This window comes from Tursiops truncatus, chromosome 13 (assembly GCF_011762595.2).
Source record: "Tursiops truncatus isolate mTurTru1 chromosome 13, mTurTru1.mat.Y, whole genome shotgun sequence".
Taxonomy (NCBI): Eukaryota; Metazoa; Chordata; class Mammalia; order Artiodactyla; family Delphinidae; genus Tursiops; species Tursiops truncatus.
In genome coordinates, this window is record NC_047046.1 from 3893977 (window position 1) to 3966065 (window position 72089).

Below are 72089 nucleotides of genomic sequence, written 5' to 3' on the forward strand. Positions count from 1 at the left end.
CCCATTTTTGTGTCTTTGTGTCTATTTTTAGCAATACATCAAACTGATTTCATTAAAAATTATGAAAAAAAATTTTAATCTGGGTCACTTTTAACAGCTGAAAAAAGAAAGGCAGTTCTAAAAAATGAGTAAGATCTATTCCTTCTTCTCAGAGAATTTTCATTCCAGCTTGGGAGACAAAGATAACCCACATTAACGAAGCAGAGACTAACCGCAAACAATTGTATTTGATTTAGAACAGTTATGCTGAGCATAGAAACATATGCCAAAAACAGTAAGTACTACGCCTACCATGGCCAAACTAACTGACAACCTCATTAGCAATTACACGTAAAATTCACTAGGAAAGCTGAAATGAAAATACATCTACAAGCAACTTAATTTCACTCCTATAACTTTGGTAATAGGGCACATTTGCATATTTTAAACACCATTGTGACTTTTATATAAATATAGAAGGGTACTGTCTGGACTCATCATTTTGGTGGAAGTGGGTTTGTTTTAGAAATCTCAATTGCACATGCTTTATGTGATCCTGGAATAACTTCAAGGAATTAATTTCATGGTTTTGATGTAAATATCTTTGCTGGGTCCACCCTTACCCAGGATTTCCAACGCTTGGCCCTTGGGGAGGGGACCAGCCTCTAAGATGCCCTCAGAAATCCCCATCCCCTGGCATCCACACCCACGTATGACCCCCTCCCCTTTAGTATGAGCTGGATTTAGTGAATCTCTTCCAATGAACAGAATACGCCAAAGTGATGAGATAGATCTTCTGAGATTAGGTTATACAAAAGACTGCGGCTGTAATTTGAGGTGTACCCTCTTGCCTTCTCTGAAGGAAACCAGCTGTAATGAGGCAGACAGTGGAGAAGCTTCAATGGCAGAGAACCAAGACTTGGCCAGGGCCATGTGCGTTAGCGCGTAATTTGAGTTTGGGATAACTACAGCTCTGTATGACACTTTGATTGCAACCTCAAAAGATTCCTTGAGCCTGAACCACCCAGGAAAAAGCCTCTCCCAGACTCCCAGACAGAAACGATGAGATAATATGTGTGTTGCTTTCAGCTACCAAGTTTGGGGATTATTTTTGTTACACTACAATAAATCACTAATATATTGAGATATCTGCTGGGAGCTTTATTTACAGGGATTTATAATTTGTTTGGACTAGAAGGTTGACTTTGATGTCATCAGGAAAGATTTTTGGAAGGCTGAAATTTCACAAGTGCCAAGATACACTGGAAAAGAAAAAATACCAACCTCTGTGCAGAAAAGACACTCCGTTATAATCTCAGTCACTGGTTCACAACCCTGGCTGAGCAGCCAAAGTATCTGAGAAGGATGTGTAAGGTACACATTTACGTGTGATTCACATTCATTAGATTTCAGGTGGGACTCTAGAATCTACATTTCCCCGGATCATGGTTTCAATCAGTCAGCTAGGGAGCCCCTTGACTGACAACAATGAGTTCATTGACCAGGTAATTACACCCTATGGTTTTGTCCCCAGATTTCTTGATATGTGATAACTATAATATACGCTCAAATCTATAGTGAGAGATAGACCCTGAAACTCTCAGTAAAGAAAGATTTATTTCTTTCATATTAGAGGATGCTCTTGCATTTACTTCACTTATAACTTATATACTATTTGGAGAAAACACATTAATTGCCTTCAATTAATGATAGTTTTAGATACTTGTGAGATCACCTGACATTATTAATTAAAGATGAAATAAGAGAAGAAGAGGATAGAGGGGGAAAAAAAGATAACGTTTAAGAAGACACAAAAGCCAAGAGGGGAGGAGAAGGGAGAAGAGGAAAGAAACAATAATGGGACATTTAACAAAGATTTAGCAACTGTTTCTTAGGGTATGACTCTAAAATCAAGAACATGAAATACTGTTATAAATATTGCTTAACAAAGCAATGTGGGAGTTATTGGATTGTGATTCTGCAATACTCACTGGACAAGGGAACGACATAAGTGTCCTAAGTTTAAACAAATGTGCACTAATCGCTTGGGATGAAATTTCTAGCCAAAACATCAAACACACATTCCACATGTGCTTTATTTCAAGCAACTTAGAAGGTGGAAAACTGTGTTAGCCAGTGATTCTAGATTAATAAAGTTGTTGCTGTCAAATGTATATATGATGTATTTAAATAAATTGCTTTAGGAAATACAAGAATGAGAAAAGCAGTCTTTCTAACATCCTATATAACACCCGATTTTAAATAGGATTAACTAAGTTAATACATATTGTAAGTAGACTCGTGAATTTTTCATCCACATACCTAGAAGTTTATACATGCAAATTCTTTTTTTTTAATTCTCTTCTCTATCCACACACATACAACTATTTCCTGTGGGGCTATTAGTTAGCACAGACTTTAAGACTCAGTTACTACAGCTGATTGGAAAATGAGTTGCACAGTTGACAGAGCATTTGTTGCTGTTAAAGATCTCACTGGAAGATCAAGAGATTCTGACAATGAGGCAGAAGCTGGCATTGAATAAACTGTAACTCTCAACCAGCAAGCAGAAGCCATAAAGCACTATCACGAAAAAAATTTTATGCATTGAATGACTTTGTAAATTACTGTGGTCCACATGGAGTATGGACATCTAGCAAGAAAATCGAGAGATCAGAGGATTGCAACAGGGGATCAACAAATAATTCCATGTATCCCTAGAGGAACACCAGTGAGCCTTGGAACTTAAAATGAACAAGGAACAAGAACAACTGTTTAGGTTACTAAGGATTACGGACAACAAAATTTAACCAATATAATAGCAGAGTAAGAAATAGAATGACAGGGGCTTCCCTGGTGGTGCAGTGGTTAGGAATCCGCCTGCCAATGCAGGGGACACAGGTTCGAGCCCTGGTCCGGGAAGATCCCACATGCCAGGGAGCAACTAAGCCCGTGAGCTACAACTACTGAGCCTGCGCTCTAGAGATCATGAGCCACAACTACTGAGCCCGCGTGTCACAACTACTGAAGCCTCCACTCCTAGAGCCCGTGCTCCGCAAAAAGAGAAGCCACCGCAATGAAAAGCCCACGCACGGCAACGAAGAGTATCCCTCGCTCGCTGCAACTAGAGAAAGCCCATGTGCAGCAATGAAGACCCAACGCAGCCAAAAATTAATTAATTAAAGAAAAAAGAAATAGTAGCACAAGGAATTAAAAACACGGTAGTACCACCATTTCAGATAACTGAGGTGTTTTAAGTTAGACTTTTGGCATTTTCAGCTGTTTGTTTGAGTTCCTTTTTTCCCCCCTCCTCTTCTTATTGAGAAATAGCATATGTGCCACACACAGAAATATTTGCCTTGGGGCTATGAGTCTCCATTAGGGAGACTTTGAGACTAGGATACTACAGCTGATGGGAAAATACGTTCAATGACCAGTTCAGACAAGCGACATGGAAGGTGTAAGAGGATGGGCTTTGGGGTGATGGTCAGCTGGGTTGCGAGAAACAGTCCGAATTCATCAGCTTGAAAAAGAAAAAAACTAAGAGTTAGCTTACAAATAACTCAAGTATCGTTTCTGGACCTTAGCAGACATGATAACTCAAAAGGACATCATGGTGACCACGAGTGACAAGGAGAGCTCTTGAGTGTCTGGTTTCTTTGTACTGAACCTGCACACAGTGACTAGAACTGGCCCATGGAATCTCGACTTGAGTTTCCAAACACACAAAATCTCTGTCTACCTGAATTTCATTTTTATTCTGTATATTAAATAGAGCACACTGGCGATACTATTTTGAAGAGGTAGTGTCACTCCTGATAAGTATTTACAAATAACTTATAAGCTCATCCACTTTCAAAAATGCAGATTGTGTCATGGGCTGGTGAATGGAAGATCTTCATTCTAAATTTTATCCTTCCTAGTTGGATGGAAAGATAGCATTGGCTTACATAGCACAAAACTTCAGCTGCAGAAGTTTGCTTGCCTACTTTCTATTTGAGGCAGACATTTTGGACCAAAGAAAGTCAGTTTTAAAGAAGCTATTCATATTTCATGTACTCTTTAATCAAAGGTGGTGAATTAATTTTAACCAGTGCGTTTCCATAAAGGGCATTGTGTGGCAAGCATCCGTAACTTGATTAAAGTGTATAAAAGATTATTTTGGAGTGAAAAAGAAGGCAGTATTACTTTTGAGGAAGAAGACATTATAAGAGACGTATTCAGTGTGTTAAACTACCTCCAAAAGAAGATATGTTGGTTCTGAGTTAGTAATGAAGATGATTCTTCTTATTCTTCTCTGGTTCATCTTTAAGGGTATTCTATTGCTTATTTAGCTGACAAAGACGAAAAGAATTATAGAACAAGCTAAGAACAGTCATTTCAAGGTAATTTGAGAATTCCTCCTGCTTATGGAGGAATAATCTCTTTTTAAAATAAGCATTTTAAAAAGATACTAGTAACAAGCACACTATAATTACATTGTTTCTTTCCCCCCTGAATCCACTCTTGGGTCCTCTTTGTAGCTTTACCACTCTTCTGTAGAAAGGGCAACAAGTCCATGGACTTTGAAGTATTCCATTTATTTCTTTCGCTTATTATAAGAGAGGAAATTTATACTATATCAGTTGTGAAACTACTATCAAATGCAGGAATACACTTTAACAAACTTTTTTTTAAAGTTTTTGGGTTTTTTTTGTCCTGATTATAGAACAGAAGGGTATGTGGATAAACTTGAAGTAAGAAAATGATTATATATACATATCTAGACACACATTCATATATACCTATACATATGTATACATACACACATATATATTGACTACATACACATATAGAAATAAGAGCAGCTAGAAAAGTCTCCCTTTCAGTATATTACTTAAAGAAGTATTGTTTTACATGGCAATACATTTTTTGCATCATTTCACATATTGCTAAAAAATCAGGACTACCTCTCACTTCTGAATTTTTCTATCTTAATTTTGGAGAGAGGAGGACAGTTGAGGTTAATTGATTGGAAAATATTCTGGCACGGACATTAATAGGATTCTTATACATGACAGACTTTTATTTTAAGATTATTTATTACTGTGTAAGAAAACCCAAACTCAGTGATTTTTAAAATGATGGCATTTATTTCCCCAGGGATATTCCTCCCTCTCCGGGCTAGAAGGGACATGCTGGTCTCTGCTCCACTTGGCATCACCCAGGCCAGCTGAAGCCTGGGACAGAGCCATCTGAAGGCGGCTCACACACACATCCAAGGATGTTGAGGGCTACCCACTCAGACCTCACTGGACCTTCCCATGTGGCTGACTGGCTTCCTCAGAGCATGCTGGCTGGATTCAAAGTGGGAGCGTCCCAGGAGGACCAAGAAGAGGTCGTATTGCCTTTTCTATCCTTACGTGGGAATGCCCATAGCCCAACTTCTGTCCCAGTTTTGATCAATCTAGTCACGAAAGACCACTCCATCCCAAAGCAAGAGAAAAAAAAAAATCCAAATTTTGGGGAGGGCATGTCGTGGCCATTTCTTGCAGATTTAATCCACCACACTAATAACGCCCAGGATTGTCAGAGTTACCACGATAATCACAAATACTTGGTGTTTTACCCACATCGTGTAATTTGCCCGTCACAGTGGTCACGTGAGGGATAACCTCATCACAGATGAAGGAAGTGCAATTTGAAGAGGTGAGTGGCACGTGTACATTATACAGGCAGTACGTAGAGGGGCTGAGGTTGATACCAAAAATGTGCACAAGAAATTTATTTTATTCAGGTCAGGACTGAAGAGAAATTGTGACCTTTAGTGAAAACTGTACCCATATTTAGATTTATTCCTTTTTTGTTTAAGAAAAGTCCACAGAATCCCTGTCCTGACACAGCCTAGGAATTTGTGTCCCTAATTTCCTTAAGGACTTTCTCTTGACTCAACCAATGGGCCTCCTGGACAGAGAAAAATAACACATTTTCTAACCTTGTGACCAGGTCAAGACCTAACATTTAATATGTATAAACAACCATCTTTCCCTCTCCAGGTAATGGAATAGGCCAGTTTAGCAGGTGAAGAAGTTCAGATGCCTGTCATAAGGTCTCAGTTTTGTATTCTGCATACCTCTGTGCCCTGCATTTCAAGGATGTGAAAACGTGAGTGTGTCTTACAGGGTCACAGGATGCTGCAGGATGAACAGCAGTCCTCACCTCCTGCATCCCCAGAGGCTGCAGGACAGAAGGGACCCTTTGGATTAGCATGTGTTTTTACAATTTCTATTTTCTATTGAGTTGACATCTGGGGTCTTGCTGGTTAGGGAGGGACTGCCCCTCTCAGGATTAACTAATTCCTAGAGATAGATAGCAAACAGTTCCCACCTTCCATTTGTAAACCAACTAATGCAGAGTCCACACCCTACCCCCTCCTCTACTGAGTTCTTACACTCTGGGCCACTAACCACCTCCGCTAATCACCTAGGGGCAGCCCTATGTCCTAGAGCCCAGTGGAATTATTCAAACTGGCCAATCCTAAGCCTGCTTACGTGCTGTGGCATGCTCCTTCCCATAGAAATTGCAGTAAAGACTCCTGACCACATTCTCCTCCCAGCCCTCTGCCTCGTGACTGACCTGGTGTTTCCCCGAACGGCCCTTCATGGCCTGGGACACCCCCTCCTCATAAGAACTGTAACCCACTATTTTTTTTCTATTTGAGACTTGTGGTTATAAATTTGTTTTACTTTATTTTATTGGAGTTGATTTACAATGTTGTGTTTCAGGTATACAGCAAAGTGATTCAGTTATACATACCATATATTCATTCTTTTTTAGATTCTCTTCTCACATAGGTTATCACAGAATATTGAGTAGAGTTCCCTGTGCTACACAATAGGTCCTTGTTGGTTATCTGCATATATAGTGTGTGTGTTCATCCCAGACTTCTGATTTATCCCTCCCCACAGGTTTCCTCCTTGGAAACCATAAGTTTGTTTTCAATATCCGTAAGTCTGTTTCTGTTTTGTAAATGAGTTCATTTGTTTCTTTTCTTTTTTGAACTATCTTTTCAATGACAGTCATGTCCTGATCTGTCTGCCTCACCATACCCAAGGGAGGTATAACTGAGAGACCTACATTTGACAACACCTTATGAATAGAAACTTCAAGTTAGCTGAGATGATCTTGTAATTGTCTACAACTTTCTGCAATAGAAATAAAATAGAACTATAGAGCTCTGGGCATATAACTCTACCTAATACTGAACGGTCATGATGTTCAAGGTTTTCCATTTGCTTTTGAGTCTGTAGGTCAGAATTTCAGGTGTGATGTATGAATGTATTTTTTTTGCCAGCTCTGCTGTCAAAATTGTTGACCATTTCACTCTCAGCCTCCATACAGATGGCTTTTAATGAAGTCTCGGATTACAGAAAAGAAGTGACGTTGGAGACCAGGATAACAGGAAGAAATTCCAAAGGCAATAAATGACCCTTGATTCTTCCACTGGCCTGAAGGGGGAGCCTCCGAGTCTTGATTTAATTAACACATTTTGCATTTGCTAAAACCTCAACCAGCTACAACAGGCGTCTCAGGATTTCAAAAAAGAGTTGTTGGGGCTTCCCTGCTGGCGCGGTGGGTGAGAGTCCGCCTGCCGATGCAGGGAACACGGGTTCGTGCCCCGGTCCGGGAAGATCCCACATGCCACGGAGCGGCTGGGCCCGTGAGCCATGGCCACTGAGCCTGCGCATCCGGAGCCTGTGCTCCGCAACGGGAGAGGCCACGGCAGTGAGAGGCCCGCGTACCGCAAAAAAACAAAAACAAACAAACAAAAAGTTGTTCATGGGACTTCCCTGGCGGTCCACTGGTTAAGATTCCACTCTTCCACTGCAGGAGGCGCTGGTTTGATCCCTGGTCGGGGAACTAAGATCCCACAGGCTGCGGAACACGGCCAAAAAAAAAAAAAAAAAGAGAGAAGAGTTGTTGGTTAATGCAATCTATTGACCCACCTAGCAAAAGAAAAGAAGTGTTTCCAAGAATTTCCATTAGGGAGTATGCAACATAATAAACTGTTACAAATTAAATTTTTGTCTGTGGAGAAAATAAATTAAAATATTGAGTGCCACTTGCAACACCAGAATTAAGACACATTTCTCTGTATGAGCCATTGGGGATAAATTGGTTCCTGGAAGATACAATAAATTCAGCCTTGTCTCTGAATTCCAGGATGAATATAAACACATTTCTTCAGAAAGCTGGTTTCCAAAATTCCATCAGAAAATGGCTTTTGCTTCTCCTGCCAGCCAGAAAATTATAGGTCTCAGAACAGCCGTTATTTTTGCAACGATTTACAACTACCCATTCAGTTAGTCTAACTTGTATTTGACTTAGATGTTGGTTCAGTTAAAACCATGTTTATCTGATAAAATGCACTGATAAAATCAGAATATAATTAGTACGGGGTGAACCCTTGCTCAGTTATTTTCCAGAATAATTTCTTAGAACTGGAATTTCTGAGTTGAAGATTTTGCACAATCTTGAAGGCTTTTCATGTATGTTGGCTGTTTCTCTCAAGGACGCTGTGTTCATTAGCCATCCTCGCAGCACAGTATACACTGGCCTGTTTTTCAGCACCTGTAGTTATCTCCCTGGGCAGGAACTTCTCTCCATTACTAGCTGTCTCCTTGGTTGTTTATTTACAGGACTTATCATCCCCCAGGCTCTAATCCCAGATAACAGCCAACCCAAGTCTCCTCCACAAGGAGCCCCAGGACATTTAAGACAGCCCTCAGCTGCAGGCAAGGGAGCTGGGGCTCCTTCCAGGCTGGAGGGGAACCCATGAGACACCCTGTCTGCCGGGAGAGCTTGAGAACATGAAAAAACGCCCACTTTCTTCCATCCACTGGAGTTCTTTCTTTTCACCCCAACTCTCCCCAAGTTCATGTTGATGAAAGGGGGATAGTAATTCCAAGAGGCTAGTATATTTACCACAGCAAGACAATGTCTTTTTAAGGAGGAACATTAAAAAACAAATAAAACATAGACGTTTTTAGGTATCCCAGGTTGGCTAGGCAGGCAAAGAAGAAATAAAGTTGGCAAAGTTGCAGAAGGGCAGCTAAAATTGAAGAAAGGTCAAATCATTCACCCTCTAAAAACATTTCATTTCTTAATTTAACGGTTAATCGATAAGTGTTCACTGTTGCCCACTGGACCTGAAATGGAGCAGGGCCCTATGGTCCGTGCCCCTACCCCCATGTCCTCAGCCTGCCTTTTGCCTGTGGAAAAACTTTAGCCAAAGAGTAAGTTGAATCAGAGAAGTGAGAAAATGCAGAAACAAAGGAGGACAGTCCAAGAAGACTAAATAATAATAGTTTAGTCACTAAGCATAGTCAAGGCCCTTTCGTTCGTCCTCAAGGGCTAGAGATCATATTCTGAGCCATGTCCTGGGAGCTGTCTTGTAGCTACAGAAACACCTACCAGGTGGAGAAGTGAACTACCCGATGAGCAGACTGTAGCCATGACATAAGCTGCCACAATTCCGAGAACTGGCCTCAAGGAAATGGGAACAAACCGACCCTGGAACTGAAGACTCACTGTCCTGAAAGCAATCAAGATGACGCTGGTCAGACGACCGCATGATCACTTTCAAGACGCCTGTCGAGCTGCCTGTGCTGCTTCTGCGTGGAGCCCCCTCCCTCCGTCTATAAAAGCTCTTGCCCCTGATTGTAAGCGTGGGGTGAGGGGAGAGTGTGTGCCTTTGGACAGAAGTCAGCCCTCACCTCCCACCCCAGTTGCCAACATCCAAAATAAAGCAAACTTTCCTTTCCGCCAACCTGGCCTCTTTATTGGCTTTTGAGCAGCGAGCGGCCGGACCCCACTTCCGGTAACAGACCAACTTTCACAACTGAATACACCTGTGTTTCTTTCTCCTGGCTCAAGACACAAAACACACGTGGCACTCAGAGTCCCGTCCTTGGGCATCCTTCCTCCAACTAGGTCTGCCTGGCTCCCCGGCGTGGCCACTCAAACAGAGAGGTTAGTTTTGCCTGTGTCTGTCTTTTGTATAAATGGATTCATGCAGTAGAAACATACTCTTTGCTTCTTTTACTCGAAATTATGTTAATTGTATCCATATTTTTATATTTTGGATTGTGCATTCCCATCACTGAACAGTTTATTTTAAAAATAAATATACATTATATATTGTTTTATATAATATATATTATATTTTATCTACTACCTATTTGTATGTTGTATAAATATACCATGATTTACGTAAGTCTTTGGGCATTTGGTTTGTGTCTAGTTTCTGGCTCTACTAAATACTGCTGTCTGGAATAGTCTAATATATGAATTTTGGCAAAAAATACGGAAGCAATCTTATTGAGTGTATACTTAGGGGTGGGATTGCTGGGTCATGGTGTACACATATGTTTAGCTTTGGTAGGTACTAGCTTTCGCAGATAGCACTGAACAATTTTACAAAGTGCTCCTATCAATTTTGGTTCATCTTTTTATCCTTTTTATTTATTTATTTTTGGCTGCGTTGGGTCTTTTTGTTCCTGTGTGCGGGCTTTCTCTAGTTGCGGCGAGCGGGGGCTACTCTTCGTCGTGGTGCGTGGGCTCCTCCTTGCTGTGGCTTCTTTTGTTGTGGAGCACGGGTTCTAGGCATGCGTCTTCAGTAGGTGCAGCACGCGGGCTCAGTAGTTGTGGCTCGCAGGCTCTAGAGCGCAGACTCAGTAGTTGTGGCGCACGGGCTTAGTTGCTCCGCAGCATGTGGGATCTTCCCGGACCAGGGCTCGAACCTGTGTCCCCTGCATTGGCAGGCGGATTCTTAACCACTGCGTCACCAGGGAAGCCCCGGTTCATCTTTTTAATTTTCTTTTTTCATTTGCTTGAGTAAACTTATTGCCTATTAGATTTTATTACTTTGGCTCCAGTATATGGGTTTTCTAAAATATAGTTTGGGGATTCTTTTTCTTTCTTTCTTTTTGATCCCATTGGGCATTGAACTCTGTGTTTGTTATTGTTGTTTGGCTGTGCTGCATGGTTTGTGGGATATTAGTTCCCACACCAGGGATCAAACCCAGGCCCTTAGCAGTGAAAGTATGAAATTTTAACCACTGGACTGAAAGGGAATTCCCTGAACTCTGTTCTTGAAAGAAAATTAACATCCTTTATGGTATACTCATTTGGAGCCATTGCTTGGGTTCAGATTGCTTGGGTTCAGATCCTGGCTTTGACTCTTACTAGCTGTGAGACAGGCAAATTACTTAACCTATCTGTTTTCTCTCAGAGTTTTCATCACTGAAGGTGAGATAATAATAATTCTTATCTCATAGGTTGTAAGGATGGAATGAGTTCTTATATGTGAAAGTTTTGCAAGAGTCCACGTCACCATGTAGTGGTTATATGCATTTGTTTCTATTATTTCTTAAATAAAAAGTTTGACTCAAAATATTTTAAATGGCAAAGGCAATGAGATATTTTATAGTAGAAAAAAGTGAAGATAGCAGGTGATTTACTTTTTCATTTTTGCAATGTGCTTTGAAAATATTTTTCTATACAGGCCAAGAGGAAGCATGGTGTTATGAAAAGAATCTGGGACTTCCTTGGTGGCGCAGTGGTTAGGAATCCACCTGCCAATGCAGGGGACACAGGTTCGAGCCCTGGTCTGGGAAGATCCCACATGCCACGGAGCAACTAAGCCCGTGTGCCACAACTACTAAGCCTGTGCTCTAGAGCCTGCAAGCCACAACTACTGAGCCTGCATGCCACAACTACTGAAGCCCATGCACCTAGAGCCCATACTCCACAACAAGAGAAGCCACTGCAATGAGAAGCCCACGCGCCACAACAAAGAGTACCCGCACTCACCACAACTAGAGAAAGCCCGCACGCAGCAATGAAGACCCAACGCAGCCAAAACCAAATAAATAAATAAATAAATTTATATATATTTTAAAAAGCAGAAATCTTGCTTTAAAAAAAAAAGAAAAGAATCTGAGTGTGCAGTAAAGAATTTCATTGCCAAGGTCATCTCTGCCACTATCTAGATGATCTCAGAGAAGCTACTTTGCCTCTTGTGTCTCCCTGGTTTCACATGTAATGTGAAATAAGGACAGGTCCTCAGGGTGTGGTGAGACCAGCATGCTATGTGTGGTCCCTGCATCTGGGCCCCATTTGGAGGTGAGGACGTAACAGTCTTTCCCACTCCTTTGCCTTGGGTTGCAGATACTGTTAATGGCTTAACCAGAAGTGTTTCTCCTTCTTTGGTCAGGTACTGGGATGAATGTTCTCACCTTCAAGTGGTAAGTCCCAGAGGCTTGGAGATGAATCGTGATTGGATTATACATGCAGACTACTCAGAGCTCTATGGATAAATAAGACACAACCTAGACACCAAAGAGCTTATAAGGGGGCCCTTTGTACTTTTTAAATTTCTTTAAAATTTATTTTTAAGTGTTTTACTCTGTTTGGACTTTGCTATTTCTAGTCATTTAATAAACAAAACCCAAAAACATACGTGGAAGTTAGATGTGGGATGGAGATAGGGAGTTGGGATGGAGACAGGGAGTTGGGATGGAGATAGGGAGTTGGGATGGAAGTACCACGTGGGCAGGTGACTCAGGGGACCCGTGAGTACAGGTGAGGGAAACCTGTCCCACACACCTGTGACAGCATCAGTGATCTGTCCTCAAATTCCACCGAAGGAGGCACTTTTTAGATGATTGGTCCTCTGGGGGTAGTTTGCATCAAAATCAAATCGAGTGTCAACGCGGTCAGAGTAAGCCGTATTTTTAAGGTTTAAAACATGAGAAGGAGGGACGTTGATTGTGTGGAACTTTGTAGCAGCCTCTGGAGATGGGGAGGTAGAGAAGGCAGCTGCAGGGTCCGGGGGCAGCGTCCCCGCAAGCAGAAAAGAGTGTCTGGAATCGACGAGTCTCCCTGTGAATTATTTATGTCGAGATCCGACTTTCCAGCTCATTTCAAATGTTTAATTTCCCCAATGGTGGCAAAATGAAACCTCCCTCAGAGACTCTAAGAGTCTGTTGGAAGCCATGAGTGCTTGTGTAGCGCTGTCCTTGGCCGTCAGATACGTAGTCCTAAATATTTACGGAGGTATGAATAAATAAATCTTTATTTGCTGCTGGTATTAGGTAGTAAAGCCCAGGGTTACAGCAGAAATTGTCATTTGGCCTTAAGCACGCCAAAGAAAAATTTCATGGTCTGTTTTCTCCCTGCAGTAAGAGGCACCGTTCAAGGGAAGGGGAAGAAATGCCTTCCTGATTCCAGACTTTCTGCCTATGGACCCTTCCCGGATTGGGTTTATAAACAAGCCTTGTAGCGATTCTGTGTGTCTCCAATTTAATGCTCTTCCTCCTGAGCCTTCCTAGGTCCTCCAATTTGTGAGTTGGCTTCTTGAGGACTGAGTCCCCTGTAAGCTCCAACCCTGCCCCACCCCTGCTAGAGTTCCCAAATCCTAAATAGAGGACACACAGTTACATTTGAGGATCAGATAAACAGCAAAGAAAATTTTAGTATAAGCAGGTCCAGATATTTCATGGGACCTACTTATACTAAATATATAAACACTATGTCTAAATATTTAAATATTAAATAATAAGTTATATTACAATTTATTTAATTATATATAGCATCTATAAAAATAATAAGATATAGTACTATATAAAAAGATATAATTCTATTATAATGTAAGTAAATATTAAGTAATAAATATATATATCACAGTAAATATGAAATAAATATATAAAGATTCAGAAAACTTCATTTTATCAAATTTATTAAATTTATTAATCTAACAATCATCATTTAATTATTATTTATTATAGTATCATAATTTATCAACCATATTAATTTTCTTCTTTTCCATTATGGTTTAGTACAGGATATTGAATATAGTACCCTGTACTATTCAGAATGTTTATCCATTCTATAGATGATAGCTTGCATCTGCTAATCCCAAACTCCCACTCTCCAACCCTCCCCAACCCACCCCTTGGCAACCACAGGTCTGTTCTCTATGTCTGTGAGTCTGTTTCTGTTTCATAGATAAGTTCATTTGTGTCATATTTTAGATTCCATATATAAGTGCTCTCATATGATACTTGCCTTCCTCTGTCTGAGTTACTTCACTTAGTATGATAATCTCTAGTTGCATCCACATTGCTGCAAATGGCATTATTTTGTTCCTTTTTAGGGCTGAGTAATATTCCATTGTATATATGGACCACAGCTTCTTTATCTATTCTTTTGTCTATGGACATTTAGGTTGTTGTTAACTATATTAATAATTGTAATATTGTTATTAACTGATAAGCATAATTTATTAATTATATTTGACTTAGCATACATAAAACATAGGATATATACTGGGTATACATACATATACTATGTTGCATGAATACTAAATTTAATATAAATAAATATATATATATATATATATCTCCCCTATATATATGGGAGAAATTTCCCAAGAAATATCTGGGACCTACTTGTACTAAACTTTTATTGTATACTAAATATATCTGTATTTGCATATTGCTAAATCTGGCAACCCTGCCCCTTGCATCTGGGGAGAGAAGTTTACAGAGCGTGCGGGGCTCTCAAGGTTGCATGCTCACTGGTGAAGGAGGGTTTGGTGACGGATGGAAAGGAGCATTTGGATGCAACATGCCAAGGGCCTTAATCACCACCTGGGGAAACAGAGAAAGGAGGGACAGTCCCTACACTTGCTGCGTCTACCTTTCCCACTTTCTTCCAGGTTCTTCTACCTTTAGTTTGTTAACCTAGATGACAGCCAGAGGTGATATTTACAGCTCACCTGGATTGCTCCTTCAGTGACAAGAATAATAACTCTGGTTTCTGCGACCTGGGCTAGCTTATCTGTGGGCCCAGAGCAGGTGCTGTCTAAAATGTATGTATTTTTCTTTCAATAAAACTTTGTTCTTCCTCTGTCATAAAGGGACAGTCTCTCTCCTTGCTTCTTTTCTTTTCCTCTCCACCAAAGTTCCTGGCGTGTCCTTCAGGTAAAGCATCTTCCTTCCTGTCAGCACCTGGAGGACCTGTGTTAAAGGTTTCTCAGCTCCTGGACCCCCAGTTAAGATGCTAAAACAAATGATGCTCTAACCTCCTCTTCTGATCTTGATTTAAAGCTGAGCTTTTAGTGTTTGAGATTGTGTTTTTAATAAGGGACCTTAAAATTGGTACAGTGTGATGTCTCCTCTCCCTGAGAGGATAGTCGTGGAAATATTTAGACCTAAAGCATTTTAAGTGAAGTTCCGCAGCATCCACGCTACTAACTCTCTGGGAGGCTGTTGCAGGGGTGGGGGAGGAGGCCAGACATTCTGTATTTACTATGCATTTCTTTGTATAGAATTTCATATGAAACTGATAACAGAATCCAAGCTCCAGATTCCATCTTTTTTTTTTTTTTCCCCCAGTACACGGGCCTCTCACTGTTGTGGCCTCTCCCGTTGCAGAGCACAGGCTCCGGACACGCAGGCTCACTGGCCATGGCTCACGGGCCCAGCCGCTCCGTGGCATGTGGGATCCTCCCGGACCGGGGCGCGAACCCATGTCCCCTGCATCGGCAGGCGGACTCTCAACCACTGCACCACCAGGGAAGCCCCATCTTCTTTAGCTTTAAATAAAGCAAGTAGGGGCTTGGGACTATCCTTTTTTTATATGAAGACAAGAAGTCATGGCTAATTCTTTCAACCACCCGGATATCTTCCCACTTCATTTCATTCAAAACCGTATTACCAACCATCAGTCACACTCCTGGATATATTTTTCCATGGAGCAAAATGTCCCCTCAAAAAACCCTGCCCACTCTTGTTCATAACAGCTTTATTTGTCATAAACATAAACTGGAAACAACTAAATCCCTTTCTAAAGGTGAACTGTGAAGCACCCTGTGGTATGTCCAGACCGTGCGATCGCTACTTGGCAGAAAAAGGAACATGCTCTTGATATACACAACAACTTAGATGGATATTGGAGACATAACACTGAGTGAAGAAAGTCAATCTCAAAATATCCCGTATTGTATTATTTCATTTATAATAAGACAGTTTGCAAATGACAAACCATGGAGATGGAGAAGAGGTTCGCAGTGGCCAAGGGTTAGAAATGGTCATGGGGGTTGGTTATGACTATAAACAGATGGCAAGAGGGAGAGGTCTGTGGGGATCTGGGAGTTTTTGCAAGCAAAGATGTGAGATGCATCCGGCAAAGGAAGAAAACAATGGGCGCTTCTGCTAAAGGAAATCATCTCTCTTGAAACCAGTGTAACTTCAGTTCTCTTGAAATTCAGTGCAATCCCTGAATGATCCTTTTTTTCATCACCTAGCCCCGATTAATCAACAGTAAACAGGGGCGACAGCTGATGAATCAGTCCTGATAGGCTGCCCTAAAATTAAATCGAAAACAAAGGAATTTGGAGAGCTGATCATTTTGGCGGTGGGAATAAGAGGCAGGCTTTACTGAGCCACAAGCCCGGGAGGGTTCTCCAAACTGCCCGTGGTTTTCAGGAGACCTCCTTTTCCTTTATGTTGTGTTGCAACTAAATACATTATAAACGAACTAAATTGTAAAGTTCATGTAGACTTTTCAGCTCTGCCCTTCTCAAGCCCACATGACAGTGATGGCCCAACGTGATACCATAGACTCTGTATTGCCTGCAGAACAGTGTGTGACCTGGAGCACATAGGGTTACTTACAAGTAACGGCGGGCTTTTTTTTTTTTTTTCCCCATATTCTTTTCCATGATGGTTTATCACAGGATACTGAATACAGTTCCCTGTGCTCTACAGAAGGACCTTGTTGTTTATCCATTCTCTATACACTAGTTTGCATCTGCTAATCCCAACATCCCACTCCATCCCTCCCCAACCCCTCCCCCTTGGCAACTACAAATCTGTTCTCTACGTCTGTGAGTCTGTTTCTGTTTTGTAGATAAGTTCATTTCTGTCATGTTTTAGATTCCACATATAAGTGATATCATATGGTGTTTGTCATTCTCTTTCTGACTTACTGTGATTAGTATGACAATCTCTAGGTCCATCCTTGTAGCTGCAAGTGGCATTATTTCCTTCTTTTTATGACTGAGTAATATTCCATTGCATGTATGTACCACATCTTCTCTATCCATTCCTCTGTCAGTGGACACTTAGGTTACTCCTGCGTGTTGGCTATTGTGAAGAGTGCTGCTATGAACACCGGGGAATAGCAGCCTTTTAGACTTGTAGGTTCCTTTCCAGCTCTCCAAAAGTGTCCATTCACTCTGTAGCAGTTTTGCTTTTGCGTTTTGGTGGGCCAGCTGCTTGCCCGTAAGGTCCTCTGCATCTATCAATTCCTCATCCCGTTTCTCCACATCTAAAACGCCCCATCATTTTTAAACACTCTGAAGTTCATTAGATGTCATCATAAGTGAAACCTCTTTTCTCAGAGAAAATGATTTAAAATCGTAGGAGCAATTTGAACTCAGGAAATCAAAGTTGGATTCCAAATCCAAATGAACAAACGAACAAAAAAACCCAAAACAAACAAAACTGAGGAAGTCGTGCTGAGCTTGGTTGCCCTTTTACGGAGACATTCTCTTGAGTTCCGAAACAGTCTTTTTTCAAAAACAAGAAAAAAAGATTTTTTTTTCCCGTAAGTGCTTTGGTTAGAAGCCATACGTAACACTGAACAACCAAAGTGAATCAGTTCATTCTTTCCTAGGTTCCCTATCACCTCTTCATAGATCATCAAACAGTACTGGAAAAACAGTGCAATTGACCCTTGACCAACATGGGGGTGAGGGGCACTTACCCTCCTCCCAGTGGAAAATCTACGAAAAGGTTTTAGTCTATAGTCTGCTGTCTGCAGCCAAGGTTCCTCCCTACATGAGGTTCCACATCGAGTTTCAACCAACCGCAGATGGTGTAGCACTGCAGTATTTCCTATTGAAAAATATCACTATGTAAGAGGACCCAGGCAATTCAAACCTGTGTTGTTCAAGGGGAAATTGTATATAGCTTTTTGTTTTAATGTGGTCTTTTTTTCTGTCCTCCTCCTCAGTGTATTTCCAAATTAGACAAAGACACTTTACTTGTCCCACACTTTGAAAATACGATTTCATAGCAGGTCAACATTTTAACATCCTTGTTATGGCTTTTGAAGGCACCTGTCTAGGAAGGTGTTCTCCTTTAATTTCTACAAAGTTAAAAAAAAAATCTTACTAAGAGCTTCTTCTCATGCTGAGGAAACTGAAAAGTGACCAAAAACTTTCAGTAAGAAACCCTCAGTGTCAGAGGCAAACAGATCACGCTCCTGTTTAGCAGTGCTGTGTACAAAGCAAGCAGGACTTTCAGCAGATCATGACTATTTTCTTCGGCAAGAATTTAGAGGCTGAATGAAAGTTGTCAAAATCTACACCTGCCTATTGGCTGAATGTGCAGGGAGTTGAGCAAAATCTAGTTTGCATTTAGACAAGATACAAAGAAAAATCTTTTGCTTTTTGATTTGTGTGGTCTTATTAAATTCTTCATGGAAATCAAGAAAACATTTTGAAACTCTATTTTTTCAAATCAAATTACCTGAGAGGTAAGGGGAACAAATTTTTGGTGTTCCTGCGATGGAACACATGATATATCACTTGATCACTTGATATACTAGGAAGCGTGATCATCAGTAAGAATTGCTAGAATCAGCTCTGTAGATAAGGGGCCGATGCACCTGCTATCGACACTCCCCTGTTTATTTGCCCATAGAACATTTTAGTTGCAACTTCTAAAATAGGAAATGTAACTTTGCTTACTTTCCTAGAGCAATCGAGGGAAGGGTATGACAATGTGTGTTAGTTTGCATGGTATCCAATGTAATGCAGTGGTCACTATTTCCAAATGAACACTGGTGCGTTTTGGGGAGGAAAGGATACCTTTGTTGACTTAGAAGGATTTGCCAGACTTATGAGATTTATTCTCCCTGCATGCTTCCACATCCCCTTCTCCAGCATGGCCAATTCTGCGTACTGTGCAGTATGGTCCTCTTTGATTATTTACCTCCTTCACCGAGTTCTATGCATCCATTCATTTTCCCTTTAAATAACCCAGTCATTTAGCCTTTTTCGGTGATGTCTGGGTAACGCTAGTGTTGATACTGCAATTATTCTCATTTTTATTACCTGAGCTCTTCTGACACAAAGTCACAAAATTCGCAAAGTTAAATATTAAAACCTGCAATAGTGGTATTTTGACACAGAGCACAAGAGTCAATGCACACGCAGAGTCAAAGAAGGACTGGTGATACTCATGATTACAGCCACACGGAAAGGCACACCTGGGTCCCATCTCTCAGCGTGATGCAACAAGGGATGGTCCGTTATCCCAAGCCGCACATCACTGTTGGGACACTAGTGGTGAGGGCGGGAGTAGCAGCAATACTTACAGTACGTAGACAATCTATATCGTTTTCATTTGACACTAAAAACAGTACCTCTCTATGTCCTCATTTTTAGGGCATCCTTGCACTTCCCCCCACCTTCCACACTCATCACCCCCAAACCAGGACTTTCCATGTGCTGGGGAAGGAGTTTTGGGGATGTGGGACTTTTAGTGCTGAAACTGGGACAAACCTGGGCAAATCGGGATGGATGGTTACCCTAGGAGCTACAAGATGGAAGAGAGCTGCCCAACTCACATCAGACCTGACTGAGAAATAGATTTTCAGGGTGTCAAGTCATTGAGATTTCAGGGCTTGCCTGCTGGGGGCAGCGGGGCGTTGTCACCCTAATGCCAAACACCTCTTCCCACAGCCCTTCTCCAAGTCCAACATGAAACCGAAAAGGACCCTGTGGGCTCCTGGGCACAAAAGTCTTTCTGTGTCCCCCATTTCTTCATTACAGGAAATAGTCTTCTGTCAGCCTCCAGTGACCCTCCCTGAGTTCCAAAGGGCAGGTTCAAACAGCTGCTAATCAGGGAAGGGAGGGGATGCAGAGACAAGGGAGGACCAGTCAGGAGACAATAGTGCCGCCTTGGGGCAGGTCCTGGCTCCCCCTCAAGGGATACACAGAACAATATCTTTGAGCTGTTTTGCAGATACTGAAACCCCCTCCAGGTGAGAGAAGTTAACTGTCTGCTGCCCACAGGCGAGCAGACCCCAGACAGATTGGAACCAGAAGGTTGATGATGCCGACTCCCAATGACCTCATCACCAACCAATCAGAAGAATGTCCACGAGCTGACCACGCCCTCTTTGAACCATTGCTATAAAATTCCTCACTAGCCCCCCCCCTCCAGGTCAGGATGCACAGTTCTGAGGGCATTAGCCCTCTATGGCCCCCTTTACCTGGCAAAGCAATAACGTTTTTCTTTTCTACCTCACCGAAGCCTCTGTCTGTGAGATTTAATTTGGTGCTGGGGTACAGAGGCCGGATTCGGCTTCAAACGGCCCGTGTAGACATGACTATTATTCAGACACACAATCCAAGAAGAAGGACTCTATGCTTAAGCTAGAGGGTGCTGTGGAGGAAAGGAAGTTTGAACTTTGAAACAGTCAGCTACCCTCCAAGTGCCACGCCTCCCAGCCCCGGGGAGGAATGAAGCTGCCTGGGGTTCCTGTGATGGATGACGCACCCACAGATAAGCAGGTTTAATAAATCAGGAGGCGCTTTACCGACGTTGGCTGTCCTGTGAATTAAAGCAGAGCTTGCAGCCTGACATCACACACATCTTAAACGAAGCATAATGGGTTCTTCCCTGGTCATCTACACAATAGCTAATATGAAATAGTAGACCTGAAATGGGTTTTAGAAAGGATCTAATTCCTGTAATTTACTTCAAACATTTAAAGAGTGGCTTCTGTGTTCCAGAGACTGTTAGAGGATTTAGAGGTAAATGATGCTGTCTCTTTGCTCCAGCTGTGTGTGTGTGTGTGTGTGTGTGTGTGTGTGTGTGTGTGTGAAGGTGAAATTCACATGTCATAAAATTAATTGTTAATGACTTTCAAGTGAATAATTCAGTGGCTTTTAGTATATTCACATGTTGTGTGACCACCATCTCTCTACAGTTTCAAGACACTTTCATCACCCCAAAAGGTAACCCGACACTGATGAAGCAGTCACTCCGCATTCCACCCTCCACCCAGCCCCTCCCAGCCACTAATTCACTTCCTGTCTTAATGGATGTTATGTTGCCGAGTCCAAGCTTGTACTGCTCGCTGCACAACAGGCCAATAAACCGAGAGACAAGTCGCTGGGGCAAGGAACAGTGACTTTATTTGGAAAGCCAGCCAACTGAGAAGATGGTGCGCTAGTGTCCCAAAGAACCATCTTCCCTGTTAGAATTCCGTTAGAATTCCGGCTTGTTTTACACTAAAAGGGGAGGGCTGTGGCTGGTGGTTGCGGACTTCTTGGTGCTGGAATCCTTTGTTCTTGCGGCTGTGCACCTAGTTCAGGTCACCATGTTCCTATAAACCACCACCAAGACAAATGTTATTCTTGTTCTGCAACTTTTTATCTCTGTTTGGGTAGAAAAGTGTTATACCTTTAAAGGTCAGGGCCTTGAGAATGAGCTCTCCTGTATATTTCAGGCTCTAGGCAACATTCTTTTACAAAAGGCGCAGAGCCAGCGTGACTCAGCACAGGCAATAGAGCGCAAGGGTTAGAGCTAAAGGAATCGATCCAACATAGAGGCAGGTTTGCTCTTCTCTGTTACACCTATGCTGGGTATTTCATATAAACTATACAATATGGAACCTTCTTGGCATAATGTTTGTGGGGTTCATCAATGCTGTACTATGCATCCAAACAAAAATTTGTACACGGATGTTCAGAGCACTGTTAACACCAGTCAAAAAGTAGAGACACCCCAAATGTCCATCAACTGATGATCAAACAAAACATCATACATTCATCTAATGACATTCACTCAAGCAACTTATATGTTCCGTGAAAGGCAAATACATAAAGAAATCACTAAGGTAAATTTGAGTAGCGCTAAAATTGGTTAAACCGAGGGTGCTTCGGCAGGTTGGAGGGGTAACAAATACAGCCTAGGGATTCTGAGATCATTTAGAACCCTCTGGTAGCTTCAGTGGGAGAAGCACGGGTTGGTGCCAAGACAGAAAGCAGGTTTTAATCTGATATTTTCCCAGAGTGCTTGTTTTTTACATTTAAAATCTTCTTTTATTGTTCACGTCACTCAAGTATCAAGTGTGATTCTGATCAATGGAGAGTAGTCTAATTACCAACTAGTATACTTCTGTGAGTGGAGTAGCATAGGTTTCAAGTCTGGGAATATTTGTGGTGTAGAAAAACTTATTGTAAAGACTACTGTGTTACTATGAATATATATTAGAGATAAGATGAAATTTGACACATCTTCACATGTGCAGAATTTACACCTTTGTTAGTATTATTAACATATGAGTTGGAACTCATATCTTTGTGTAAACATATATATATGTTTAAAACATATATATCTTTGTATATATACACATACACACACACACATTTATACAGCTATGTGACTGTTGCTAATGATACTGTAATGTGTGTTTGAATTTTTCAAAGAGGGTGTGTCTTCAGTGTCTTCACCGCACACACACAAAAAGGGAAAAACCAAACAGTAACTATGTGAGGTGATGGGTATATTAATAAGCTTGATTGTGGAGTTTATTTCTTCCTATCTATCTATCACCTATCTATAAACATCAAGTTGTACACCTTTAACATATGCAATTTTTATTGGTCAATTTTACCTCAATAAAGCTGGAAAAAATTTAAAAGGGGGAAGTGAAAGTATATTAAAAAAGAAGAAAAGCCATTTTATTTTCTATATATTCATTTTCATTTGTAACCTTTATCCCGCAGAGGGGCGGAGACATTATTTAATTAAAGTTAGAGCGTTCACGATCAGCTCAGGGTCCGGGGATGACGGCGCTGTCCTGCAGGGGCTTCTAGGGAATTGGGAGTGACCCCAGGTGCCTGGGGCCGCATCTTTCTCCTCCCGTCTAGTCACGGCATCGGTACCTGCGTTGCCCAGGCATACCCTGGGCTTTGTCACAGCCTCTTCTACATCTCTCGCGGGGGTAGGAAGACGCTCCGAGGCTCCATTCAGTACACAGGTGGGAAGAAAGTCTGCTAATGAATCCGGTAGGCACCGCCACTCCGTCGCTCCTACCTGTGCTGGGGACAGGAACCATCTGAGTCTTGGCATCCCCCAGGCCCCCTGAGATGCGCGGCACAGAAGTCCCTTACTCTCGGACTCCCAAGCTATTTCTATCCCGTCCCATTTTCTCCCCGTGGGTCTCAGGGCCACCTGGGGAGGACAGGAGAGGGAGACAGGGAGCAGAAGGCAGGCTTTTCTCAGGAACATTTACTGCAGCTTCTGTTATTCCATTATTTTTCCATTTTCACCCCTTACCTTTCTTGAGGCCACACATGCTTCCTGGTCTGGCTTAAATAACAGAAAAACCCCATGATGGGCTAGAAAAAGGAATTATCAGGAACAGACAGAAATAAGTTACTAGATCACTGTGTAATCCCATTTTAATCAACATGAAACGTAGAGGGTATTCGCTTATATGATATATAAAATACGAGAGCATTTTCTATCCTGAGAGAAAATTAAGAAGCCATAAAGGAAAGTGTACACGTGTGACTGTACAGTTTTAAACTTCTGTTTATTAAAATGCATTATACATAAACAAAAAGGCAAACAAAAACTGGGGAAGGAATTGTAATCTAGAAGACAAGGCATTTACATCCTTAACATGTAAAGAAGATTTCTAAATCAACAATATAAATGCAAACACTTTAATAAAAGTGTTTTATTAAAGGATAAAGGACATAAACAAGCAAATTAGAAATGAAAATAAAATAATACAGGAAATATATATATTTGAGGAAATATGTCTTTGAGAAAATTTACTAGAAGTGAAAATTCAACATTGCCATTAATAAAAAGCACACACAAAAAACTGGGAAATGTTGATGTCTTATTCATCACCCTGGCAAATAACTTTGAAATATAGTCTCCTTTGTTGGCAGAATATGATGAAATGGGGATTTTCATAGTGTAAGTGATTTAAGAAAAACAATTCGGCAATATGAATTGAAAGTCTTATAATGGAACATTCTATCTGAGCCCTTTTCACTCCTTGATATTTATTTCAAAGAAATAATCAAAGCTGTAAACCCTGTGCGAGCTTCTTCGCGATCTAAAGAGTTCCTCCTTTCAGAAAAACTGTAATCAGGGATGGGATGCCGGTTGTTAGGTACACTAACAGCATTTTTATGTATGGAAACAGGCTATACTAGATGAGCTGAAATTTTAGTTATTCAACGACTCCACCATCAGAACAGAATTAGTAGAGAAGCCTTAATGAAAACAGTGATGAAGACGGTGATGCTAATGGGGATAATGATCATGACAAAGATGGTGGCGATTATAACGATGACAGTGATGATGCTGGTGATGATGAAACACAAAGGGAGAGAAAAATTTAAAACCGTCAGATAATCTACCGCAGATGTTTATAGCATCATTTTAAGGAAAAAAAATGTATGGGGGATTTAATGTCCTTCGTCTATCTATCTGTCTATCTATCTGATGTGTGTATATGTATGTATAAGAATAAGGCTTAAAGTTCAATACATGAGGGTTCGAGCGTTTATCTCAGGAACAATGAGCGTTGCACTTCTATCTTTGGTTAATCTATATTTTCAGACTCTTTTTGGTAGTGAAGCTGGACGAGCCACATTTTATTTTTAGAAGAGAATGGTGATTGGGTGGGCATTTCAGAGTCTGTGCCCTGGGCTGGATTAAGTCCAGGCTAGTCTGACAACAAAGCTTCTTCTCCAGCCGGGATGCTTCCAGGGCACGGGGGCTCCCAGACCCAGTCTTCTCCCTGTTGAGCGCTGGATGTGCTCTCAGCCCAAAGTGGGAGCCGAGAACCCCAGGGATGGGCCTGGTTTCGGGGACCCTGCTCTCAGGCAAACCCATGCATCCTTCAGTGCCCTTTTCTAGAGCAGGGAAATGTCAGGTTAGTCCCTATTTCCCGGATGTGGGAGCCTCTTGAAGTCCCCCAGTTCATTTAAAGAAAGATATTAACAAGATCATTATTGAAGGGTCCTGCACAGAGTGGCAGGACGTCACGTCAGATGAGGGCAACCAAACGGCCTTCAAGTGCGGCTGTTGCAAAAAAACAGTGACAGTGCAGTGTCACTGTCAGGCCCTGGTGCCTCGGTGGCATCAAGAAAATAAAGGATTCATGGGGTATCAGAGTTAAAAGATACGCACACGGAGGGCAGCCAGCTGGTAAAACCCCCATCCTTTGCAGCCCTGCCTCCAGGGCAGCCTCTGCGCCAGTTGCAAACTGGCTGCCCTGAGGCCAGACTTGCCTGAAGTGTGCTCTATCCAATTCCTTGTTTTTTTCAAGGGAGAGTTCAGTACAAGCAAAGAAAGCTTGGATCCTGTATGAGCCATTTAACCGTTTGACAGGCCATCTACTATGGGCAAGCCATCCAAGGGGGAGCGAACTGAGCATAGAATTTGGAAGTGCTTAGGACTTGGAAGCTAGACTTTGCTCGGCCAAGCTCTCAATTGCTAGCAAAGCATTCAATTTAAAACATCAAAGCAAAAGGGAAAACAAGAAAAGAAACAAACCAAATGAATCTGGCAGCCCACTCCAGAAATGCCAGCCTCGGAGACCTCTGATTCAAATAATGCTTCACCTGCACACTCATGTATTCATTCAACAAACAGATGCGTGGTAAATGCAGAAGGTGTTGACAGGTGGACGCGGACAGCAGGAGGACAGAAGGGGAGTGCGTCCGTGGAGTGTTCTGGGATCAAGAGGGTGGTGTGGAGGGTGCGTGTGACATCACCAGAAAAGGAGACCCAGGTATGGCAGTGAGCGGGAAGGGGTGCTGAAGACCCAGGTCCACTTCGTGGGGCCAGGGAGGGAGTATCGTTGACGCTGTGCAGTGGACCCCGGGGAGGAATTCTTTCTTTCGAGGGGGATTTTGCATTCTGAGGTTAGAACAGTAGCCAAACATTGAATGTAATCAAACTCACCCCTGGAAAAGTCACGACTTTGTGTTTGTTTTTCCCAGAGATGAAACAGGTTTTTGGTTTTGGTTTTGGTTTGTTTTCCGTTGGTGGCAGGGCAGGTGCACAAGAAAGAGCTGACTTACATTGAAGCCCCTGAATGTGAAAGGGGGGACCCTCTCTGTAGCTTGAGAATCACACACAACACTGTGGGGTGAGGGCAGTGAGACCAACAGAGAGAGCGGGACCCCGTCTTTTGTCCCTTTAGACCAGCGCAGCTCAGAATGGGGTTCGAAGGCCTGCTCTGTTAAGTTCTCTCTCTCTCTCTCTCAGTTAAAACTGTGCAGTTACAATATACACACTACCATATATAAAAGAGAGAACCGACAAGGACCTACTGTAGAGCACAGGGAACTCTACTCAGTATTTTGTAATCACCTACAAGGGAAAAGAATTGAAAAAGAATATATGTATATATTCTGAATCACTTTACTGTACACCTGAAACTAACATGATATTGTAAATCAACTATATTTCAATTTTTAAAAAGTGTGCTACAAAAAAGATTGTCCAGTTACATCCATTAATCTGATAGTTCCCAAGGCTCAGAAAAGCATCTGGGGCTTCCCCGGTGGCGCAGTGGTTGAGAGTCCGCCTGCCGATGCGGGGGACATGGGTTCGTGCCCCGGTCCGGGAAGATCCCACATGCCGCGGAGCGGCTGGGCCCGTGAGCCATGGCCGCTGAGCCTGCGCGTCCGGAGCCTGTGCTCCACAACGGGAGAAGCCACAACAGTGAGAGGCCCGTGTACCGCAAAAAAAAAAAAAAAAAAGAAAAAGAAAAAGAGAAGCTAGGTTTCCTCTAGTTCTCTGTCCTTCCTGTGCTTCGTGAGTTCCCGAAATAACAGGGTCTTAATCCAGGTTGGTCCACGACTTCCAGAGACTCGGATGTGGTTCAAGTTCATTCTCAATGGCTGCCTCTTTTCCCGCCAGAACCGTGGCTCAGAGGCTGTGGATGTGGAATTGACCGACCTCATTATTATTTTTATCTCCTAAGCCAGGAAAAGAAATTAAACTGTTTGATATCCATTTGATTGTTTTGTCTCTCTTAAAACAAACAACCATTGAAGAAGCACCTTCAGTAGGTAGTTCCATTCCCAGCAGGAGCAGCCCTCTCCCAGGACAGCTGTGTCTCTGCTCTTTCCCATCACCTTCCAGAAACATGCCCTGTGCTTCCGGCCACTGTCTCCTCCTCTTCCTTCATGTCTCAGCTTCAGCATGATGTCTTAGGACACTTCTGTCCACTTAAGCAGAACCACTCTCTGGCCCCCGCACCACTGTTTCCTAACGTGTCCTCGGTGTCTCTCCTTCCCAGCACTCATCATTCTTGTAAATCTTTTACAACCACCATCTGTTTTATCCACCCAACTCTTAGGAGACCAGGCAGGAGTTGGCCCAGTCTTATCTCTGTAGCCCCAAGGCTGAGTAAGCACTGCACAAAAAAGCCTTAACATATATCAGTTGAATTCGTGACTGAATAAATAAACCGAAAGTTGAATATTAGACATATCAATACTTAGTGATTTCCATGACTCCCCACCAGAGATTTATCATCAGCCATCATTTTCACCTGTTGCCGTACCCTTTTCTATTTTCCAGTTCAAATAAAGTTCTTCCCTTAATAACTATTCAGTTAGAAAAATGTTTCACTGGACCAGAAGAAGGAAACAAATTCCCAGATCAAAAGGAATGGTGGTGTGCGGCCACTAACTTCTATGTTTCTGGTACACTGACATAATTCCAAGTCAAGTTTACCTCATGACCCAAGATGGCTGCTAGTGCTCCAGTCATTACATCCACATTCTAGACAGCAAGAAAGAATGTGAGGTGGGAGAACCAAATGGGTTTCACCTCTCACCTGCATATGTTCCATTTAGGGAGACTTTCCAGAACTCTCACATAACATTTCCATTATTCAGCACTTGATGACAGGGTGCACTTAATTACAAGAGATGTTGGGCATAGTGTAACCTTGAATATGACTGAGGTTTTGATTCTAAAGGAGAAAGGTTGAATGGATATCTGGTAGGCAGCATTCTCCACCTTCTCCTCTGTTTCCTGCGTATCAAAGAGTTATCTTGCCCTGGGATCTATACTGGTATCTGACAGTGACACGCACCAGCAGGAGATCAGAGGGAGGGACAAAAGCCGAGTTAAAGTATTAATTTCCCCAACAAGCTTCCTGTGGTATTGCAGCAGACTGGCTGCTTCCTTTACTGGCAGTCCCAGGTCCTGCCTGGTGGCCCTCCCAGCACAGCCCTCCCTGTCACTCTGCTACCATGCCCTCCGCAGTCCCTCACCCCTGCATGTGAGAGCTGGTGGGTGTCTCTCTATTACTAATCCCTGGGGTTTCCCTGCACAATACTTTACACGTAGTCTATTAAATTCTCCCCAGATTATCCCACTTTATGCGTGCTACCTATGGCTACTAGGACCCTGAATCACGGAGCAACTGTTTCCAGCTCTGACGTTCTGAGGGTTCAGGAAACACAGGGGTTGCCCTCCATAGCGCCATGCTCGAGGCACTGCAACTTCTGTGCGGAAGTGAACTGACAGTCATATTATTAGCGACACAGAAACCGTAGGTCTGCTACTGGATGCTGCTGACAAAGTGGCGACCCCAGTAATGTCACAAACAACGTGCCTGCAGGAGGCAGGAACCTCAGACCACACATTTGGACGCTAGGAATGTACGTTTATATTTTATAGGTGACCACATCACTATTTCAAAGCCCTACTGTGCTGAGTGCCGGAAACCTACTCTCTCAACGCTAAGCCGTCTCAGTCCGTTCAGCCCCGTCCCTTCTTCATTTCCATACCTTACTCTTTGGAAGAGAGTCACTGGGGGCAGCCCACCTGTAAGAAGTGGACAGTTAGGCTTCACCTCCTTGAGGATGTAGTATCTGCATAAATTATTCAGAATCTTTTGCTCAGGAAATTTGTCTGTTTTTCTGCTGATGTATTTACTCGTTCATTCATTTATTTATTATGAAGATCTGGATTTCAGGATGATGGTTTGCCTTGAACCTCAGTGCTCTGCTGGGTCTAAGAAAAGTCACTGACTGGCAGTTTTTTCCAGATGTGTCTCACTGTCAGTACAGAAGTGATGACTTCCAAGCTCTTGACGTGTTGGAGCTGACACCAGAAGTCCCCTTCCAGTGTTTTTTCAAGAAGCCCTTAAATCCAGATTTGTTTTAACCTGAGGTTGGTTTCGAGGAGCAGCTACTGTCTCCTGGAAGGAATCCCGGGTCCTTATATACACAGCGTGGATCAGATGTACCACCTCCGGGAAAGTGTGAAGATTGGCAAGGGAAGGAAGGACCCCACTTCCTCAACCGCTTGGCATCTCTGCTTCCTGCCCTGTCGAGTGGGGACACGTGAAGCCACCAGAATCACATCTTTCCAAGAGTGGCTTCCCCTGTGCTGCTGGGGCGACAGCCAGGAGGGCGAAGTAGCTTGTATCCGCTCCGTCACCCAAAAGATCCTCGCTAGGAAAAATGCCATGCCCCCAGCTGCAGGCAGTTGGAAACTGTGACTCAGACTCATTGAAATCAGAAGGAAATTGTTTTCTCTCACCTAAGCTATCAAGATCTGGGGGAAATTACTCATGTGGTTGACTCAGCAACTCAGCAATACCATTCATGACTGATCAAGATGCTTTCCATGTCTCTGCTCTGCTTCTAATCAAACCGTAACTCCTCTGGTCCTCAAAAGCGGGCTCCTAATGACAGAACCATGCGTTTATTTTTTCTCTATCACACACGTGTGTATAGACATGTGGATGCACCCAGAAACTGGCCCAATCTTACTCTAGGAACACTGGCTACCTTCTGTTTGGGTCACTTAGGTGATGTGTTCTTACCTGGACCAATAATATGTTTTAAGGGGATGATGTGACTTACACAATAAAGGACCTAAGTCTGGAGCTGGGGGCTGGAAGCAGCTTCTTCTAAACTGTGAGTGTGGAAGAGGGTAAGGCACCTTAATAACGTCAGAGCTGTACCAAGAAGGAAAAGGGGCTCCTAGATGAAGGGCACGCAGCAGCAGTGTCCACTACAGACCCAGTGCCTGGTCCTCAGAAGATGCTCAGTGGCTAGAGGATGAATCCATCATCTCTTCTCACCCCTCAGCATCCCCTCCTCTGTCCTCATCTGTCCTCCTTCTCTGGGCAGCCCGCTCTGCCATCCATCATTCAGTACCCACCGTCATCCGGCAGTCAGCTCATCGTCACCAGTGGGTTAACTCTGAAGAGATCACACTCTCCCATCAAACTGGAGGAAAACACATTTCCGGTGCAGGATGGGACGGGGGAAGTGGACAGGTTCCTGGCAGTGCTGAAAACACAGCCAGTGCGTAGCTCTCTACTGACATCCCCATGGCTGGGGATGGAGGAATAACATGTTTCTAGGACGATAAAGGGTTGGATTCTGTCCTAACTCTGAAATCCATTCCAGCCCCACATACTGACCTCAAGCTATATTTTAGAAGGGTCAGGGTTCCAGTGATCACATAAATACAGTTTTCTGTGACCCAGGAAAGCACCAAGAGCAGTGGGAATTACTCATGAATAAAGGCAAACACAACCTAGTGCGTTAAACCTGCGATAATGACAAACCGAAAACAAACCAGAAGCAAAGAAACAAAACTGACATATTTCGCTAATAATATGCTTTTGAATTGATTGTGCATATGTGTGTGTGTGTGTGTGTGTAAGAATACACAGGATTTGCTTATATATTAAGAACTGTCACGCTTTCTAGTTTAACCTATTATAAGTATTTTAGACACAAGTTCGGTGTGTAGTAATCAGACCTTTAAAATACCAATATTCATGCAAAGGCTAATGATTATGGCTTTGTGATCAAGTACTATAACCATATTACTGATGCCTGTGAAAAATCACTTTATGTTTTGTGTCTTAACAATTTGAAAGCACTATTCTCTTTTTATTCTCTTTTGAAGTGAGAAAAAAAGGCTCCAAGATATTTTTTACAATAGACCGTTGTTCTGCACCATTTATTAGAAATGTCTGTTCTTATCATCAAAAATTTTCTTGAAGTATTTTATGCGCCCACCTCAAATATTTATAGCGTTCAAGTTTGAGATGACTTATTTCTATTTGCTTTTAATTTCCTCATGTAATGTTTCAAATGGCTCTGAGAGTTGTTATGGATGGTTTAGTGTTAAATTATGTAGAAGTACCACATTGCTCCTGACTGCCTGCATTTGATGAAGTTATGAAAACGGCGAGAATATAAATTATCATAGCAACAAAAGCAGACAGTCATAGCCGGTTTCATAACTTTGTGCCTGAACAAAAGTGTACAGCTCCTAACAGCTCAGATGCAGCGTGAGCACTTAGCTGCTGAGTCATGCGGGGTCCAGAAATCCATCGGAGCGGACAGGTATCGAATCCTTGGAACAGTCAGTATTGACTAGCCTGGCCATATCTTTTTACCTTTCCATTCTTTGGAAGTCCTGAGAATGTGCACCAGGAAACTGATCTCCCTGGCATGTCCACGTGCCTGCCGTAAACAGGCACTTCCTGAGATTGGATGGTAAAGTCAGGAAAAATCACCATCTTAGAAGAGCATGTCTCTTCCATTTGTGAGTTTCTAATTTTCTCCCCATAAGCAGCGGCCTCTTTGCCTCCAAAGTAACAGATGCATAGCAACGGGAGGGGAAAATAATGATATTACTTATACGTGGACTCTAAAAAAATGGTACACATGAACTTATTTACAAAACAGAAAGAGAGTCACAGATGTATTCAATAGAAAACAAACTTATAGTTGCCGGGAGGGAAAGCCAGGGGAGGGATAAGTTGGGACACTGGGATGGACATAGACACACTACTGTATATAAAATAGATAACTAATAAGCACCTACTGTAGAGCACAGGGAACTCTACTCAATACTCTGTAATGACCTATAAGGGAAAAGAATCTAAAAAAGAGTGGATATATGTATATGTAAAACCGATTCACTTTGCTGCACACCTGAAACTAACACAACATTGTAAATCAACTCTATACCAAGCAAAATTAATTTAAAACAATGAAAAAAAGTGGATAGCAATATTACAAGTCCCATAAATAAAGTCTATGCCTGGAAAATAGTCAAGACCTCAGTATATCATGGGTTATCTTGTCTTTGACTGACAGAGCATGTCACTTGCTTGCTGCTTTGATAATCACCCAGAGATAAAAAGAGTAAGGAGGGACTTGCGTGGCATCTTATAAGCTTGACAGCTATCAGGAGAGTGTGTCTTTGACACAGCATATCGTGCCATCCTGCAAGGCAGCAGAGAAGCGTAGGAAGACATGGATTTAATCCTAATTCTTTTTTTCTGGCTCTAGAGAGTTTTTCTGGAATCTTCTCTGACTTCCATCTCTCCATCGGTGGTTCTGGATGAGATTCATGTTATAAAATATCACGTGAAGAAGGATGTGTCTTCCCCAGAATTTATACCGCATCAACGTTAAAACTAATTGAATTTCATATTCTGGTACCCAGGACCCCGACAGATTAATCGTCACGATGTTAGAGACTCAGGACCCAAAAATACATAAAAACTGTCTTTAATCTTATTGGCAGGATTTTAAAAAGCTAAAGAAAGATAACCATAGTCTTCATGATCTTGAGAAGAAAAATTATAAAATGATGTGCTGTGTAAAGGATTCATTCATTCATTCCGTAAATATTTACTCAGCACCTAGTACATGACACGCGCAGAGCCACAGCCACGAACCAAATGGACAAGGCCCTTCCTGCCCTTATGATGTTGGCTTCTTGATGGGGTTGGGGGGTGGGGGAGTGATGAGAGAAGCAGGAGGACCCGAGAGAAGGTGGTGGCAGTAATCCTGGCGAGTTAAGAATGCAGGTAATTCATTTCCAGATATATTTTGGAGTTAAAGCAATGGTATTTTCTGATGGACTAGATGTAGGTTGTATCTAATGAAAGGACTCAAGGATGAAACAAAGGACTTTGGGGTCCACTGAATAAATGTGGTGTCATAAGTGAGATGCAGAAGACTATTCCGGGAGCAGATGGAAGGATGGGTATGTAGTTTGGGGCATGTTGAATTTCACACACATGTCAGGTAGAGGAGTGGAGAGGCCCACTCCACTGGAGTCCCTTGCATGTATCTCTTTGAAAAATGGCATGAAACTAACAAGAGCCAACGTTTACTGAGTATTAGTATGCATGCATCAAGCTGTATAGCAAGTCTTTAGCAACCTATAAGGACATTAACATCACTCTTCCCATTTTTTAGATGAGAAAACCGAAATTTAGAAAGGTTAAATACCCTGCTTGAAGATGATAACATCTATTCACCCATCACGAGAACGCACAAACTCAAGAACATAATAGCCCCAGATATGAGCAAGACGCCCCCTGCCACACTCTTTAAGTTTCACGTGTGGCCCCAACGTATTCCTCGCCGAGAACTCAGGAAAGGATGAGCCTTACTACAACATTGATGCTACTACGTATTTGCTTGTTTGGTACAGATCCCCTGCGATAGAACCGCTCCCCTTTCTCATGGGGATGGCAGAGAAAGCAGACATCACTGTACATGGGCAGGCACCCTGGAGTTGGAGGTCAGCTGGTCACCCAGAGACGGGAGGTAAATGTGTCATTTCTATCACCTTAGCTGTGATGCCAGCTTCTACAACAGCAGTGAAGGTGCCGGGCGGGGACCCATGCAGGGCGCGGTGGCGCAGGAGGGGCGGGTGGGGACACCTGACGCCCAGACCCAGAGAGGGAGCTGTCTCATATTGTAGAGCTTGGGACAATCAGTTCACATGTTTTGGTTTGTTTCTGGTAATTATTTTTTCGTTCACATATATATATATTTTTTTACATGGTCGTGAAGTAGATCTTTCCAGACCAAACCAGGAACCTATCAATATGATTTTTGCCCATAATATGGTCCTGAAGCATCAGAAGTGCTGAGAACATCAAGAAGGATCCAGAACAATTCCTTCTAGTGAAGGAAAGAAAATAATAACAACACACATTTTCTGACTTTCTTTCTTTCTTTCTAGTTATTTATTTTTGGTTGTGTTGGGTCTTCGTTGCTGTGCCGGTTTTCTCTAGTTGCGGCAAGCAGGGGCTGTTCTTCTTTTCTGTGCGTGGGCTTCTCATTGCTGTGGCTTCTCTTGTTGCAGAGCACAGGCTCTAGGCACACGGGCTTCAGTAGTTGTGGTGTGCGGGCTTGGTAGCTGTGGCACATGGGCTTAGTTGCTCCATGGCATGTGGGATCTTCCAGGACCAGGGCTCGAACCCGTGTCCCCTGCATTGGCAGGCGGACTCTCAACCACTGCGCCACCGGGAAAGTCCCTTTTCTGACTTTCTTGATCTTTCTGCAAATCAACCAGACACCGAGCCAGCATCAAAGCTATTCTGTGAACATTTTTCATCATCGATAAACTCTGACCTGGTCACCTAACCTTCAGGCACTTGTGCAAACGTGATCGGAAGATAAAAGCCCGACGAAGCCATATCACAATGTAGCTGGATGCCCAGCCGTGATGCAGGGACCCTTCCTGTGCAGCAGACCTCCTCCACGCAGTCCAGGGCTTACCCAAAGGTGAGATACAGCCAGAGCCACGCGAGAAACCCCACGCAGAGACTTTACATCCCTAGTAGGGGAGAGACATCATTTTTTTTTTTTTTTTTGGCTTTTAAAGATCTGTGTTTCTCCTGTCAAACCCCGTGAGCCTACCAAGACTCTGCCAACGTGGGTCGTCTGCTTGGTAGGAAACGCTTTCTACTCTGTTCGAGACTTAGCTTCTAAGAGGTATTAGTTTTGTCTTTCACGTCATCTGCTCCCATGGAGTAAGTCATAGTAAGGCAGAATCGGGAATTTGGATGAACTGGCAACAGGACCTCACAGCGAGGCCAGGGGAGGCTGTGTGGTGGATAATACCACAGACGCTGGAGTTAGACAGATGCTGGATTCTCTCACCTGTAAACTTGGGATAATAATAATAATACCACGTATCTCCCAGAGTCACTGCCCTAATTCAGTTGAGTGGCCAATGCAAAATGCCTAGCGTAGTTCCTGGAATTTAATAAGGACTCCATAAACGGTAGCTATTTTAGCCTCACCATCCAGAGAGGACTTCATAATACATAATAGATCAGTCACACTGACAGTCCCAAGTTTCGAGCCTAGCTGGCGTTTTAAGGGCATCTCCAAGAAAATCCTTGTACACGAACGTGGCTTCCAGGATCAGCGATCCTTTCTACCAGCTGCATGCTTCCTTCTGCCCAGCTACCAAACTGACACCATTCCCTGGGCTCCTTGAAAGTGTTTTTCTCCTGTTTACAACCTGGCTTACACTTGTAACGGTTCCATCATTTCTCCTATTTTAACCACACACCTGGGGCCCTTTCCCCATGGTTCCCCCATCTCCTGCCTCTGAAACTTGAACAAAACACTGAAAAGGGTCCCACAAGAAAATTCAAGAACCTGTATCCAGAGGGAATTGAATATGACAATCCAAGGGTTAGCCAGGTGTGGAGGTAAGACAGGTGTTATTGGAAGGTATTGTTTTGTTTGATTGAGTGTCCATGTCTGCTTCCCCTAATAATGGGACACAGATTCCCTGGGAAGCCACCTCTTCTCTACTTTGAGTCTTTGTTGTTGGAAAGGGACCCTGACCTTCTGGCCATGAGCTCAAATTTCCACTAATCAATTCATTCATTCCCCTACAGCCCATAATGATTGGTCCTGGCATCATCATGTGACCCAAGATGGGCCAATGAGACTCAACCCTGGGATTTTGCTTGAGTTACCCAACTATTTTGGCAGGATCTGCAATTTAGAGATTACAGGTAGAGAAATCATAAGTAGATTAAGTGCTGGCATCTCTCTTGTGCCCAGGAGTTTCTTTAGTGAACCTGCTCATGGCATTTGTGTCTTAGTTTTATTTTAAAAATTTTTATTGTTGGCCAAGCAGCATGCAGGATCTTAGTTCCCTGACCAGGGATCGAACCTATGTCCCCTGCAGTTGGCAGTGTGGAGTCTTCACCACTGCGCCACCAGGGAAGCCCTTGGGTTTGTTTTGCCCAACATTGTTTACCAGCTCCAAATAAAAAATGCCGTTTTCATTAAGTAACTGTTCTTTGAGGTGCTGCCCGCAACACACTAACATATGGGTGAATTTTAGATTTAAAACTCGTAAATGCCAACAAGCAATGACCTCCTTAAGCAAGCCATTCCCTCCTACGAATGAAAAGCTACTCAATAACGATAAATGCAGAACAGCAGATAAGCGCCCATAAATGAAATCATTCTTGAGAGAGACAATTGGATGTAAAGATGTTCAAAGCTTTTGTTGTAAGGACGGAGATTCCAGGGCATTTGAATACTTGCCAGGTGAAAGCAGTCGGCTTTCAGGTACAATGCACTATAGCATGTGTCCGGCTTCAACAATGAGCTCCAGAATCAAGCTGTCACTGAGTTGTTTAATGAGGAAGGGGCCATTCAGAGCCCCACGTCCACACTAATGAACGTGTAAAATACCGCAGAGTGCAGGAGCGATGATTTAGTGCATGGAACAGTCTCTCGTGGGTTTGAATCTTGGCTCTGAGACAGGCTGGGACCTGGGACCCTTTGCTGCAGTGCTTGCACCTGGACAAACGTCGCTTCCAGCAACAAAATGCAAAGAAACTAGAAGGGACTAAAAGTAACTGCCTGTATGAGCCGTTGGGGCAAATTATAGACAAGATACAAAAAGACCAAAAACCCAACTGCCGCTTTTCAAGAGCCAGGAGCAAAAGCAGGGTCCTGTGCCTGCCCCCTGCCCTCAACACCACCAGAGCGCTGGACAAAACACCTAAGCCGCCCCACCTCCGGCCCGGCCCTCAGACAAGCTTTTTTTTTTTTTAATTTTTAAAAACAGGTTTATTGAGATATAAATCACACACCATACAAGCAGACACGCTGTTACCCTCACCCCAGGTAAGGAACCAGCCTGCCCCCCACACACCTCAGGGGGCAAGCGATCAAGGGAACCTGTTGTTTGTTTTCGCTCCCCCGTGCTGCAGCAGGGGCCCCAATAAAGCCTTGCCTGAATTTCCGGTCTGGCCTCTGATCAATTTCTATTGATGAAGGAGGCCAAGAACCCTGGACGGTAACAGCTCTCCCATCTATTAATATTTCTTTCATGCGACCTTTGGTAGAGCACTTTACCATTCTACGACTTAGTTCCTCATCTGTAAAATGGGGTAATAATTATCCCTACCTCCTCCAGGGGCTCTTGTGAGGGTTAAATGAGCTAATACTACAAAGTGCTTGGAACAGTCAGCATGTGTACGGTGCTGGCTGTTCTTGCCCACACCCTGCATTGTGCAATTGCTAACTTGTCTGTATCTCTGACTGACTAACGGTGGTCTCTGAGGTCAGGAGCTATTCTCAGTTTATAGCTGTGTCCACGGCACCAGGGATGCGTAGCCCAGAACCGATCCTCTACAAATAGCTGTTAAATTGGTGAATTTTAGAACCTTGAGAAAGATAACACTGAAAGTTGCTTTTAACAGTTTATCTCAGAAAAACGATGTAATTCACTTAGAAGATTCCTGAACTTCCCACGTGATCTTGGCCAAGTTAATTCCCTTCCAAGGCATATTTCTCATCTGCACTGGATTATCTTGAAGATTCTTTCAGATAAATTAACATATAGTTATCCCATGCTATCATCTAGTGGTTCTCAAGGCTGCTGCACATTAGAATTACCTGGTGACCTTCTAAAAAAATAATGATTCCAGCTACAGCGACACGCTGTATGGTCCCAACTGTATAACATTTGGGAAAAGATAAAACCATAGAAAAAAAAAAAGGTCAGTGGTTTCCAGGGACCCAGGGGAGGGAGAGATGAACGGGCAGAGCACAGGGGATTTTCATGGCAGTGAAAACGGTCAGTACGATATTGCAATGGTGGATACAAGATATTATGTGTTTGTCAAAACCCATAGAACTTTACAGCACAAACAATGAATTCTAATGGAAACTGTGGACTTTGGTTAATCATAATGTCTCTATATCAGCTCAGCAATTGTAGCAAATGTACCACACTGATGCAAAATGTTAACAATAGGGGAAATTGTGTAGGGGTGGAGATGCTATATGGGAACACTGCATTTTTCCTGCAATTCTTCTGCAAGCTCCAAACCACTCAAATTAAATCTATTAATTAAAAAAAAATATTGATTCCCTCTCTCCACCACCAGAGATTGGTTTGGGGTGGAGCCTGGGCCACTGCATTTTAAAGATACTCACAACGTTCTAACGTGCAATGATGCTGAGAACTACTTTTCGGGAATGAAAGGTCCGCAGGGGTTGATGGATGTCATGGAAGAGCGTATGTGAATGTAGGTAACCATCTCAGATACTCTGAGTCTAAATCGTGATGTGTCCTTACTTGTTTGTTGCTCTTTTGGGTGGGTCGTGTATTACTCACAAACGGAGCAACCTGAACTCTGACCCGTCGTTTCCCTCATCAGACTATGTGTTCCGGGAGGGCAGTGTGGCACCATATTTGTTTCTTGTGGTCCCTGCAGTGTCTGGCACGTGCTCAGAGGGAGCAGGTCACAGTACTCACCTGGCGATTGGTCTCGTAGAGTCGGTTGAGGTACGAGAGACACATGACTCTTTTCCAACTTGTCTCGAAACAGAATGACCCGTGGATCCAACGGCGTCAGGGCACTAAACCACCCCCCTCCTACGCATCAAGGCTCCCAGACGTGGCTGTCATTCTCCTTTTTGAGATTCACAAAACTCACTGAGCTTTTGTTTTTCAAATACAATTCTGAAAACTCAGCCCCAGAGCTGCACACTTTTCCCTTATCTGATATTTTCAGAAAAGCATGCCGCAGTCTAATTTGCAGGAGGAAATTGAAAATGCATCTTCCTCGCCTCAAGGGATGGTCTTCAGCAGTTTTGGAGAATCTTTCGCTAATTAGAGAGGTACGAGCCGACGAAGGGGTCCCGAAGACAAAACAAAACATCCTGGCAGTGTGAACGTTGGTAGCTGCTGGGACCAGCTGGAGTAAGAGATATTTGACCACCTTGACATTTCTGTAATTGAATGTAGAGTGAGACGGGGCGGGAGGGTGGTGACAGTCCAGAGGGTCCACCGTGTTTTCTTGCCAATTGATACAATTCTCTATCTCTCCTGGCAACGGCAGGGTCCGATGCAAATTTACCACTTTATAGACAGGTAAAGAGGACCGGCCTTTGAGAGACTCACATATGCATCAAAAAAGAAAGATGTCTTCACTCTGGAAATGCAAATCTATTTCCAGTGGTACCCAGACAAATACGTGGGGCACATATTTCAGCTCCAGGAATCAGCCTTGACCTTCTCGTTAGATGGGATGAGATGGAAACACACAGCGTGTTTCTTCACCTGAGAAACACTGAAATCTCTTCAGTCCAGACACAGGCAGGGGCTGGGGAGGGTAGAAGCCCTCGTATTCCTGGCCAGGGGAGAGGTGATCTGTTCAACCTCACGCATGGAGAGCAGAAATATAAAATAAGGCATCTGACATGGAGCTTGGCTGCTTTTTGCACCATTTGGAGAAATAAAAATCAAACTCTAAGGACTTGCCAGGTGGTACAGTGGTTAAGACTCCGCTCTCCCAATGCACCGGGACCGGGTCAGGGTACTAGATCCCACATGCACGCCACAACTAAGAGTTTGCATGCCACAACTAAGGAGCCCACGGGCCGTAACTAAGACCCAGTGCAACCAAATAAATAAATTAAATAAATATTTTAAAAATATTAAAAAAAAAAACAAAAAACAACCCCCCCCCCCAAAATCAAACTCTAGCCTATGCGTTTCTCTGGCAGAGGGCGCTGATGGTAAAAATGGTCGCATAAGTGACTCAGTCGACGCATGCATCAGAACCATGTCCAAAGTGAAATGTTTATTTGTTCTGGGTGAAGCATAGTGTTTAACTGCCAGCAGATCAACCTGAAAAACAAGGAAAACTGCCTCTAGATTTATCAATGTATTTATTAATAAATGATGAACCTGAATTATTCATCCTTTTGACCCACACTTTATAGAATGGCAAGCTTGTGCTTAGAGACCAGGTCACCGTCATTAAAAGATGTCTCTCAAATCTAAAAGCAATGGTAAGGGGCTTCCCTGGTGGCGCAGTGGTTGAGAGTCCGCCTGCCGATGCAGGGGACACGGGTTCGTGCCCCGGTTCGGGAAGATCCCACATGCCGCGGAGCGGCTGGGCCCGTGAGCCATGGCCGCTCAGCCTGCGCGTCCAGAGCCTGTGCTCCGCAGCGGGAGGGGCCACAGCAGTGAGAGGCCCGCGTACCGCAAAAAAATAAAAAAATAAAAGCAATGGTAGGAGCCGAACAAGAGGCAAAAGAAAGTCTCAGAGTAATGGAGGTTTTTTTCAGCCTCTCTGGCCCACACAGTAGGCTGAGCAGAATTTTCCCAAGCACCTCAGAAGGTGTAAAATAATGATGAAGTGTGTGATCGTTAGGAATTAGATGAAGCCTCCTTGGGGTGCTTCTGTTTTCTGTCTTCTGAATTTGCTTTCACCCAGTCCTTCTAACCATGGTTGATTTAGAGGTTCTTACACACACATGGACACACACACATAACCATAAGTGTGTGTGTGTGTATTTTTAGAGGCAAAATAATGGGTGCACATTATAGAAAATTTGGAAAAGATAAAAATGAAATTGTGATGCCCTGTGAACTTCTCACTCATAAATAGGAATATCCCCATGGGATGGGGTGGCGCCCCTACTCAGAAACCATGGTCTGGATCTGAATCCCACTTCTCCATGTCCTTTGACAATTAAATTGTAAAATGTGTGTGAAACATAGTTGCCCCTGACACATAGCAAATGCTCAGTAAGTGGTATCTTAGGAAACACATATAAGGCATTTATATAAAAAGGTGTTCATTATGAGATTAGAGTGAAATTTGAGAAACTATCAAATATCCACCAATTAAATGATTAAATAATCTTATAGCATCGCAGTTCTATAGTAATACTCCCAGAAATCCTGCTAGCTGCGGTGTTTGACTTTCTTTCTGTACCTCAACTTGTCTATCTGTAAAATGGGAATAACTGTATGACGTAGTATAGTTGGGAGGATTCAAAGAGAAAAAATATTAAATCCTGGTTCTTGATACATCATAGATGTTCAGTAAATATTAGTCCCTTTCATCCCCACCAATAATATATTGACCCAGCAATTTTCCCTTGGTTCCTCCTCTAGTGAAGTCTGTACATGAAAGACTGACTCTCAGCCTCTTTCAATTTATATTAATGAGCCCAAAAGAAAACACCGTACCTTCCATCACTCTCATTTTTAAGATAACATCCTGGGAAGGTGGAAACTGAAATCCCACCAAAGACATAATAAAAGCTTATAAAAAAACTCAGGTCAATAGTGTGTATCTGTTCATCCCAAATTCTTAATTTACCCCTCCCCATCTCTTTCCCCTTTGGTAACCATTAGTTCATTTTCCATGTCTGTGAGTCTATTTCTGTTTTGTCGATAAGTTCATTCCTATCATTTTTTTAGGTTCCACATATAAGTGATTTGGGATTAACAGATACCCACTACTATATATAAAATAGATAAACAACAAGGACCTATTGTATAGCACAGGGAACTCTATTCAATATCTTGTAATAACCTGTAATGGAAAAGAACTGAATATATATATATATATATATATATATATATATAACTGAATCACTGTGCTGTGCACTTGAAACTAACACAACATTGTAAATCAACTATACTTCAATTAAAAATTAAAAAATTCAGGTCAAGTCTTTAACTTGTTTCTAAGCCGTCAGTTCTGTTAGGACAGCTCTTGCAGCTGGAGAGCTAGCCCGTTCTCATTATGTAGTAGTTGAATAAAATGTACATATATTTTATTTATTTATTTATTTTTTGCGGTACGCGGGCCTCTCACTGTTGTGGCCTCTCCCGTTGCGGAGCACAGGCTCCGGACGCGCAGGCTCAGCGGCCATGGCTCACGGGCCCAGTCGCTCCACGGCATGTGGGATCTTCCCGGACCGGGGCACGAACCCATGTCCCCTGCATCGGCAGGCGGACTCTCAACCACTGCGCCACCAGGGAAGCCCCTGTACATATATTTGAAAAGAGACTGAGAAATGTAACCAATATTTGCTGTACCCTGGCTGGATTCACAGAATTCAGAACAAAATACGCAACACTACCTTCTACAAGGACCCTGGTCATTACTTCAAGCTCTTTCCCATGGATTGTGACTACGTTGGGTAGGGTTAGTTGAAAACAAAATGTGTTTAAACTTTGTTTGGAATCAAGATATTTTTTTCCTACTCAAAAAAAAAAAATTAAACGAAGACTGGAGTTGGAGAAACAGCCCGCACCCCACCCTCTGCTTTTCCCTAGTGGTGCCCACCCTCAGTAATGGGAGCACCGCGAGAGCAGGCATCTCCTTACATGTGCACTGCAGTTCCCCATCCGCAGCTGAGCAGGGAGTCGAGACCCTCACCCCTATGCAAGAAGCAAAGAAAAAACCACATATACTGTAGCCAACTTGAGAGCTGGCTACAGTGTTATGAGAGCCAAGAATTACTACTAGCAGGGACACCATATGTTCTCAGTTCTTATCTTTCAACCCCATGTTTTGGAAGCCCCGCGAGCCTTCACAGCAGAAAAGGAAATGCAGGTTCAATCAGAACACTGCCTGGTTCAAAATAATGCATAATGGTGTCCGTTTCAGTGTTGCCTCTTAAGGAGAGTGTTTTCTCTTGGTTTCTTGTCTGTTTGTGGTATTAGAGTTTTTCTTCTTGTCCAGAATTTCACCAAAAAGAGAGAGAGAGAGAAAACAAGAGAGAGAGAGCAAAGAAAAAGAAAAAGGAGGAGGACGGAGAGAGGGAAGGAGAAACAAATATATCTGAAAAGAAAGAAGAAATAAAGAAAAAATTGGTCTAATGGAGTTGAATATTCAGATTTTTCTTTGACTGTGTTTCCATTTAAAAATAAAGCTACCAAGGGGTGGGGGAAAGGGAGGGTGGGATGAATTGGGAGATTGGGATTGACATATATGCACTAATATGTATAAAATAGACAACTAAAGAGAACCTGCTGCATAGCACAGGGAACTCCACTTTGCTGTACAGTAGAAACTAACAGAACATTGTAGAACAACAATGCTCCAATGAAAAAAAATAAAAAAACAATAAAGTTAGAGTGGGAGGGTTCACTGCCGGCACTTTGCTAACTGTTGTGAGTTGAGCATTAAGCTTCTAATCTAATGTGTATGCCTCGGGGATGCATAACTCATATGACAAAACAAGAAATGCCAAGGAAACAAGGATAGATCACAGAATAAAGATTCTGACGAGCGATGCTGCTGGTGGTGGAGTGTTCTAATTCGGAATAGATCGGTGTTGGATCCTCTGAGAAGCTGACATTTGAAAGCAAGATCTAAAGGGAGTAGAGAAGGGAGACTGGTTTCTGCGGGGGGGTCTTTCCCGGCAGAGAGACCAGCCAATGCCAAGTCCTCAGCATGATGGAGGACTTAGTATCTGACGAATGCTTTTGGATTTTGGCCATGGCTTTTGGCCATGGCAGGGGTACCAGGAGCCAAAAGCAGGGCGGGCGAGGCTGGCCATGCTCACCATCGAGGTCCTCCCCCCAGCGCGCGGGGAATGGCAGGTGATGGAGGCTGTGCCCGGATATCAGGGCGTCGCCAAGGACCCTGCCACGTACTCCTCTCCGCCCCTGGGTGCAGTGCTCATGGCTTGTTAAACAGCTCCCCTGATGAATGTCATTGAAAGCTTCTCTCCTGCTTCATTTGAATAGAGGTTCGCATGTATCCCTCCGTACAGTGACTTTTGTGTCATGGGTGTTGGATTGTATAGCCCAGGTGGAGAGGGAGAGAGGGGCCCCATCAGCGAGCTCCTTCCGTCTGTTTATCATCCATCCCTGGGCCAGGGAGCAGCATCCTGTCACCTGCGGAAGCAGACGCTCCACTGCCCTGGTGTCTGGAGAAACGACGACGCCAAGATGAAAGTCCTGGAGCATCTTTCATCTCCCCGCGCTCGCTGCTTCATCAGCATCGCGGCCTCGCTGCCAAGATTGATGAAATGCTTAGAAGCGCCCCCGCTCCTGCGCCCTCAGTGCCGTGTGCGCCGGCAGCTGCCACCTCGTCCCACCTGTGACCCACGCGCGTCTTCCCGGAACGGCCGAAAACAAACTTTCTCCACCCATTTGAGTTTCTTCTCAAAGTCGATCAGCAATGTCAATCAAGTCTGTGCGCTCAGTTAGGAGCTTAAAGGCGTCTGAAAACCAGGCCGCCTTCCTGGAGGTGGAATGTCTGTGCGTCCATCGGATAAATAACCCGTCACTGTGCCCAGCGAGGAAGAGGGGCTCCCGGAGGAAGGTGGGTGAGTGAGCTGGGGTCCGGTCATGCAGAGTCTCAATGACTACTCTTGGGATTCTTTTTTAAGACTTTATTTTTTAGAGAAGTTTTAAGTCACAACAAAATTTCGAGGAAAGTATGGAGATCTCCCATGTACCCCCTGCCCCCCACGAGTGCACAGCCCACCGACTTACACGTCCCCCACCAGATGGTACATTTGTTACAACTGTTACCAACATCGATTCATCAATATCACCCGAAGTCCACAGCTTACATTAGGGTTCGCTCTTAATGTTGTTCACTCCGTGGATTGGGACAAATATATGACATATATCCACCCTTAAGGTCATATACAGAATACTTTCACTGCCCCAGAAATCCTCTGTGCTCTTTCCATTCATCCCTCCTTCCTCCTAATACCTGTTAGCCACTGATCTTTTCACTGTCTCTATAGTTTTGCCTTTTCCTGAATCTCGTATAGTTGGAATCATACTTACCATGTAGCCTGTTCAGACTGGCTTCTTTCACTTAGTAACATGCATTTAATATTCTTCCACGTCTTCTCATGGCTTGGAAGCTCATTTATTTTTAGAGCTAAACAGTATTCTATTGTCTGGATGGACCACCATTCATGTATCCATTCACCTCCTGAAGGACATTTTGGTTTCATCCATATTGTGACAATCGTGAATAAACCTGCTATCAACATCTGTGTGCAGGTTTTTGTGTGGACATACATTTTCAGTTCCTTTAGGCAAATAACAAGAAGAACAATTGCTGGCTTGCATGGTAAGAGTATGTTTAGTTTTGTAAGGGTCTGTCAAGCACACACAGTGGCTGTATCATTTGCATTCACAGCGGCGATGAAGGAGCGTTCCTGCTGCTTCACACCCTCGTCAGCATTTGGTGTTGTCAGTGGTCCAGGTTTGGGGCATTCTAATAGGTGTGTAGAGGTAGCCAATCGTTGTTTTAATCTGCATTTTCCTGATGCCCTACAACGTGGAGCATCTTTTCCTATGCTTATTTGCCATCTGTACACCTTCTCTGGTGACATATCAAGAAGTCCAGCTCATCAATTCTTTCTTTTAGGGCTAGTGCCTTTGGTGTTGCAGCTAAAAAGTCATCACCTAGGTCACCTAGACTCTCCCTTCTAGAAGGGAATTCCCCAGTGCTTCCACCTCTGTAAATCAGGACTTCCTTCATCTATCGTCTGTCAAAACATTTCCTGACTCTGAAAAACGTCTCACCATCTCCACTTCTGCCACCCTGGTGCAAGCATCCCCTTTCTTCAGGATAATTGCCTCCATCTCCTCCGGTGACCTCTGTGATTTCACCTTTGCTCTTCTGTTACCTCTTCTAAACAGAGGTAACAGAAGAGCTGGAACAATTTTTTATCCATATTATTTTATTGTTTAAATTGAAGTATAGTTGATGTACAATATTATATTAATTTCAGGCGTACAGAATAGTGACTCAGTATTTTTACAGATTATACACCATTAAAAGTTATTACAAGATAATGGTTATAATTTCTTGTGCTATAGAATATATCCTTGTTGCTTATCTACCTTACTTTTTAAATTCATTTTATTGAAGTATAGTTGATTTACAATGTTCTTTTCCATGATGATTTATCACAGGATATTGAATAGAGTTCCCTGTGCTCTACAGTAGGACCCGGTTGTTTATTCATTCTCTATGTGATAGTTTGCATCTGCTCATCCCAACCTCCCACTCCATCCCTGCCCCACCCCAATGCTTACCTGTTTTATACATAGTAATATGTATCACTTAATCCCCTACCCGGACTTGCCTGGTGGCACAGTGGTTAAAAATCCGCCTGCCAATGCAGGGGACACGGATTTGAGCCCTGGTCCGGGAAGATCCCACATACCGTGGAGCAACTAAGCCCGTGCGCCACAACTACTGAGCTGTGCCCTAGAGCCCGCAAGCCACAACTACTGAGCCCACGTGCCACAACTAGTGAAGCCCGCGCACCTAGAGCCCGTGCTCCGCAACAAGAGAAGCCACCCAATGAGAAGCCCGCAAGGAAGAGTAGCCCCTGCTCGCTGTAACTAGAGCAAAGTCCGCAGGCAGCAACAAAGACCCAAGCCAAAAATAAATAAAAATAAATAAATTAATTTTAAAAAATCCCTTACCCAAGGGGAGAGGGAAGGGGGAGGGGCCAGAGCAATTTTTTAAAATGTAAATCAGGTGACGGTCCTCTTTTGTTCAGTGTCTTGCAAATGACGCCTCACCACACTTAGAATCAAATACAACGTCCTTCTGCAAACTGCAGGACCCGAGATGGTGCAGCCCCATTTGCCTCCTGGGACCCACTGCCCTTCTTCCACTCCCTGAACCGCAGCCATACCGGCCACTGGGCTCCTCGTTCACACCTGGTGTCTCCATCCCATCCCCTCCCCACCCCAGCCTTTGTACTTGCTCTTCTCTCCGCCTGGAGCCTTCTTCCCCTGGTTCTCCTTCTGCCCTTCCTCCCTCCCCTTCTCTCTGGAGGATGCACATATCCCTTGAAAAAATGGTCACATTGTTCTGTCTCAGAAATAAACAAGGAAACAAGAGCTGCGAGCTTCCTTTCTCCCTCAGCCCCAAACACGTTATTTGGCTGCACTCCCAGACGATAATGAAGACAGGGAGGTATTTAAGCTCTGGAGTCATTTCTCGGAGGCTGAAAGGATTGGAACAGAGAGCTAGAATCTGGCTAAATCCTCCACTGTGTTAAATAAAAATTAATAAGGAGTTTTATTGCACCCTTAGGGGAAGTATGACAAGTGGAATATTTCTAATGGTTTTAATTGAGTTTGACACAGGAGAAGCTTAAAAGACAGGCACAGCCCGGTCAGAAGATGCCCCAGTGCAGAGAAGCAGAGAACACACCCGAATTTAAAATCTCAGCCCTATTCCCATCTCATTGCGTGGCACTGAGCCCGCTGCTTCTTTTGTCCGAAGCAATGTCATCAATCTGCACAATGTCATCATCTGCACAATGGGGTGACAATAGAGCATTCCTCACAAGGGTGCTGCAAAGATTGAATGAGATAATATTGCATATGTCTTAGCACCTTTCTGGTACATGGTAGACCTTAGGTAAATAATAATTATTATTAGCAGTGATCATATTATTTCTTTTTTTAAATTTTTTAATTAAAAAAAATGTTTTTGGCTATACCGTGCAGCATGAGGGATCTTAGTTCCCTGACCGGAGATCGAACCTGTGCCCCCTGCAGTGGAAGCTCGGAGTCTTAACCACTGGACCACCAGGGAAGTCCAGTCATATTATTTCCATGACTACTGCAACTATTATTATTATTGACAAAGATCACATAGTAAGTATCTGTCATATCTGGGATTTTAACTCAGATTTCTTTATTTTCAGCCTATTTTTTTTCCTGTTATGGCTAAAAATCAAACATACAAACGAAATCAGCATTCTTTGAGTTTCCCATCATGCATTTATAAACCATCTTGTTTAGCTAAGGGCAAGAATCAAGAAATGAGTCAACAGAGCAGACAATAAGAAAGCAAAACTGGGGAATTCCCTGGTGGTCCAGTGGTTAGGACTCGGTGCTTTCACTGCTGAGGGCACAGGTTCAATCCCTGGTCGGGGAACTAAGGTCCCGCAAGCCACACAGCACGGGCAAAACAAACAAAAAACAAAACTGCTACCAAGTTCTGCCCTCTGTATGGCAGGAACCTGGATTCTAACATTTGGAGGGTAGCGTCATTTCAGAGCTGCTGATGGAGAGTCTCCAGGAAGTTTTTACCCCTTGAGGGTCTGCCAGAGCTGCTCTACATAAGTCGACAAATCCTCAAGGTTTTTGGGGGTGCTTTCCTAGTGGCGTCTTTCTGGGGAGCCCACGGTAGCCATCTGAATCCATGGAGATGATCCCACGGCGGGGGGAATGGCTTCAGCTGAAAAAAAACTGCAGTGTGAGCAGGTTGAGAATGAGTAACTCTTCATCAAGCACCGGTGGCTGGAAAGTGATGGACGGGGCACAGAGGCCTTGGAGACGACAAAGCCGCTGCTCTTTCCGCAGCATGGCGCTTCTAGGGAACTTTCCGAAAAGGAGAGGAAGGGCAACTCTTTTCATGTATCTTATTTTTCTATTGAAGTATGGCCGTTTTACAATGTTGTATTAATTTCGGCCGTACAGCCAAGTGATTCAGTTACACATAGATAGATATACATTCTACGTTTATATTCTTTTCCATGATGGGTTATCATAGGATATTGAAAATAGTTCCCTGTGCTCTACGGTAGGACCTTGTTGTTTATCCATTCTGTATATGCTAGTTTGCATCTGTTAATCCCAACTTCCCACTCCATCCCTCCCCCAACCCCCTCTCCCTTGGCAACCAGTAGTCTGTTCTCTATGTCCGTGAGTCTGTTTCTGTTTCGTAGATAAGTTCATTTGTGTCCTATTTTAGATTCCACATAGAAGTGATATCATATGGTATTTGTCTTTCTCTGTCTGACTTGCTTCACTTAGTGTGATCATCTCTATGTCCATCCATGCTGCTGCAAATAGCATTATTTCATTCATTTTTTATGGCTGAGTAATATTCCATTGTATATATGTACCACGTCGTCTTTATCCATTCATCTGTCGATGGACATTTAGGTTGCTTCCATGTCTTGGCTATCGTAAATAGTGCTGCTATGAACATTGGGGTGTATGTATCTTTTTGAATTACAGTTTTGTCTGGATATATGCCCAGGAGTGGGATTGCTGGGTCATATGGCAACTCTAGTTTTAGTCTTTTGAGGAACCTCCATACTGTTTTCCATCGTGGCCGCACCAACTTACATTCCCACCAACAGCGTAGGAGGGTTCCCGAGAAAAGGCAGCTCTTGTGAAAATGTGACAAGAAGAACAGCAGCCCTGAGCATGCATGTTACTCATTTGCAGAATATTTCTCTATGTGCTTACCTATCTACAGCTCTAAAACCGTAAACAGAAGACAACTCACGATCCAATCATGATCACTTTTGGAGTTTCACACGAGATTATACAGTTTTGTATATCCCCACTTCTGTCTGCTTGGCCCTTTCTGCAGATGGGCGTATGAGAGCCCATATGCGCAAGTGGTGAGTTAGCCTGACTTCCCCAGAGAGGTGCATTTCTTCTCAGATCTGAAAGCAAACACAGCCACCGGGAAAGTGTCTGTGGCTTAGTTTTCCTTCCCTTCTCGCTCCTCAGCAAAATAACACAGGAGGAAGAGGGAGAAAACCTTAATTAATAATCTTGTTAACAGGGTGAAACGTCGGGAATGTGAAGGACAGTCTCACCCTACAGCGCACTTTGTTGCCTGAAAAAGATGTAATGCTCAACAAAGAACCCCACTCGACTGCGGTCTCTTCTGAAGTTGCCAGCAAATTCAATGCCATGCAGACTTCAATTCTAGGTGTTTTCCTGGCTCTGCAAGGAATTCTCACATCAGAATCCCTCCTCAAATGCCCAGAAGACTCCTAAAGAAATGAACATCTGCCCTCTGCATTTAGCCAGCACGTTCATATTTACTGAACGTCTTTCCCCCAATTAGTTTATCTACTAGCTGCCTCTTCCTTGAGAATAGAAGAATTTCCTAAAGGAACTGGAAAGCTGAATGGGTTTGTTTTGATGTGAATGGCAACAGAAAGTTGCAGGGAGTCTCAACTCCCTCCTTTGGACGGCGTTAAGATTCTGCCTTGCTGATGAGATTTTGTTTGGGTTATTATAAGGGTAAGTTATGTTTCCAAGCAGCGCTTAAGAGAAGGGAAGAGCGTGGGTACTTGAAGGGTGTCACCCTGTAACTTCTCACTGGTGAATTCTTCTTTTTTTTTTTAAAGACAATGGCATCGACAATTTAAAAAAAAATTTAATTAATTTATTTTTGGCTGCGTTGGGTCTTCATTGCTGCGTGCGAGCTTTCTCTAGTTGCGGCGAGCGGGGGCTACTCTTCGTTGTGGTGCACGGGTTCTAGGCGTGTGGGCTCAGTAGCTGTGGCACGTGGGCTCAGTAGTTGTGGCTCCCGGGCTCTAGAGCGCAGGCTCAGTAGTTGTGGCACACTGGCTCAGTAGCTGTGGCACACCGGCTCAGTAGTTGTGGCACATGGGTTCTAGAGTGCAGGCTCAGTAGTTGTGGTGCACGGGCTTAGCTGCACCGTGACATGTGGGATCTTCCCGGACCAGGGCTCAAACCCATGTCCCCTGCATTGGCAGGTGGATTCTTAACCACTATGCCACCAGGGAAGCCCCTCACTGGTGAATTCTGATCTACCATTGACTCTCAACACGACCATATTTGCTGGTGAAAGAACCTACCTCACGTGTTTCTGCATTTAAACTAGGTCCAGCCCAATGGCAATGAAGAGCTCCATTTAGCAAGACTACAGCTAAAATTGCACAGCGATGATGGACAGCTCAACTTGCCAAAAGTGAGCTGAGGGATCCACTGAGTGGGCAGGTCTGATATCTGGAAAAGGAAAAAATCCCTTTCATTCTGATGATGGAATTGGTCACTTACGTTCACGCCCTGGAGCAACATTTGAAAAGTACAAGGATGTCTTTCAGGAAACAACAGCTGGGAAACACTTTGCAGCGCTTTCTCCTATAACTAATTCACTGTTAATTGATTCCAGCCTCCCTCGGGAAGCTGCTATGCCAAGTTGCACGACAGGATGATGCCCAGCAGAAAGTGATAATGACATGGATATGTATTCCCACTCACCCTGGCAGGTTAGAAGGAAGAGGTGGCCCGGGGTCCTCTCAATTCATCTAGGAATAAATCTTAGATAGATGTGTAAAGGAGCAGTGTGTACTGGGCCCTCTATTTTCCAGATAAAGATGGAGACACTATAGTTTTAATTTAATAAGGACTTATTTCTTCTATCTTCTGCTTTCATTGGAAGTTAACATCTGCTTGGCTAAAACGTCTCACTCTGAGACGTAGGATCGCCACTGGAGTGTCCAGGGGACAAAAGAGTGTGATTAAGGGGTCATCTAACCCAGACCACAGGCCCATATAGGGATTCCAAGGTGGACATTCGCCATGATCTCAAAAGCAGTCATTATACCTGAGTGCATGATCAACTTAATTGAAAGCATTAAAATACAACACAACTGGTCTATGCTGTCTTCATTTTTCCGTATACAAATAGGAATAAACTATATATGGCCGTAGATATTTCTCAACCACTGACAGACCTGTGTTCTCTGTTGTTCACTTCCTCCACTCCAACCCCCTCCTCCAAATTGACTTAACATCCTTAATAATATAGACTTTTGTTGAAACTATTCTTCCCTGGACTTATCACAAGATTAAGGAATCAATTCATTACATGAGTGACGTTTTGCTGAATGCCTATCTTTGGTCCCTGACTGTTAACTCAATGAGGGCTTTATTATTTTTTTATAAATGTATTTATTAATTTATTTGGCTGTGTTGGGTCTTCATTTCTGTGCGAGGGCTTTCCCTAGTTGCGGTGAGCGGGGGCCACTCTTCATCGCGGTGCGCGGGCCTCTCACTGTCGTGGCCTCTCCCGTTGCAGAGCACAGGCTCCAGACGCGCAGGCTCAGTAGTTGTGGCTCACGAGCCCAGCCGCTCCGCGGCATATGGGATCCTCCCAGACCAGGGCTCGAACCCATGTCCCCTGCATTGGCAGGCAGACTCCCAACCACTGCGCCACCAGGGAAGCCCATGAGGGCTTTATTTAAATTATTTTTTTTTTTGTAGTAGCCCAATGAGAAAAAAGAAAAATGGTCCCCGACATCTCAGATAGACCTTGTTGTGCTCCTATAAAACACAGACACCTTCACAGGACATAAACAACAGAGAAATCCACTTTGTGACCAGGATCAGGACAAGACCACTCCGTAATCTTGTCCAAACACAGACAAACTCAAACCCTTGCCGAGCCACAGATGGCAAGCGTCCTCCTCTCCTGACTAATACAAGTCCCCGTACATGACCTTCGTTGGCCGTTTTCCCATCTGAAACTCTCACCTGTTGAGGTTTACTTACTGCGACCAGATTGAATCTCTGTCCCTGTATATTGCTCTCTGGCTTTTTATGACTCTTCTTACCCCTCAGATTGACCGTAGCAACCTCTTGCTTTGTGTGGTCCAGCCACCCTGGCCTTCCTCTGAACTTCAAATCTGCCTGTGCATCCCTGCCTTGAAAATCCCTTAGATATGGGATGGCTTTAAAGCAAAAACAGATGTACGTAAAACACGAATCTAGTAACTACCGTTTGCTGAGAGCTGACAAGTGCTTGGGGAAATGTGCTTCACATGGTGGCATTAGCTCGTTTTGTGATGATGCAAAGCCAGTCACGGTTTGTCCCCACCTGTTCAGTGTCAGTGCTAAAAGTCCCAGGTCCTGAGACCCTGCTCAGTCTGTGTTCACTAGGACAGGTGGCCAACCGACCCGGAATGCTCACAACAACAGCCTTACCAGCTGGGAGCCAGGACTCTCCCACTTGACAGATGAGAACAACTGAGGCTCAGAGAGGTTAAATGAATTACCTGAGTACCCCGCTCTCAGGTAGAGAGCGATAGAGCTTGCTGTCAATGTCCTTCTACTACAATCTTCCCCAGGCAGTTTTTCTCAACTACTTGTTTGGAACTTAACTTGGGCATGGATGTTTTTTGGTTTTGTTTCACTTTTTATTTTATACTGAACTATAGTTGATTAACAGTGTTGTGTTAGTTTCAGGTGTACAACAAAGTGATTCAGTTACACATATACACGTATCTATGCTGTTGAAATTCTTTTTCCAATTAGCCTGTTACAGAATATTGAGCAGAATTCCCTGTGCTCTACGGTAGGTCCTTGTTGATTATCCACCAGGACCGCCCTGGTGGTCCAGTGGGTAAGACTCCACGCTCCCAATGCGGGGGGCCCGGGTTTGACCCTTGGTCAGGGAACTGGATCCCGCATGCCACAACTAAGACCCAGTGCAGCCGAAAGAAAGGAAGAAAGCAAGCAAGCAGAGTGTACATGTCAATCGCAGACTCCCTGACTATCCCTCCCCCCACCCTTCCCCGCTGGTAACCATAGTTCCTTCTCCACCCTTCCCCATAGTTCCTTCCCCACCCTTCCCCACAGTTCCTTCTCTAAGTCTATGAGTAGGTTTCTGTTTTGTAAATAAGTTCATCTGTATCATTTATTTTAGATTCCGCATATATTATATGATATTTGTCTTTCTCTGACTTACTTCACTCAGTATGATAATCTCTAGGTTCATCCATGTGGGCATGGTTATTTTGAAAAGGTGTCCCAGGTGGCTCTAACATGGGACCACCTAAGGGCCATTGTCATAGAGTTAAAAATACACACTCCAGCTGACCCGCTTCAGGTGACATCCTGGAAATGCCCCTGATTGACTGTAAAATTGGGCAAGTTACGTAACATCGCTGTGCCTCAGTTTCCCTGTCTGTAAAAAAAAGGATCACTATAGCATTCATCTCATAGGGCTGATCAGAGAATTCAATAAGTAGTCAAGTTTAAGGCTATCAGAGCAGTGCTTGGCAAACAGTACGCGCCATGCAAGGGTAGCTATTATAAGATAATAATCTTCTAAATGAAAGAAAGGAATGCAATATAATGATCCAACTCATAGAGGACCTGTATTATTCATTTTCAAACCCAATGTTATTAAAGCTTAAAACATGGTCACGGACTCAAATAGCATTTTCTCCCTCGGCACTTTGGACAGGACGTTCATGCTGCTATGAAGAAATTGAAGTTGCTGGCTTGCACTGCTGCTCTCATTAATTTTAATACAGACACGACTACCTTCTCATCCAAAATGTGAAACACAGATTTTCATTTACTTCCATGGGTTCCTGCAGGACTGAGGCGACACCCTGGAAAATATATCAATTAGGTTTATTTCCCAGGAAGAAATACTGAGCGCCTGCGAACAGTCCAGGGTAGAAGAAGCCCTGGCTGTGAAGGTGACCTGAGGACTTGCAGAGCTTAATGAGAGATGCTGGGGAGACAGAACATCCCTTTCCTTATAAACATATGTCCTTGCTCAGAGGTGGTGCGTGATCTCCAGAAAGGCATCCTACAACATAAGAGAAGTTGGGTTGAGGGGAGTCTGGTAACTTTCCCCGAAGTTGTAAGTTGCACCACACACTCCATCTTCTTCAAATGGGAAAATGCTCTCTGCACCCGTGGCTGACACAAAGGATGCTGAAGCCGCTTTATCTGGTCCTCCTTAACCCACAATAAAAATTCACTTCATCCAGATGGCTTCACAGGCGAATTCTATCAAACATTTAGAGAAGACTTAACACCTATCCTTCTCAAACTCTTCCAAAATATAGCAGAGGGAGGAACACTCCCAAACTCATTCTATGAGGCCACCATCACCCTGATACCAAAACCAGACAAGGATGTCACAAAAAGAGAAAATTATAGGCCAACGACACTGATGAACATAGATGCAAAAATCCTCAACACAATACTAGCAAACAGAATCCAACAGCACACTAAAAGGATCATACACCATGATCAAGTGGGGTTTATTCCAGGAATGCAAGGATTCTTCAATATATGCAAATCCATCAATGTGATACACCATATTAACAAACTGAAGGAGAAAAACCATATGATCATCTCAATAGATGCAGAGAAAGCTTTCGACAAAAGTCAACACCCATTTATGATAAAACCCTTCCAGAAAGTAGGCATAGAGGGAACTTTCCTCAACATAATAAAGGCCATATATGACAAACCTACAGCCAACATCATCCTCAATGGTAAAAAACTGAAAGCATTTCCACTAAGATCAGGAACAAGACAATGTTGCCCACTCTCACCACTATTATTCAACATAGTTTTGGAAGTTTTAGCCACAGCAATCAGAGAAGATAGAGAAATAAAAGGAATCCAAATTGTTAAAGAAGAAGTAAAACTGTCACTGTTTGCAGATGACATGATACTATACATAGAGAATTCTAAAGATGCTACCAGAAAACTACTAGAGCTAATCAATGAATTTGGTAAAGTAGCAGGATACAAAAATAATGCACAGAAACCTCTTGCATTCCTATACACTAATGATGAAAAATCTGAAAGAGAAATTAAGGAAACACTCCCATTTACCATTGCAACAAAAAGAATAAAATAAATAGGAATAAACCTACCTAAGGAGACAAAAGACCTGTATGCAGAAAACTATAAGACACTGATGAAAGAAATTAAAGATGATACAAACAGATGGAGAGATACACCATGTTCTTGGATTGGAAGAATCAACATTGTGAAAATGACTATACTACCCAAAGCAATCTAAGGATTCAATGCAATCCCTATCAAACTACCAATGGCATTTTCCACAGAACTAGAACAAAAAATTTCACAATTTGTATGGAAACACAAAAGACCCCGAATAGCCAAAGCAATCTTGAGAAAGAAAAACGGAGCTGGAGGAATCAGGCTCCCGGACTTCAGACTATACTACAAAGCTACAGTAATCAAGACAGTATGGTGCTGGCACAAAAACAGAAATATAGATCAACGGAACAGGATAGAAAGCCCAGAGATAAACCCATGCACATATGCTCAACTTATTTTTGATAAAGGAGGCAAGAATATACAATGGAGGAAAGACAGCCTCTTCAATAAGTGGTGCTGGGAAAACTGGACAGGTACATGTAAAAGAATGAAGTTAGAACACTCCCTAACACCACACACAAAAATAAACTCAAAATGGATTAAAGACCTAAATGTAAGGCCAGACACTGTAAAACTCTTAGAGGAAAACAAAGGCAGAACACTCTATGACATAAATCACAGCAAGATCCTTTTGACCCACCTCCTAGAGGAATGGAAATAAAAACAAAAATAAAGAAATGGGACCTAATGAAACTTAAAAGCTTTTGCACAGCAAAGGAAACCATAAACAAGACGAAAAGACAACCCTCAGAATGGGAGAAAATATTTGCAAACGAAGTAACTGACAAAAGATTAATCTCCAAAATATACAAGCAGCTCATGCAGCTCAAAATCCAAAGAGCAAACAACCCAATCCAAACATGGGCAGAAGACCTAAATAGACATTTCTCCAAAGAAGATATACAGATTGTCAACAAACACATGAAAGGACGCTCAACATCACTAATCATTAGAGAAATGCAAATCAAAACTACAATGAGATATCATCTCACACCAGTCAGAATGGCCATCATCAAAGAATCTACAAACAATAAATGCTGGAGAGAGTGTGGAGAAAAGGGAGCCCTCTTGCACTGTTGGTGGGAATGTAAATTGATACAGCCACTATGGAGAACAGTATGGAGGTTCCTTAAAAAACCAAAAATAGAACTACCATATAACCCAGCAATTCTACTAATGGGCATATACCCTAAGAAAACCATAATTCGAAAACAGTCATGTACCACAATGTTCATTGCAACACTATTTACAATAGCCAGGACGTGGAAGCAACCTAAGTGTCCATCAATACATGAATGGATAAAGAAGATGTGGCACATATATACAATGGAATATTACTCATCCATAAAAAGAAACGCAATTGAGTTATTTGTAGTGAGGTGGGTGGACCTAGAGTCTGTCATACGGAGTCAAGTAAGTCAGAAAGAGAAAAACAAATACCGTATGCTAACACATATATGGAATCTAAAAAAGAAAGGTTCTGAAGAAGCTAGGGGCAGGACAAGAATAAAGATGAAGGCGCAGAGAATGGACTTGAGGACGTGGGGAGGGGGAAGGGTAAACTGGGACGAAGTGAGAGAGTGGCATGGACGTATATACACTACCAAACGTAAAACAGAGAGCTAGTGGGAAGCAGCCGCATAGCACAGGGAGATCAGCTCGGTGCTTTGTGACCACCTAGAGGGGTGGGATAGGGAGGGTGGGAGGGAGGGAGACGCAAGAGGGAGGAGATATGGGAACTATGTATACGCATAGCTGATTCACTTTGTTATAAAGCAGAAACTAACACACAATTGTAAAGCAATTATACTCCAGTAAAGATGTTAAAAAAGATTCACTTCATGCTTTACGGTCTTTCCATTATTTCCTCCACAGTGAAAATTTAGATTTAGATTTTTATGAAGGTTTGCTGAGCAGAGTTCACCTTCAAATCCATTTTAAAACAGGCAGTAGTGGAGAGTGCACTGCATTTATTAAAATAATTGTCTTAAGAAAGACTAGACCTGTCAAGCCGTTCAGGATTTTGCTTTCTGTTCCTGTTGGGTTTGGATTTTTTTAAATATATTTTTGTTTTTACTCCTTTGGCTTCTTTCCCCCCCTAGCTGAGAGCTCTACATGTCAAAGGGTAAGTGTCTGAGACACGGTTGGAGACTGAGGAACAGAAAGATTCCGAGTTCAGCCATTTCTGGAAACATTTGTAGGTATTTCAAGGTGAGGTTGCATCACAAGAATCTTTTGATCTCATATTTCTGGGGTGAGCTTCAGAGAGATAATCTTCTGGTGCTGGTGGCGCCTTGAACTAGGATCTCTGGAATCCATGCCGGGTTGGGCGGTATGGGGTATAAAGATGCTTCTCTGAAAGGGAACCCCCTTACGTTGTTGGTGGGAAAGTAATCTGGTGTAGCCACTGTGGAAAACAGTATGGAGGTTCCTCAAAAGACTAAAAATAGAGTTGCCACATGATCCAGCCATCCCACTCCTGGGCATATATCCAGACAAAACTCTAATTCGAAAAGATACATACACCCCAATGTTCATAGCAGCACTATTTATGATGGCCAAGACATGGAAACAACCTAAATGTCCATCGACAGATGAATGGATAAAGAAGATGTGGTACATATATACAATGGAATACTACTCGGCCATAAAAAAGAATGAAATAAAGCCATTTGCAGCAACATGGATGGACCTAGAGATGATCATACTAACTGAAGTACATCAGAAAGAGAAAGAGAAATACCATATGATATCACTTCTATGTGGAATCTAAAATATGACAGAAACAAACTTATCCACAAAACAGACTCATGGACATAGAGAACAGACTGATGGTTGCCAAGGCAGAGGTGGGGGAGGGATGGAGTGGAGTTTGGGATTAGCAGATGCAAACTATCATATCTAGAATGGATAAACAACAAGATCCTACTGTAGAGCACAGGAAACTATATTCAATATCCTGTGATAAACCCTAATGGAAAAGAATATGAAGAAGAATTTATGTATACAGTATAACTGAATCACTTTGCAGAAGTGCTGAATCACAGCAGAAATTAACACAACATTGTAAATCAACTCGACTTCAATAAAATAATTTTTTTTTAAAAAAAGATGCTTCTCTGGAGGCATCGACTGCTCCTGCCTCTGGTCTCCCCACAAAGCATCAGTGTGTCTTTTCTATGGGGGTTTTCCTTGTCTCCACCCCTCCTCTTACCTCTCCTCCACATTCCTCTTGAAGGTAGATGGTGGTTGGGATTTTATTTAGAGAATCATCTGAAAATGTGTGGGTGAAGAACCAATGAGAAAAGAGTGAGACTCCAATTCCTATATTCTACCTTCCTGGCTCTCCATCCGCCCCTTCCAGATAGAAGCATGTCCCAAGCTTGGTCCTTACTTTTTAGCTTCTCAAAGTGTCCCTTTCACACTGGAAGTGAGCATCCTCCACAGTATCTTTTGTAAAGATAAATCCTGGGAAGTGTTAGTGTTATAATGAAATAAGTCAATTCCTCAAAAATAAGCAAGATTCTTTAAGGGAAGTTTTCTAAGATGCACTGATACATTAACGTGCTTTGTGAATCTCTAAGAGGGAGGCGTGAAGTACAGGGTTTTCTGAAGTTATTTCCTCCCTGGGCATGTACTCCTGGACTTGGACTAGTGTTCCATAGGACGTAAGTACTTGCTTATGTTTTTTAACTTCATTTAATTTATTTATTTTATTTTTTATCATCATTTTCATTTAACAATCATAGCATTCATCAAGCTTCCAGTAGGTGCCAGGCCCTGTTCTACATACTGGAGGTTAATCTAACCATCAACAAATCAGAGACTTCCCTGGTGGTGCAGTGGTTAAGAATCCGCCTGCCAATGCAGCAGACACAGGTTCAAGCCCTGGTCCGGGAAGATCCCATATGCTGTGAGGCAACTAAACCCGTGCACCGCAACTACTGAGCCTGCGAGCCACAACTACTGAGTCCATGTGCCACATGGGCCTAGGGCCCATGCTCCACAACAAGAGAAGCCACCGCAATGAGAAGCCCGCACTGCAACGAAGAGTAGCCCCCGCTCGCCACAACTGGAGAAAGCCCGCGTGCAGCAACAAAGACCCAACATAGCCAAACATAAAATAAATTAAAAAGAAAAATTAAAAAAAAAAAGATTACTCTCCATGAGCTTACATCCCGAAGGGGAAAAAACGTATTCTATAGGAGGGAATGAAAAGTGATTAGAAGAAAAATATACCCAGGTAAGGAAAGAGAGCAACAGAGCTGGACATGGAATATTTCATACTTTTTTCCTTTTATGCATTTTAAAACTTTTGATTGTGGAAATGATAAAAGTAGAGATAAATGTGTCATGAATGTCCATGGGCTTATTATTTCACCAATTATTAACTCCTGAGTAATCTCATTTTCTTTTCTGGTGTATTTTAAAACACATTACAGACACCAACCTATTTTCAATAACAAATGCCTTAGCATATACATCTAACAAATAATGACTTTGGAGGCAAAATTACAACGCTATTATGACCCTTAACAACATTAATGGGATTCTTTAATGTTATCTAATATTCAGGCAGTGTTCTTCAATTTACTGATTGCCTCCAAAAGTCTTTTAATGTAGCCAGTTTATTTGAATCAGGATTAAAAAAAAAGAACCACCTTGCATTTAGTTGGCATCTCTCCTAAGAGTCTTGTAACCCGTAAGAAGGCCCCCTCCCCCTTTATCCCTGTCATTTATTCACTGAAGAATCTGGAGGCTTGATTAGATTGGGTTTACATCTTTTGGCAATAATATTTCACGGGTTGTCTTTGTACGTCCTGCTGTACTGCATCTAAAGGCAAATATTTAGGTTGGCCAATGGGGTCTAGTGGTACCATCTTTAACCATCTTACATTAAATGGTTTCAGCATTGATGATCCTGGTCTAAATCTATATTTCCATGAAGGCTTTCAGAACGATGACTTTCTAATTCTCATATTTCTTCTGCACAGTTAGCTAGAAACGTTTCTCTACTGAAGAAACCTTCCCCTGTTTTTCGTTTTGTTTTATTTTTCATCTGTAAATTAGGAATATTAATAGGACAGCGGTGTTGCATCTAATTCTGAGGATTACATTCTGAATTCACTGCAAAGGCAAAAAATCTGTTAAACTGAAAACTACTCCTGGAGACCACATAAATGGTCCCAAGAGCATCAAGATCATGGCGCTTAGAAACGCAGAAGTCAACATGTAACACAAAGCTTACTCTCTCTTTCCTCATTGGAGCTGAGGAACAGAGCCGTGTGGAGAGGGGGAGAATTGTGGGGCTGTTTCTCTCTCCAAGAAAATATACTAAAATCTGAGTCAGTCAAATGTGGATGTATATGTAGGTGATGTCGCTCTGTACCCTCGAGGGTTCCTAAAGGCACTTGTCAGTGTTTAAGAAACATAAGCTCTCTTTACTGTTTGTCGCCTGGCTCACCACTCTCCGCCAGGTGCCACCAACTTTTATCAGGTGAGTTTCCTCATCCTCAGGTATAGCCTCATCGCTTTCAAGTCTCAGCATCTTTGAACTTACTGTCCATCTGTCTTTCCTCCCACCTAGCCCCGGTCCCAAGGACCAGTGGAGACCCTCCCTAGAAAGCTGCCTGCCCCCTACCCCAGCTGCCTGGATACCACCAGCTCTGCATGCGTCCACGCCTTACCTCCAATCCTAGGAGACACGCTGCAGCCTCTTTATTTCGAGATGTCTTCCAGGTGCTTAGCGTAGTTCAGGTAAGGAGAAAGAGTTTAAAATCCTGAACTGATTGATTACCTCCTTGCCAAATTTGCATTAACAGATCCCCTTGCTGAGAATATTACTGATGTTAGATAATGCCTCTACTTTCAGCGTCTACTATCGAAGTAGACTGTTACAGGAATAATCAACCATTTTAGGTGTATTCGTTGTTGCTGTCATTTCGCTGATGATAACGACGATAAGTATGTGTTTTGTTTGCTATGAGACAACCGATATGTGTTTTAGCATATCTGTGTATGATGCCTAAAGCCTTTTGGAGGAGAGTAAACAAGGACCCTCTAAAGTTCACGGGTACTGGGTGTTTTCATGTAAAAATCTACTGCCTGCGGCCCCAGAGTTAACTCAGCTGCCTCCGGACTGGGACACATCTAAGGTCAAAGCAATTTCATTGTTCACGTTTTAAAAAACGATTGGGTCACAGTTTGCTTCCAAATGGTAGCCTTTGAGAGTCTGGGTATTTTCCGAGGCTGAGTTGGGTGCCTGCAGCCTGGTTGGCGCCAGGGTACTGCCATATTTCTTCATTTTCTTGGAAACAAGCCCCGTCTGTTAGCACTTCGTTGGAACAGCGATGTTACCTAATCCCTCAACATCACAAACAGAACCAAGGTAGATCTGGTAAACCAAGGATCATTAGAAGGCGCAAGAGACACTGGTATTTGTTAATTAAGGTTGATTAATTAGCATATGGATATTTCCTAATTAAGGTTGTCAGTCTCGTTCTGAGTACCTCCTAGAGTTTCGAGGCTACGCCCAGCTCTGTGTTTTTACCAACTTATTTCTGAAGAATAAAATTGTTTTAGCTAGGCAACACGCAATACTGCTGACATCGAGAGTCTGGGGAACCAGGTATATACACTGTGGCCTGGCTGAATGTTGGGGAGTCAAGGATGTGTCCCCCAACCCCCCGTTGATTTTCCCATGAATGTAATTCTTTCTGCATAAGCTTATGGGCATGATGTCTGCTTGGGTAGCCGCATGGCTGAAGGAGTTAATATGGCATTTTCCTTGAACCCAAGCAATGGCTCCTCCTTCTTGAAAAAGTTCCATCAGTTGGTTTCTAAGACATTATAGTCACGTCTGGCTCTTACTTAAACTCACCGCCCACTTCTCAGGGTCCCGCCCTCGTTCTTCTACATTCCCTATTCCTTTACATACTGAAATGCCCCAGATCGCCATCCTTGGACCCTGTCTCTACCTACTGTCACTCCCTGGCTAATCCCTTCTAGTCTCTAGGTTTCAAATAACCTATTTTGGCTGGTGACGGATACATTTATTTCCAACTAGTATCTCTACCATGCATTCCAGACTCTATAACCAATTGTTTACTGAACATTTCATCTTGGATGCAAGCAGACCTCTCACCCTTCATGTCCAAAGCAGAGTTCTAGATTTCCTCCCCAAATCGCATCCACATTGACTTTTCCCAGGTCGTGAACATTGTCTCCATTTTTCTTGTGACTCAGGGCAAAAACCTTAGGTTCATCCTTGAGCTCTCTCTTTCTCTCCCACTTCACACCCAATCCAAGGGCAAATGCGACGGCATCAGTCTTCAAAAATATACTCTAGGGGCTTCCCTGGTGGCGCAATGGTTGAGAGTCTGCCTGCCGATGCAGGCGACACGGGTTCGTGCCCCGGTCCGGGAAGATCCCACATGCCGCGGAGCAGTTGGGGCCGTGAACCATGTCCGCTGGGCATGCGCGTCCGGAGCCTGTGCTCCGCAAGTGGAGAGGCCACAACGGTGAGAGGCCCGCGTACCGCAAAAAAAAAAAAAAAAAAAAAAAAAATATATATATATATATATATACACACACATATACATACACTCTAGGGACTTCCCTGGTGGTGCAGTGGTTGAGAATCTGCCTGCCAATGCAGGGGACATGGGTTCGAGCCCTGGTCCAGGAAGATCCCATATGCCACAGAACAACTAAGCCCGTGCGCCACAACTACTGAGCCTGCGTTCTAGAGCCCGCGGGCCACAGCTACTGAAGCCCGCGCGCCTAGAGCCCGTGCTCCACAACAAGAGAAGCCACCGCAATGAGAAGCCCGCGCACAACAACGAAGAGTAGCCCCTGCTCGGTGCAACTAGAGAAAGCCCAACACAGCCAAAAATAAATAAATAAATAAATTTATTTGAAAAAAAAATCCTTCAAATCTAAACAACTTCTGAACACCCACTTCCCACCTCCCGTCCTCACCACCACGTTCTCTCATCTGGCTTATGATATAGTCTATATCAGGTTTTCTGGCTGTAAAAATCCTGGCCCCTGCTTCTGCCCTGTATTAGTGTAGCAACCAGGTTAATGATTTTTTTAAATGGAAGTCAACCATATTCATCTACTCAAAATCATGCAGTGGCTACAATTTTGCCACAAGCAAAAGGCAAAGAGGCCGGAAGACCTTCCCATTACCTCTCTGAGCTCAACTCTTCCCAGCCCCCTGGGTGCCCTGGGTGCCATTCATACTGGTCCCCAAATTTTCCAGTCATACCCTTGCCCCAGGGGGCTGTTGCACATCCCATTCTTGCTGCCTTGATCCGCAGAGAGCCTGGTGGCTCCCTCTTCACCTTCAAGTCTTTGTTCAAACATTTCTCTTTTTTTGGCTTGGGGGATCTTAGTTCCCTGACCAGGGATCAAACCCGTGCCCCGTGCAATGGAAGCGCGGAGGAGTTCGAACCACTGGACCCCCAAACGTCACATTTCAATGAGAGGTCGTCCTTGACCAAACTCTGATAGAATGGCGACTCTCCTCCTCACTTACCAGCACTCTTTATCATACTTAATCTTTATTTTTCTTTAAAATTAATTGCTGTTTGATGTATATTTCCTTGTTTGCTGTCTACTGCCACTGAAACATACATTCCATCAAAGCAACAGGGATTCTGTTTACTGTGGTATTACTAACCCCTAGAACAGTGGCTGGCACATGGCAGCAATTCAAATCGGGGTTGAAGAAACAAAAACAAATGAAAAATATTTCTGAATGAAAAGGATCCTATCTCCCACCTCTGGGAAAAAAGATTACTTAGATGGTTAAGTAAATAATTCTCAAGTGTACTTTTCTGATGCATTCACTACTTGAAATTGACACATTGACGAATTGGGATCAGATACGGGCTGTGCAGAAAATAGTTTTTTTTTTTTTTTTTTTTTGCGGTACGCGGGCCTCTCACTGTGGTGGCCTCTCCCGTTGCGGAGCACAGGCTCCGGACGCGCAGGCTCGGCGGCCATGGCTCACGGGCCCAGCCGCTCCGCGGCATGTGGGATCTTCCCGGACCGGGACACGAACCCGCGTCCCCTGCATCGGCAGGCGGACTCTCAACCACTGCGCCACCAGGGAAGCCCAGAAAATAGTATTTTTGTAAATAATGGTTAAATGTGTCAAATAGTCTCTTTTGGTTAAATCTAACAGAGGCAAATTCTGGCTCACTTAGACAACTACAACAAAAAGAAAAACTTTGAAATGATATGAGAGTACCTTGAAGGGAAACTCAAAAAGCACTGTGCACAAGGTAATTTTAGGGAAACAGGTTGTAGGAATGAATGGTTTCTTCAACCAGCTGAAAAAACCAACGACAACCATTTTTTAATTCTTGTACGTTTCTGCTTACAAACCAAATTCCAAGAAGAGTTTGACTTACTTCTGCCGGCTCCTAGTCTCACCACCTGCGCAAGTGGGAGTTATTACCTACATTGACGGTCCCACCAAGATTTGACATAATATTTCTCAGGGGAGAGACTCCTCCGGAAGGAGAACTCAGGAGTTCTACCATGACACAGCCCCGACAAATCAATAGGTGGCCACAATACTAAAAGACCCGAGAACCCAAATCAGGGTAAGGTCCTGTTCCTGTGTTAAACAAGGCTGGGCATATTTTCTTGTTCCTATATTAAATAATACTCAGAACAAGCACACAAAAAGTTGTCTTCTTGCTCTAAGGAATACTCGAGTCAGAATAAAACTGTAAACAAACTAAAATAGCCTACTGATCATGATGTACAGTTTTCTCATCAAGACTGGATATTCAAGACCTTGGCCCCTGTACCCATCATTTCCAAACTAATCCTAACATGTTTCCTGCCTTGTAAGACCTACCTTTAAATCACCCAGCCCAGGCTATAAAACTCTATCAAAATGACCCCTTGCTTGTTTTCCCGGCTCTACTACCAAGGCTGTCAGAATGGTAATCCTCCGCTTCAGGGGCTATTGTATTGTCCATGGCTATAATGGATAAATAATGGATGTACTCTCAATCACCTTAGCTTAGCTGATTAATAAGTTTTTCTAATGGTTATCTTATGAGGCTTGTTTCATACACAGAAGCTCAAAAGTCCATCAACAGAGGAATGGATGAAGAAGGTGTGGTGCATTTATACGATGCAATATTACTCAGCCAGTAAAAAGAATGAAATAATGCCCTTTGCATCCACGTGGATAAACCTGGAGATTATCATACCAAGTTAAGCAAGTCAGAGGAAGACGAATATCATATATCACTTATATGCAGAATCTAAAAAAAATGATACAAATGAACTTATTTACAAAACAGAAACAGACTCACAGACTTAGAAAACAAACTCATGCTTACCAGAGGGGAAAGGGGAGCGGGGGAGGGATAGACTGGGAGATTGGGATTGACACATACACACTACTCAATATAAAATAGATAAACAACAGAACCTGCTGTATAGCACAGGGAACTCTGCTCAATATTCTGTAATAACCTAAATGGGAAAAAATTACTGAAAAAGAATAGCTATTATATATGTATATCTATAACTGAATCACTTTGCTGTATACCTGCAACTAACATAGCATTGTAAGTCAACTACAGTCCAATATAAAATAAAAATGAAAAAAATCACCCAGCCCAGGTCATAAAACTCTATCAGATGCTTGTTTTCCCTTCTTCGCTACTAAGGCTGTCAAAATGGTGATCCCTAACTTCAATGGATATAATGGATAAATAATGGATGTACTCTTTTTTTTTTTTTTTTGGTACGCGGGCCTCTCACTGTTGTGGCCTCTCCCATTGCAGAGCATAGGCTCAGCGAGCCCACTCCGCGGCATGCGGGATGTTCCCGGACCGGGGCACGAACCCGTGTTCCCTGCCTCGGCAGGCAGACTCTCAACCACTGCGCCACCAGGGAAGCCCTGGATGTACTCTTGATCAACTTAGCTTAGTTGATTAGTAAGTTTTTCTAATGGTTGTTTTGTGAAGTTTGCTTCATACACAGGAGCTCAAAGGTGCTGGACCAGAAACCAAAGATTAATACTTGTAACTAAAGGTACCTCTTCATCGGTCTTATCAAATTACCAGAGAATGCAGTGCATTCATCAAATTTTTCTTAGACCAGCCTCTGCATGCCATCTATAAACACCCCACCAACCCTTCCTTGCCAGTTTTAAAACACACGGAACAAGTTCTTTTACCCTGGGTAGGATCTAAAAGGATTAAATTAAAGGATTAGCCATGTAAAAGTGTAGAGGGAGCAGGGTGTTTTCACATTATTTGGACAAGTCTAGAGTGTTTGGGGCAAGCTTCCACAAACAAGTGTCTTAGGATTTTAACTCACAGGCTGTGTGCTATGGACACACACTTCGTATGGGGAAGTCAAGTGCGTCTGCGGGGCTGTCTGTTGAAGTCATAATTTGCAGTGTCAGGGGGACCAACTGTGAATGGCATGGTCTTAGTACTGAAAATCCTGCATCCTGGGAAATCTTTTATTTCCAGATAAATTTGAATTGTTGGTCACTAAAAATTCTAAAGTCACCAGTAACTCTAAGTGAACGATCAGTGAGCAGGAAGGAAGAATTCTGTGTTTGGGCGCCCAGCTCCCACGAAGCCAAAAGCATAACTTACAGGCATTCACAGACTTGACAAGTCCCCAACATCATTAAATGGATATTTAAAAATCTATGACCTGGGAATTCCCTGGCGGACCAGTGGTTAGGACAACGTGCTTTCGCTGCGGGGGGCCCGGGCTCGATCCCTGGTCAGGAACCAAGATCCTGCAAGTCTCGTCGGGAGGCTAAAAAATAAAATCAATCAATCAATCAATAAAAAAAAAAAATCTATGACTCATCGTTTCATCTCAAAGACCACGAGACAACCTAAGTTTCTGCATTTCATCCTGGTGCAAGTTCAGAAGACTAATCTTGCGGCATCTTTACTTTGGGAAGAGCAGACCCTCCTAACAGAGCATCACGTCTACCTTATTTTTTCCCTCGTTAAACTTAACTCAGAGTCCTAACTCACCCCCTGTGCCACGGAAATGTCTGAGAACCACTCTTCATCATTAGCAGTATAAACCCCCAGTTCCCAACCGTGAAGGGCAGGAAACCTTGCACAACTAGAGCCACTTATCATAACACGGGTGGGATGTTGGCTGGTCTATGACAAATGACGCCTGCACCGTGTACCATGAGACTTGCTTGTTTACTTCCTTCCTAAAGATTTCTGTCATTGTCAACGCACTTTATCATGGGAGGAATCCTCAGTATTCTATTGGGGCTCAAGACTTGCCCTGACATATATTTTAATCCAAACAGAGAATCTTGTATTGCAAATATTTCAACAGCTGGCCTATGGTTCTCATCCCCGGCTACACATTTGAATCAACTGAAAAGTTTTTCTTAGTTAGTGTTGTTTTCACAATACTTACCACTGGGTCTCATTCCAGAAAATGTGAGGAAAAGAAAGAAAGAAAGAAAAAGAGAAAGAGAGAGAGAGAGAGAGAGAAAGAGAGAAAGAGAGAAAGAAAGAAAGAAAGAAAGAAAGAAAGAAGAAAGAAAGAAAGAAAGAAAGAAAGAAAGAAAGAAAGAAAGAAAGAAAGAGGAAGGAAGGAAGAAAGAAAGGAGAGAGGAAGAAAGAAAACATGAGTATATTTCTGAGGGTAGGTCCTGCGTATTAATTGTTTTTTTTGGGGGGGGTATAGTTGCTTTACAATGTTGTGTTAGTTTCCACTGTACAGAGAAGTGAATCAGCTATATATATACATATATCCCCTCTTTTTTGTATTTCATTCCCATTTAGGTCACCACAAAGCATGGAGCAGAGTTCCCTGTGTTATACGGCAGGTTCTCATTAGTTATCTATTTTATACATCATAGCGTATATATGTCACTCCCTATCTCCCAATTCATCACACCCCCCTTCTCCCCCCTTGGTGTCCATACATGTGTCCTCTAAATCTGTGTCTCTATTTCTGCTTTGCAAATAGGTTCATCTGTACCATTTTTCTAGATTCCACATATATGTGTTAATATATGATATTTGTTTTTCTCTTTCTGACTTACTCCACTCTGTATGACAGTCTCTAGGTCCATCCACGTCTCTACAAATGACCCAATTTCATTCCTTTTTATGGCTGAGTAATATCCCACCGTATATATGTACCACATCTTCTTTATCCATTCATCTGTCGATGGACACTTAGGTTGCTGCCATGTCCTGGCTATTGTAAATAGTGCTGCAATGAACATTGGGGTGCATGTGTCTTTTTTTCTTTTAATCAATTCTTTTTTTTAAAATTATAAATTTATTTATTTATTTATGGCTGAGTAGGGTCTTTGTTGCTGCACACGGGCTTTCTCTAGTTGTGGCGAGCGGCGGCTTCTCTTCATTGCGGTGCGTGGGCTTCTCATTGTGGTGGCTTCTCTTGTTGCAGAGCACGGGCTCTAGGTGCGTGGGCTTCAGTAGCTGTGGCATATGGGCTCAGTAGCTGTGGCTCGCAGGCCTAGTTGCTCTGCAGCATGTGGGATCTTCCCGGACCAGGGCTCGAACCCGTGTCCCCTGCGTTGGCAGGCGGACTCTTAACCACTGTGCCACCAGGGAAGTCCACCTGTGCCTTTTTGAATTATGGTTTTCTCAGGGTATATGCCCAGTAGTGAGATAGCTGGGTCATATGGTAGCTCTACTTTTAGTTTTTTTAAGGAACCTCGATATTATTCTCCATAGTGGCTGTATTTTTTAAGATTCCTGAACTGAAGCCAGGGTGATGAAACATTAAATAGACCCGATCAAAAAACAAAACAAACCAACAAATCCAAAACAAACCAAAAAGCCCAGGTGGATTCAGTTTATAAGTGGGATGGGTGTTTCCGAGTCATCACTTTTTAATCAAATGTCACTGATACTCACTGATTTTATTACCACAAACCCAATAATTCTGTAAAACAAGGCTACACCCAGCAACCTCTTAGGCCTGGGCCGCGTCCCAAAACTATAGGCAGAGCCAGGCCGGCTAAGGGCTGCCAGGCTCAGGCAGGCCCGTGCATCCCCTCCCGGGGGCGTTCCCCAGGTGGGCGGGCTTGGAGAGGCAGCAGGTGGGCACACCCCCCTGCGCCGTGCTGGCGTTTCTCCCGGCGTGGACGCCAGCAAAGGCAAGCTCTGAAGCTGGTTTCCTCGTTTTAAACGGAAACAACAAAAGGCCCTGATCACTGGGCAGTAGCTGTGCTTCAAGAAAACTCTCCCCTCTCCTCCTGCAGCTGCAGTTTCTTTGTTCTTCCCCAGCATGGAAGACGGCTGTGCTTTATGAATAACCAGCCCAAATTTGGCCAAGTATTGCCAAGGAGGCTTTGTGCGTGTGGTGTGTGCTGGGGACTGTGTCGACGTGTGGATTTGTGTTTGCAGCAAGATGATAAGCAAAACTAGGGACCCTCTCCTCTTCACCTCTGGGGGAGCCCGCTTCATTTTGTTGAATGTATGACATCTTCCTTGATGTTTAAAAAATATATACCCATCTCCAGCTAACACGCTGTCTCCTGGAAATAAAGCTCTACAAATAAAAATGAAGAAGGCTTATGGGAAAGATGCCTTCTCCAGGAATCTACAAGTAGGAATTGCCAAAGAAAGCAACTTTTCGGCACGACAAAGACCATTGGTGCGGGTTGGAAAGACTATGAGTCTGGAATCTACAGCCATTGGGTCTTAGGTTTCCTCCCTTAAACCACTGTCTTTCAAATGACTTTCAAAATAAATCTTATTTTGGCAAAGGCATTTATTTAGAAAAAACCCCACAAAGCTTATTTCATGTAGCATCACGCCTCTCAGGTCCATCCATGTTGTCACAAATGGTGGGATTTCCTACTTCTTAAGGCTGAATAATATTCCATTGTATAGTATGTATGTACGTACAGCCAAGACGTGGAAACAACCCAAAAGTCCATTGACAGGTGAATGCATCTCGTGTACTTTATATCACCACTGAGACCCATGACCTCTGCAGGAATCAGGTGATGACAATGGCAATGAGAGAGTAAACACTTCATCATCAGATAGACTTGGGTCTAGTCCCAGCTCAGAGGCTTACCCTGTGACTCTGAGACAAGCTTCAATGTCCTGAGTCGTCACGCCCTCAACTGTTAAATGGGAAGGATGGCAACTTATCAATGCCACTTCCACGATTTCATGAAATAAAGTTTCTACCAGTACTTTACACAAAGTTAACACTCAGGTCCTGTAAATAGATGTACCGCAGCTTGGAATGATTTACACATTATTGACATCGGGGCAGGCAGGGCTGAAATTACAGCCAAGCAAAAATGCGTCCTCCGAATATATTCCATCACTAGAGAAACATTTATCAAGTGTGTCTCATGGTGCCTCTATTTCCAGGTTGCTGGTCACCTCGACGCAAGGAAAGGCCCGTGAACTATCTATCCAGCTGCCCCCGCTTGTTATGTTAATAGATGGGACAGATAGCACCGCTTATGATAAGACACTAACAAAGTGACGTCTGCTTGTATTAAACATCATGAGCCAATTGCCCATTAATTCCAGAAAGGAGCGTATGCAGAAAATAGAGAGGAAGTGGAGCGAATTAATTTAGCTTTTATTCAAAAACCCTCTGACGATGATTGACACCCACACGTGCTCAGTTCTTTAACCATCTTGGGCTGAGGAACAGCATTTCGTCAGCAGGCTGTAATTCATTTTTTTAGCAGGATGCGAAAGGAGTATTTCTGGATGCTGAATCGCCAGTGGGTGGCCTCTGGATTAGTGCCACTTAATATTTTACGATAAGTGGTCAGGAGGAGGGATTTTTTTTAAATGAAATATTTAACTCTGCGGATGATGCCTAAATCTTCTGAGTTGCAAATATCAAGAGAAAGTAAGAAGCTGAAGGATGCTCACAATATGAACAGGAGAAACATAGAAGCTAATCTTACTATGAATAGGTGCGTATTGTTTCCACTGAAATCAAGAAATGATTCAGATAGTTTCAGAAAAATATCTAAGTACCGTTAAGGACATCATGCAAAACGCTAAGAAAATTTACTTCACGATCAGGAAAACAAAAAACTGAAAACACATTTCCAGAGGAGTGAGTGTGTGTGTGTGTGTGTGTGTGTGTGTGTGTGTGTGTTTAAATACCTTGATAATAAGTGCTCTGGGGTGTTTTATAGTATCAGAAAGGTCCCGGCTACATCTAGTAAAGGTTCCTTAAAGGTTATCTGTTTATGTCAACGTTTTCTTTTGGAAAATTTCAGATATGCAAAACTAGGAAAAGAGAACATTTAAACCGATTGTTCCTAAGTTTTTCCTAGTTGTCTATATCCATAAAATTCCCAGTTATAAAATCAGACCTTTAACTCTTATGACATGTCCCTATGCCATTCTC